Source organism: Rattus norvegicus, chromosome 1, assembly GCF_036323735.1.
Source record: "Rattus norvegicus strain BN/NHsdMcwi chromosome 1, GRCr8, whole genome shotgun sequence".
Classification (NCBI taxonomy): domain Eukaryota; kingdom Metazoa; phylum Chordata; class Mammalia; order Rodentia; family Muridae; genus Rattus; species Rattus norvegicus.
The window spans coordinates 171,216,053-171,288,141 of NC_086019.1; the positions used below are offsets into that span (position 1 = coordinate 171,216,053).

The 72,089-nt window shown below is 38.9% G+C and overlaps 2 protein-coding genes and 2 pseudogenes across 2 annotated transcripts; 3 read left to right on the forward strand and 1 right to left on the reverse strand.

The window, feature by feature from the left end:
- The first annotated feature begins 9,268 nt into the window (after nt 1-9,268).
- On the forward strand, nt 9,269-10,201 carry Or5p53 (olfactory receptor family 5 subfamily P member 53). The gene has a single exon (NM_001000734.1). The coding sequence runs from the start codon at nt 9,269-9,271 to the stop codon at nt 10,199-10,201; it is 933 nt and encodes a 310-aa protein (NP_001000734.1).
- A 5,186-nt stretch (nt 10,202-15,387) lies between these two features.
- Nucleotides 15,388-16,496, reverse strand: LOC103691202 (glyceraldehyde-3-phosphate dehydrogenase pseudogene; annotated as a pseudogene).
- Nucleotides 16,497-37,851: 21,355 nt separating this feature from the next.
- Nucleotides 37,852-38,784, forward strand: Or5p56 (olfactory receptor family 5 subfamily P member 56). The gene has a single exon (NM_001000213.1). It carries the CDS (start codon nt 37,852-37,854, stop codon nt 38,782-38,784), a length of 933 nt encoding a protein of 310 aa, NP_001000213.1.
- On the forward strand, nt 67,501-68,433 carry Or5p56b-ps1 (olfactory receptor family 5 subfamily P member 56B, pseudogene 1; annotated as a pseudogene).

The following is a 72,089-nucleotide window of genomic DNA, read 5'->3' on the forward strand; positions in this document are numbered from 1 at the left end:
TAATGCTTGGCTGTGGGTCTCTGCAACTGTTTTGCTCAGCTCATAATTACAGCGTCTCAAAGGACAGATAAGCTAGGTTCATGTCTGCAAGCATAACTGAATATCATCAATGGGGTCAGATATTGATTCTTGCCCATAGGATGGGTCTCAATTTGATCATTGGTTGTTCCTGTCCCTAGTCCCTGTTTTATCCCTGTTCCTGTACTTCTCGTTGGCAGAACTAAATTTGGGTTGAATGTTTTGAGTGGTGCTTGGTGTCTTTATTCCTCCACTGGAGTCCTGACTGGCCACAGGAGGTGGCCACTTCAGGCTCCATATTCCCTCCTGCTAGGAGTCTCAACTAGAGTCACCCTTGTAGTCTCCCTGGAGTCTCTCCCATTCCAGATCTCTAGCATGTCCTAGATATGTCGTGTCATGTTCTGCCACTTCAAGACATTAATTTTGATTTACTCTCCCAGCTCTCTCATATCAGCTCTTATTGTTGAGGAGAGAGAGAGAGAGAGAGAGAGAGAGAGAGAGAGAGAGAGAGAGAGAGAGAGAGAACAATAGGTATACTAGCTTGCTTTTTGGGTTCATTTGCTTCGAAAATCTTTTTCCAAACCTTACTCCTAGGTAATGTCTATCTTTGATATGTAAGTGTGTTTCTTGAATACAGCAGAAGAATGGATTCTGTTTTTGCATCCATTTTGATAGTCAGTGTCTTTTTATTGGGAAATTGAGTTCATTGATATTGGGAGATATTAATGGCCAATCATTATTAATTTCTTTTATTTTGCTGTTGGTGTTTGTAGTGGGTCTGTATGTGTGTGTGTTTGTGTGTGTGTGTGTGTGTGTGTGTGTGTGTGTTTGTGTGTGTGTGTGTGTGTGTGTGTGTGTGTGCGTGCGTGCCTCTCTTCCTCTGTGGGGAGCGGGTGTGGTGGTAGTCCCAAGATGGCGCCCGGGACTGCAGCTAAGTCTCATGACTAGCACCTGACTTCCTCAGACACCTGAAACTAGCCACGTCCATTGTGAGAGCTGCTCTGGCACACCATGATGCAAGATCAGGCCATGTGACGTGGACCTATGAACTGAGATTATGCAGACTGGACTGACGAGGCGGAGTTGAGGGAGGATATAAGGGAGTGTGCTCAGGGAGAGAGTGTGAGGGGAGAGGGAAGAAAAGAAAAGAAAGATTCCTGCTTGCATGCTGTAAGGTTCCTGAATAAACTGCTTTGAGAAGAGCGCTGTGTTGTTGCTCTTTTCTGTAGGTTGGAGACAGAAGCGACATTCCTTTGGTTTTGCTGTTCTGATAGTACTTGTTTTCTGTATTGTGGTTTTGGGTATAGTTAACCTTGTGTCTGAAATTTTCTTCTAGTACTTATGTACGGCTGGATTTGTTGATAGATGTTTAAATTTGACTTTGTCATAGAATATCTTGTTTTCTCCATCTATGGTGATTGAACAATTTGCTGGGTATAGAGGTCTGGACTGGTATCTGTGATTCTTTTGTCTCAGAAGAAATATGTCTGACTTTTATTGTGTTTGAAGAGAAGTTGGGTATAAGTCTAATGAGTTTATCTTTATGTATTACTTGGCTCTTTTTCACTTGCTTGTAGTTTTTTATAGTCTTCCTTTGTTGGGTATATTTTGTGTTTTGATTAATATGTGATAAAAGAACTTTCTTTTCTGTTCCAATCTGCTCAGTGTTCTGTAAGCTTTGTATATTTTTATAGGAATGTTCTTCTTTAGTTTAGGGGATTTTTTCTATGATTTTGTTTAAAATGTTTTCTGGACTTTTGAGCTAGGAATCTTATCCTTTTTCTACTCCTATCATTCTTAGTTTTGGTCTTCTTTAGTGTGTAGGTTTCATGAACTTCTAAAATTTAATATTTTCTCTGACAAAAGTATCTGTCCTTCTATCAAGTCTTTAATGCCTGAGATTTTCTCTTCCATCTCTCCTATTCTTTTGGTGATGTTTGCATCTGTAATTCCTGTTTGGTTAGCTAGATATTCTACATCCAGAATCTCCTCAGCTTGTGTTTTCTTTATGCTTTTCTTTCCATTACAAGTCTAGAATACATATCATTAATTTCTTTCAATGATGTGACTGTTTTTTCCTGTTTTCTATGGCATTATTTAAGGGATTTCTTGATTTTCACTGATTTTTAAAAAAAAATCATTTCCTTTATTTTTAAAAGGGAGTTTTTCATTGATATTCTTTTTAAGAAGCTCTATCATCTTCATGAAATTGGTTTCAATGTTGATTCTTTGTGCTTCAGCTTTGTTAGAATATTTAGGGTTGCTGTAATAGGACAGTTGATCTCTGGTGGTACTATATCACAAAGCTTTGTTTGTTTGTGTTCTTACACTGGCATCTAGGTATGTTTTTGGGATGAATATTGGTCTAATTGCCAATTACCTGTTTTGTTTTTGTTGGATGCATATTTGTGTCTTGTTGTATGTTTTCTCTTAGTTCTTCTGGTCATCATGATCTGTGTTTCTGGTGGCACATGTAACCTCTTCTCCAGCAGAGAGTTTCCGTCAGAGTTGGAGACTGGAGTTCAAGAAACTAAGATGGTTTTTGGTTCATTTTGGGGTCTCTGTTATTCTGACTGCCATGGCTTGCACTTGAACTTGGCATGGAGTTATGGTAGTGGGGTGGCCAGTGGACAGGCAGGCACATATCAATCATGTGGGATTTGGGGTTCTGTACCTAGGGCATGGAGAGTCTTGAGGGAAGGTAGGGATTTTGTGTGTTCTTATTATCCCTGGGTCCTATAATCTAATCCATGAGTCTATATATCTATTTGTGTTCCTATCTCATTCAGGCTTTTATTTATTAATTTTATGTCTGTGCATGTGTGCATAACTTCATGCACAGGTGTGATTTATATTGTGTATATATTTCAATGTATTGTGTGGCTGACTGTGTTTGTACATGTGTATGTAGACACCAGAGGAGGATGTTGAATGTCTTTCACTGTTACTATAATTTTCATTTTCGTGAGAAAGATCCTTTCTTTGGATCAGAACTGTGCATTTTTGATTTGGCTCTCAGCCCAGTGAGATCATAAGATATGCTGGTATTTGCTTTGGTTCTGAGGTTACTACATACAGGCTTGCATAGCCACAAGACCTGAAGCTTGATGTTTTAGCTAAGTTCTCTGGCTATTGAGATTCTCCAATCTTCTGTCTCTGCTTATCTCACTTCTCTTCAATGCTGTAGTTATAAATGTGCACAGTAGAACCTGATCTTACAGAGGTTCTGGGATTTCAAATTCATGTCCCCATACTCCAACCACAAGGATTTTACTCAATGAGGTGCCTCCCAGCCCATTCTCATGTACTTTTTGGGAATATTTCTTGAATAATCTGTCAGACTACACCTATCAACTAGTAAGGGTTTGCAGAAAATATTATTTAAAAAGACAGCATACTTTTGAACTTATGGATCTTCTAGGAATTGTTCTCATGACTGTAAGAACAACTATATGTTAACCCTTTATGTTAGGGGAAAAAGGAAAAGACACACCAAAGGCTTAAAAATGTTCACACTTAAAAATGAGGAAATATTTAAAAGGAAAGACAATTAACTGCATTAAAGCATTATAAACTTTACACACCTATTGCAATATAATGAATAAATATCCTGATAAATGTAGTAGGTACAACACCAACACGAAATCTCCAATAGCCTTTCTATGTACTAAATGGAGAAAGAAATCAGGAAAAATAGCCCAAACTAAAGTATTGAAAGTCTTGTATGATGAAAATGTTAAAACACTGAAGAAATTAAAAAAGACACTTGAAGAGTAGCAGAATTAGTATTGTAAAATTAGCTTATCTTGCTAAAAGTGATCTACAGAGTCAACATAATCCCAAAAGACATTTTTCACATATATAGAAAATCTGATGGTAAATGTTACAAGAAAGCACAAAAGCCAATATAACACTGAGCAGAAAGAGCAAGTTGGAAGATATCACTATAATTGATTTCAATCATATGACAGAGCCATAATTCCTGTATTGTACTGTAACAGAGACAGACATACAGATCAATGCAATAAAATGCAGAACACAGAAACAAAGGCAAATAGTTATTGCCGTACAATTTTGACAAAAGGTTAAAGAAAATAAATAAAAATAGTTGCCAAAAGCAAGGTTCTTTAACAAATAATGCTAGAGAAACTGGATTTCCACATGACAAAGAATGAAACCATACTTTCACTCTGAACAACAACAACAACAACAACAACAACAACAACAACAACAACAGAATCTATTCAAAGTGGATCAAAGACAACTTAATACTTGAAACCTGCAACTTCTGGAGGATAACATGTTTGATGCCCTCAAGATACAGATACATAAAGACCTTATGAAAAAGACAGTGGTAGCACAGTGGATAATCCCTGGAAGTGAAAAAGGGACTATATGAACTAAAACTCCTATGCAGCAGAGGAAACAATTATAAGAGTGAAGAGACATCATGTAGAATGGCAAACATTATTGCCTACCTACAATCATATAGAGGTTTAATATCTAGACTCTATAAGAAATTGTAAAAATTAAACACTGAAAAACAAATCATCCAATCATCAGAAAGTCTAATAAACTCAATTTATAAACTCAACAAAAGAAGAAATGTAAATGGTCAACAAATATTTGAGAAAGTGTTCAACATACTTTGCTGTCCAAGAAATGCAATCTATAACAGTACTATGAAATTCATCTCATCCTGCTTTGAATGGCCATCATAAGGAAACTGAATGGAAATGAATAATGATGGATATGTGGGGGACTGGAAAACTCTTATCCCTGGAGGCAAGTAAACTGGCTTAATCACTATAGAAATCAATGTTGAGGTTTCTAAAATATTTGAGAGTGGAGTTCTAACATGACTATATGATTTTTGGTAAAAATCAGAGCAATCTAAATCAACATGCTAAGAAGATACCTACACATCCATCTTTACCATGTTATAATTCACAATAGTTATGCTATGGCACAAACCTAAGTGTTGACAAATGTACAAAGACACAGAAATGTGTTACACACACACACACACACGTGCACGTGTGCACATGCACATGCACTTGTATCCACATGCACACAGGTGCACACATGCACACACATGCAGATGCAATGGAATTTATCTTTTGGTCATGAAGAATGAATACAATTTAAAGTATGGATGGAGCAGGAGGTAACTATATAAGAAAGTTTCGTCAGTATCCTGGAACACAAATATCAGGTTTTATTTCATCTGCTGAATCTAGAATTCATTTTTATATAGGTATATGTCTGTGTGCAGGTATACATATATTCATGCAGAATGTGAAAGCAAAATGGACTACAATGAGAGAGGGAAACAATTTTAAGGGAAGGGAAATATAGAGGATGTATGAGATGGAAAAAGGATGCATATGATATTATGGCATTAAGGGGATTGTTTTAAAGGATGATTATGGACCAGTAGGAGTGACACTGGGAATAGAATAGGTAGTTGGATGATTAAAGCCCAAAATTTCATAGTGTATGTGTACAAAAATGCTGTATTGAAACTGGTTACTTTGTATTCTAGCTTAAATTTAATAAAAAAGAAGCTCAAGGGATAGTTCAGTGGTTTAATGCTTCCAGAGAACACGAGTTCAATACACAGTACCCATATTAGGTGGTTTATAACTGCCAGTAAGTCTACCTCTAAGGGATTTAATCCCCTCTTTTAGAATTGCAGTTATATGTGCCATCACCCACATATGTAGGCACAATGCAATGTTAACTTAATCAAAATAAATCCTTAAGAATTAGTAAGATGATACAAACTGCTATTGCAAGCAATAAATTTAACCATATAGTCATTGAAATCATAATGATATTGGGGAAATTTTGTAAATGTTTTAAAGTTAATTCTAAAATTTATGTAGATATGAATAACAATTGAAAAGGTGAAATAAATGTAGATAAGAATAAGGTTTGATTATTTTCAACATATGGTTGAACATACAAACTCAGAAGAACCAGACATGTTTCTGTTTTGCAGTTCTTTATAGTTTATGGTTCTTGTGCTGTACTCTACTTTTGTCCCAAAGAAAGTATTTCTTTCATATTTAGCTCTAGAAATTTACTTTCTTTTGTTTGTATCTATATCAATGGCAATTTTTAAGTTAATTTTCTTTTGTGGTAGAACATAGGACTAGTGGGTCATCTCCCTTTCTTTGTGAATTTTTGACTATGTTACTAACAATTTCTGGATCCACAGTGGGATCCATGTCAATGAGCTTGCTACCAGGGTTCTAGTAAATAAGGACCATTGCTCTTCTCTGTATGAATATCTAACTCCAGTACCATGGACTACAGGGTTGGGGTTAAGATGTAGGCTCACATCAACACATCAACACACTCACACACACACACACACACACACACACACACACACACACACACAGAGAGAGAGAGAGAGAGAGAGAGAGAGAGTGAGAGAGAGAGAGAGACTGCAGATGTGCTGAGTTTGTTGTATTTCCTTAGGGTCCATGGGAGTACTGCTAAGTTGGGGCAGTCAGAAGTGTCAATGACTGTGTAGGCTGTACTAAAAAATATATCATAGTTTTAGTGAATGGGTGAATTGAAGCTAAGATCTTTAAATTTGTCTTTATGATCAGAAGTACCTTTTATTCATACAGGTTGTGGTCTTAGACTGTGCTTGACAGAAATTGAAGCTGCCTCACAGAGCCATTTCAAGATCTACCGTGATCCTATATGCACCTGTGGGAAAAGAAAAATTCTCTGGTGGCTTTGTGTTGAAGAATATACATATGGTCAAATGATCCTACAATAGGCATGAAATAAATGTCTGAATAAATGTAGAATAAGAGGGCAGACAATGATATTTATGTACACCACAACAATCACTTTCAGGTGCTCTGCAGTCTCTTATTCTTCAAAGAATCATAGAAATGTTGGATGCTTACATCAAACCCTTAAGACACTGAGAGGAAGGAAGAGTATTTGGGTGAATTGAGTCAAGTATTTAATGTACAGGATGTATTGTCCACAAAGTAATGTGGGTACTCAGGTACTTTAGAAGGCCTAAGTTGCTGTATTGAGTGGTAGGAAGATATAGGTTCAAGATACCTAAAAATGGTGAATATTATATACAGAATTTTGTCATCATCATAATGCTTCTTCAGGAAAATGAACAATAGCTTGAAGTAATATGTCCATTATTTACTATTTTGTCTTTCATTTTGAATATGGCTTTTAAATTTGATTCAAAGTTTAACTGAAATGTCCTCTTATATTACCATACTAGTTAGCATAAATTAACAAAGTTTCTTAGTTTTTATGGATGTCCTATATTCTTCTGGGAAACTAAAGCCATTTCATTGGATTTTGATAAACAAGGAGAAAGATTTTGAAAGTACATCATAGCACATCATAGAAAGTAAATGACCCCTAGGGATGACTAGCCAGGCCTAATGAGTCACTTGGTTCCAGAAATCATACTAAAAAAACAAATTAAAAATAAAAGCTCAGAAATCTATGGGCCTGCATCTCAAAGGGACAGATTGAAATAGCCCCAAGGGTTTGCCATGAATGCTAAGAGCCTCTTTTCTCTCCTTTCATGCTCAAAGACATCCATCACCATCTTCACGGCATGTATATCCTTGTCCAGTGAGAGTACTCAGTAGTTCACTTTGTATTCAGCCTCTAATTTTTTATTAAGTTAAATGGAATACACCTTCATAAAGTCCCTTTTGGAATTCAGTGTCACAACTCTGTTTCTACATGGTAAGTGGAAGAGCGATGGATTATAATGAAAAGGATATTAATTGGTGGAAGAAGGTGAGCAAGAGAAGCCCTGTGGTGTTCCTGATACAGCTAAACTAGTTGAACCTTGGAACCCAGGAAAGTATTAGTTGATTACAGCCAAATTTTTGGCTAATTAGCCATTGCTAAGCTTGAGAACTGAGAATATGAGAAACAAAATCTGCAGGAAGAGCCTGATACTTAAGTTGCAGTAGGTGTCTAGTCCTATGTCCCCTGTTTACTATCAGAAGTGACTGGTGCTATAAGGAGAGAGGATATTAGAGGGGTCAGTGTCTAACCCATGGTTACTAGCAAAACACCAGTCTAGAGATCAGCAACACAGCGTATAGTTGGGAGTAAGAGAAGGTCAAGTATGGGTCAGTAAGTACACATGAGAGTGACTTAGTCCAGACTCGGACAGGCAGTGGAGACTCCACTTACTTGGAGAAGCTCGATAGAAAATTCTGGCATGTGGAAAGGACAGTTATGCTCTCCAAAACATGGAAGAGTTGCAAGCACCGTCTTTCCTTTTTATTTCATTTAATAAATCCCTCCCGTCAGGGTTCAGGGAACCCTGTGGAAGAGCAGGCAGAAAGATGCAAGAGTCTGATGGGGTAGAAGACAGCAAGAAAACAAGGCCTTCTAAATCCTCATGTTCCATGTTCCTATGAGCTCACAGAGACAGGGACAGCATGGACAGGGCCTGCATGGGTCTGCAAGGTTCTGTATGCGTAATATTTTGTGGACACCAGTTTAGTGTTTTATGGGATTCTTGAGTGAATGAGTGGGTCTCTGTTTCTTCTCTTCAGCTCTTTCATTGTTTTATTTTTGTTGTTGTAGTTCTATTTCAATGGGTTATTTTTTGTTCTATCTACTATTCTACACTATACTATTATATTAATATATTCCAGTTGACACCTGTTATATTTCTAAGGAGATGTAGAAATTTAGTAGATCCAGATGGAAGGAAAGGAGGGGTGGACCTGGGAAGAGGAGAGGAAGGGGTACCAATGATCAGGATGGGTTATATTAGAAAAAATAAATTTTTAATAAAAGGAAAAAGTTATTTATCATAGCTACATGACAAAATACCTCTGTTGGCTTGTAGATTTCATTTCTTTTGATATCCACACAAAGCTGGAGTATATGGACCAATAACATCACTGAACGAACAGAAAACTACTATGTGCAGGTTAATCCATTCGGCAAAGTGCCTTGTCTGACTCCATTCCCTAGGACGCTGAAGCCAGCACAGAATGACTCCTAATGCTGTCACAATGAAAGCAGGATCAGCGTCATTGCACATCAAACCTGGAAGCACAATAATCTGTGCATAACCTTCTTCTTCAGACAAAAGTATTTTCAGAGATAACCTTGAATAAGTATGAGAACAATCAAAGAAATCCAACAATGTGCAAACTGAGAACATTATAAATATAAATATTTTCATTTCCCTCAACAGGAAAAATTCACACAAGAGATGGAGGCTGAAAACCACACCACTGTGGCAGAGCTAGTCATCTTGGGACTAACAGAGGACCCTAAGCTGTGTATAGTCTTTTTTGTGATATTTCTAGGAGTATACATTGTCACTTTAGTAGGCAATATCAGCATCATCACATTGATAAGAATTTCCTCCCAGCTGCAAACACCCATGTATCTATTCCTCAGCCATCTGGCTTTTGTAGACATTTTATATTCAACTTCAGTCTCAGTCATAATGCTTATGGAGCTCCTTGGACATGGGCTGGTCCTACCTGTGACAGCCTGTGCAGCTCAGCTCTGTATTACAGTGTCGTTTGGGTCAGCTGAGTGCTTCCTACTGGCTGCCATGGCCTATGATCGCTATGTCGCAATCTGCTCACCTCTCCTCTATTCAACACTCATGTCCTCTAGAGTCTGTTTTCTATTGTTGGGAATGTCCTATGTTGGTGGCTGTACAAATGGTTGGACATTTACTGGTTGTTTGTTAAATCTGTCCTTCTGTGGACCAAATCAGATAGATCACTTTTTCTGTGACTTCTCTCCTTTGCTGAAACTTTCCTGCTCAGATGTCTCCATTATTGGAATCATCCCCTCTATCTCTTCTGGCTCCATTATTGTGGTGACCATTCTTGTCATAGCTGTTTCCTACATCTACATTCTTATCACCATCCTGAAGATGCGGTCCACTGAGGGCCGCCACAAGGCCTTCTCCACCTGCACCTCCCACCTCACTGCAGTCACTCTCTACTATGGGACCATTACCTTCATTTATGTGATGCCCAAGTCTAATTACTCTACTGAACAGAACAAGGTGCTCTCTGTATTCTACACAGTGGTCATTCCTATGCTGAATCCCCTCATCTATAGCCTGAGAAACAGAGATGTAAAGGAGGCCCTGAGGAAAGCAACTGTCAGAGTTTATACATAGATTCTCTTGAATTCAAGAAATTTGTGGTGATTTCCATTATCCACGACATACTGAGTATTTATTAAATGATAACTAACTGATTGCTTGATATTAAATCCGGTTTAAATCAGACTAAATTTTAATTTATTTCATGTGAACTCACTTCTTTCTCACAACAACCTAAATACATAGTCTTGTTGTTGCTGTTGTGGTGGTGTTGGTGGTGTTGGTGGTGTTGGTGGTGGTGGTGGTGGTGGTGGTGGTGGTGGTGTGTGTGTGTGTGTGTGTGTGTGTGTGTGTGTGTGTAAATTGTCTGAGCAAAGACAGGAGGTAGATTGTCTATGCACTTGTGAATATAAGAATTGATGTCTTTGTTATCTAAGTAATTGGTCTCTAAAAGTCTGTAGTCTCTACATTCAATTCCACAATGAATCAATGAGATTGGGTATTATAAATTACTGCTTATAGACAAGAAAAGTGACTCGGAGAAATAGGATAGATTTTTACAGAGTAGTGTGGATTCAGCAGTGAGCCTTCACATCATGTACTTTCACCACACTCCAGCACAACCTGTATAATGGTGTCAGCACTGCTATTATATAGAAGATGTGTTGAGAGTTATCAATCTTAAGTTATTGTTGAGTCAACCTTTCTAATAAATGTAATGCTAATATTATCTAAGTTATATATCTAGAGAGTAAGAATAAATCTTCAAAAAACCAGGTGAATTACCATATTTTAGGAAATCAGGTCTTGTTAACATAGTTACAATATTTGGCTTGAGTTTTAGCCATATTTATATACATACTTAGAAACAGAGTTTTCGAAATGATGTAAACATTAGTACTTGAAGAGTATTAGAAGGGGCATTTAATGATCTCCATATTACTGTTAATGCTTGTGCAACAGTCTTAGTTCTGTCAGTAAAAATCTGTGAACAAATAAGAACTTATAAAATATACTAGATCTATTATCTTGTAATGAACTTCATATTCTTCCTGTGGGAAAGATCTACTTTAACTAACCTGATCATCATTGTGAGACTGGAAAGATTCAGAGTTTTGTTAGGTCTTGGGATTTCTATAACCAATATTGAGGAAATTATGATATTAGAAAGTAAGATTTAGAACTCAAATCTTTTTTTCGTAGTATAATGGGATTAGAGGCACAAAGAGATAGAGATATTTATAAAAATATTTATATATTTATAAAGCAAGACAGAAAATAGTTAATTGTCTATACCATGAAAGTTCATAGTATTTCCCCTTTTTATTGAATATTTTTATTTACATTTCAAATGTTATCCCCTTTCCCAGTTTCCCATTCAAAAGCTCCCTATCCCATTCTTCGTCTCCCTGCTTCTAAGAGGGTGTTCCCCCACCCACCTTTCCACCCCTTCCCACCTCCCTGTCCTGACATTCCCCTACATTGGGGCATTGAGCCTTGGCAGGACCAAGGGCTTCTCCTCCCATTGATGCCCAACAAGGCCATCTTCTGCTACACATGCAGCAAGAGCCATGGTTCTGTTCATGTGTACTCTTTGTCTGATGGTTTAGTCCCTGGGAGCTCTAGTAACGTTGTTCTTATTGGGTTGCAAACCCCTTAAGCTCCTTCAATCCTTTCTATAACTCCTCCAATGGGAACCCAATTCTCAGTTCAATGGTGGGCTGCAAGCATTTGCCTATATTTCTATATTTTTCATGTTCTGGCAAGCCTTCTCAGGAGATAACTATATCAGGCTCCTGTCAGCATGGACTTCTTGGCATCGGCAATATTGTTTGGTTTGGTGGCTGTATGTGGGTTGGAGCCCCAGGTGGGGCAGTCTCTGGTTGGCCTTTCCTTCAGTCTCAGCTGCAAAATTTGTCTCCATATTTCCTCCTGTGAATATTTTTCTTCCCTCTTCTCAGAAGGACTGAAGCATCACAATGGAGATTTATAGTGAAGACTGAAAGCTAACAGCATAAGTTAAATGGACATGAGATTATGTTGTTCTGCATTTTAGGTTCTTTCCTGTATAATAATTTATTTACTATGAAGAAACACTATTAAGAAAATTGAATAAATTTGAACAACTTGACCTAAAATATATATAATAAAGAGTAGACATTATTAGATCGTTGGCCAACAAGAAGGTAGAAGGAAGTGTTAGGAAATCCTACATGGTATGCCTTTAATGAGTGGGCACTGCTGCTGACCCCAGTCTCTTATGAATGGACCTTTTCATAGTTGATATAAAACCACTTAACAGCTGAGAAAATTGTTCGTAATTTGACTATACACCCCCACTCCGCTTCTCCCCATGGGAGTAAAGTGTGAGGTTCCAATTAAAGGACATAGTAATCTTACATACGAAAGGAGGATGACTCTCCAATATTTCTTTATTCCACCCTACTTTGCCTTGCTTGAATGCCCCCTCTGAGTTTTTTTAGTATATACTCTATGAAGGAAGAACTTGCTTTTTCCTTCCTTCCTTCCTTCCATCCTTCCTTCCTTCCTTCCATCCTTCCTTCCTTCCTTTCTTCCCTTATTCACTTTACTTACTGCCTCTCTCCTTCCTCCATCTCCCCTCCACTTTTTCTCAGCAGATGGATGTCCCCCTGGATATCCCCCACCCTGGCACTGCAAGTCTCTGTAAGGCTAGGTTCTTCTTCTCTCACTGAGGTCACACAAGCAAGCCTAGTTAGAAGGACATATCCCATTTATAGGCAATAACATTTGCGCTAGTCCCCACTCCAGTTGTTTGGAACCCACATGAAGACCAAGCTGTATTTCTGGTATGTATATTCAGTGAGGCCTAAATTTAGCCTGCATTTGTTCTTTGGTTGGTGGTTCATCCTCTGAGAACCCCAAAAGTCCAGGTAAGCTGATTCTATTGTTCTTTCTGTGGAATTCTTATCTCCTTAGGGGCTGCAATTCTTTCTCCTATTCTTCCATATGAATCCCCAAGCTCCATCCACAGTTTAGCTGTGGGTGTCTGCATCTGTCTGAATTATTTGGTGGGTGAAGCCTCTTGGAGGACAGCCATGCTAGACTCTCCTCTGCAAAAAGAACTGAATATCATTAAGGAGGACAAGGATTGGTGCTTGCTGATGGGATAGGTCTCAAGTTGGGCCAGTTATTGGTTGGCAATTCCCTCAGTCTCTGCTCCATCACCTAGCCCTACATTTCTTTTAGGCAGTGTCTTAGTTAAGGTTTTATTGCTGTGAACAGACACCATGATCAATGCCAAGTTTTATAAAGGACAGCATTTAATTGGGGCTGACTTACAGGTTCAGAAGTTCAGTCCATTATCATCAAGGCTGGAACATGACAGCATTGCAGCATCCAGGCAGGCATGGTGCAGGAGGAGCTGAATTCTACATCTTTATCCGAAGGAAGTCAGGAGCAGACTGATCATCCTCAGACAACTAGGAGGAGGGTCTCCAAGCCCACCCCCACAGTGACATACTTCTTCCAACAAAGCTACACCTTCTAATAGTGCCACTCCCTGGGTCAAGCATATGCAAACCATCACAGGCAGGATAAAATTGGGGTCAAAAATTTTGTGAGTGGGTTAATGTCTCTATCCTTCCACTGGGATTCCTGACTGGCTATAGAAGATGCCTCTTCAGGCTCCTTATTTTCAGTGCTACGAGTCACAGGTAATGTCACCCTCATTGATTCTTGGGTTCTTCCCTTATCTCAGGTCTCCGTCTCTTTCTGGAGATGCCTGCCACCTCATCTCCAACAGTTGCAAATTTCCACTTGTTTTCATGTCCATCTAGCTATCTCCTGTCCTTTCCCACACCTGATCCTGAATCCTCTCATTCCTCTCCCCATCTCCCCTCCCTCCATGTTCCCTTCCTGCACCAGCTTCTTATGACTATTTTTTCCATTCTAAGTGAGATGAAAGTATCCTATTGTGCCCTCTTTCCTGTACAGCTTCCTCAGGTCTGTGTAGTATAGCATAGACATCCTGTATTTTATGGCTTATATTCACTTAAAGGTGAATCCATACCATGTGTGTCCTTTTGGGATTGGGTTATCTCACTCAGGATGATATTCTTAAGATCCATCTATTTGCCTGCAAAATTCATGATGCCTTTACTTTTCATAGTTGAATAGTGTTCCATTGTGTAGGTGTACCACATTTTCTTTTCTTTTTTATTATTTTATTTCTTTACATTTCAGGTGTTGTCCCCCTTCCCAGTCTCTTCTCTGAAAATCCCCAACCATTTCCTTCTCCTTTGCCTCTAAGAGGGTGATCTCTCACCCACCCACCCACTCCAGCCTCACCCCTCTAACATCCCCCTTCATTGGGCCAACAGGCCTCCATAGGACCAAGCACCTCCTCTCACATTGATGCCAAATAAGGCAGTCTTCTGATACATAAGTAACGGGAGCCATGGTATGATTCATGTATACTCTTTGGTTGGTGGTTTCATCCCTGGAAGCTCTGATGGGTCTGGTTGGTTGATTTTGTTCTTCCTATGGGGTTGCAATTCCCTTCAGCTCCTGCAGTCCTTTCCCTAACTCTTCCATTGGGGTCTCTGGGTTCAGTTCAATGGTTGACTGTGAGTATCTGAATCTGTCTTAGTCAGGTACTGGCAGAGCCTCTCAGAGGACAGCTATACAAGGCTCCAGTCTGCAAGCAGTTCTTGACATCAGCAATAATGTCTGTGCGTGGTATAGATCCCAAGTTGGGGCAATCTCTGGATGGCCTTTCCTCCAGTCTTTGCTTGATGTTTTTCATATTTCTGTTCATTCTCCTGGCTCTTGAACTTATCTGCTGTTTTTTCCCATACCTGATCCTCCCCTTCTCCTTTCTTCCCCCTCAACTCCCTCAACAAGGTTGCTCCCTCCCTCTACATCCTGTGATTATTTTGTTCCCTCTTCTAAGTGGGCTTGAAGCATCCATGCTTTGATCTTCCTTCTTGTTAAGCTTCATATGGTCTTTGAGTTGTATTGTGGATATTCTCAGATTTTAAACTAATATACACTTATCAGCAAGTACATACTGTGTATGTCCTTTGTGGTCCGGGTTACCTCACTGAGAATAATATTTCTAGATCTGCTTGTAAAATTCATGAAGTCCATTTTTTTGATTAAATATTCTTTTTATTTTATTTTTTGGGTGTAGTGAACTTTATTGATGATATTCAGGAGAGAAGGAAGGGCTCCCTAGGCCCCTCCTGTTATTATGGGGTCTGGAATGGAATTGTGGGGGAGATGCTCAGTGTTGGGGACTGAGTTGGGATGGGGACTCCTCAGCAACAGAGGGCCTCTCTCTTGCTCTCAGTGTCCTTGCTGGGGTGGGTGGTCCAGGGTTTCTTACTCCTTGGAGGCCATGTAGGCCATGAGGTCCACCACCCTGTTTCTGTAGCCGTATTCATTGTCATACCAGGAAATGAGCTTTACAAAGTTGTCATTGAGAGCAATGCTAGCCCCAGCATCAAAGGTGGAAGAGTGAGAGTTGCTGTTGAAGTTGCAGGAGACAACCTGGTCCTCAGTGTAGCCCAGGATGCCCTTTAGTGGGCTGTCAGATGCCTGCTTCACCACCTTCTTGATGTCATCATACTTGGCAGATTTCTCTAGGTGGCATGTCAGATCCACAATGGATACAATGGGGGCAGGAACACAGACGGCCATGACAGTGAGCTTCCCATTCAGCTCTGGGATGACTTTGCCCACTGCCTTGGCAGCACCAGTGGATGCAGGGATGATGTTCTGGGCTACCCCATGGCCATCACACCACAGCTTTCCAGAGGGGCCATCCACAGTCTTCTGAGTGGCAGTGGTCATGGACTGTGGTCATGAGCCCTTCCACAATGCCAAAGTGGTCATGAATGACCTTGGCCAGGGGGGCTAAGCAGTTGGTGGTGCAGGATGCGTTGCTGACAATCTTGAGGGAGTTGTTATATTTCTTGTGGTTCATACTCATCACAAACATCGGGGCATCAGCTGAAGGGACAGAGATGATGACCCTATTGGCCACACTCTTCAAGTGAGCTCCAGCCTTCTCCATGGAGGAGAAGATGCCAGTAGACTCCATGATATACTCAGCACCAGTGTCACCCCATTTGATGTTAGCGGGATCTCACTCCTGTAAGATGGTGATGGGCTTCCCGTTGATGACAAGCTTCCCATTCTCAGCCTTGACTGTGCCATTGAACTTGCCATGAGTAAAGTCATACTGGAACATGTAGACCATGTAGTTGAGGTCAATGAAGGGGCCATTGATGGCAACAATGTCCACTTTGCCAGATGCAGAGCAGAAGGCAGCCCTGGTAACCAGGCGCTCAATACGGACAAATCCGTTCACACCGACTTTCACCATCTTGTCTATGAGACGAGGCTGGCACTGCATGAGAAGATGTGGCTGTCCCTGGAAAAGGGAGGAGCAGAGAGCCTATTTTATTTTTTATTGGATATTTTTATTTACATTTCAAATGTTATTCCTTTTCCAGGTTTCCTGTCAATAAATCCCCTATCCCATCACTTAGCCCCTTCTTCTAAGAGGGTGTTTCTCCACCCAACCACCCACACTTATCTGCCTCCCTGCCCTGATATTCCCTACACTGGTGGGTCCAGCCTTGGCAAGACCAAGGGCTTCTCCTCCCATTGATGCTCAAAAAGGCCATCTTCTGCTACATATGCAGCTGGAGCCATGGGTCTGTCCATATGTAATTGGATGGTGGTTTAGTCCCTGGGAGCTTTGGTTGGTTGGTACTGTTATTTTTTTTCTCCATCTTTATTAAATTTGGTATTCCTTATTTACATTTCAATTGTTATTCCCTTTCCCGGTTTCCAGGCCAACATCCCCTTAACTCCTCCCGTCCCCTTCTATATGGGTGTTCCCCTCCCCATCCTCCCCCCGTGACTGCCCTGCCCCCAACAATCATGTTCACTGGGGGTTCAGACTTGGCAGGACCAAGGGCTTCCCCTTCCACTGGTGCCCTTACTAGGATATTCATTGCTACCTATGCAGTTGGAGCCCAGGGTCAGTCCATGTATAGTCTTTGGGTAGTGGCTTAGTCCCTGGAAGCTCTGGTTGGTTGGCATTGTTGTTCATATGGGGTCTCAAGCCCCTTCAAGCTCTTTCACTCCTTTCTCTGAATCCTTCAACAGGGGTCCCGTTCTCAGTTCAGTGGTTTGCTGCTGGCATTCGCCTATGTATTTGCCATATTCTGGCTATGTCTCTCAGGAGAGATCTACATCCGGTTCCTGTCAGTCTGCACTTCTTTGCTTCATCCATCTTATCTAGTTTGGTGGCTGTATGTGTATGGGACACATGTGGAGCAGGCTCTGAATGGGTATTCCTTCAGCCTCTCTTCTAAACTTTGCCTCCCTCTTCCCTCCCAAGGGTATACAAAGAAAGATTATTAAAAGCAGTAAGTTCAAATGACAGTGTCCTTTGCTTTACAGAAGCTTTGCCATTTTATGAGGTCCCATTTGTTGATTCTTGATCTTAGAGCATATGCCATTGGTGTTCTTCAGGAAATTTTTCACTGTGCGTGAAAAATTTGAGGCTCTTCCCCACTTTCTCTTCTATTAGCTTCAGTGTATCGGGTTTTATGTGGAGGTTTTTGGTCTACTTGGACTTGAGCTTTCTACAGTGTCATAAGAATGGATTGATTTGCATTTTTCTATAGGCTGACCTCCAGTTGAACCAGCACCATTTGCTAAAAATGCCATCATTTCCCTCCCAACTAGATGGTATTGGATTCAATGTCAAATATCAGGTGACCATAGGTGTGTGGATTCATAACTGGGTTTTAAATTCTATTTCATTGATCTACCTGCCTGACCATAGTATTTTATTTTATTTTTATTTTATTTTATTATTATCTTGAGTATTTCTTATATACATTTCAAGTGTTATTCCCTTTCCCGGTTTCCGGACAGACATCACCCTCCCCCCTCCCCTTCCTTGTGGGTGTTCCCCTCCCAAACCTCCCCCCATTGCCACCCTCCCCGCATAGTCTAGTTCACTGGGGGTTCAGTCTTAGCAGGACCCAGGGCTTCCCCTTCCACTGGTGCTCTTACTAGGATATTCATTGCTACCTATGGGGACAGAGTCCAGGGTCAGTCCATGTATAGTCTTTAGGTAGTGGCTTAGTCCTTGGAAGCTCTGGTTGCTTGACATTGTTGTACTTTTGGGGTCTCGAGCACCTTCAAGCTCTTCCAGTTCTTTCTCTGATTCCTTCAACGGGGGACCTATTCTCAGTTCAGTGGTTTGCTGCTGGCATTCGCCTCTGTATTTGCTGTATTCTGGCTGTGTCTCTCAGGAGCGATCTACATCCGGCTCCTGTCGGTCTGCACTTCTTTGCTTCATCCATCTTGTCTAATTGGGTGGCTGTATATGTATGGGCCACCTGTGGGGCAGGCTCTGAATGGGTGTTCCTTCAGTCTCTGTTTTAATCTTTGCCTCTCCCTTCCCTGCCAAGGGTATTCTTTTTCCTCATTTAAAGAAGGAGTGAAGCATTCACATTTTGATCATCCGTCTTGAGTTTCCTTTGTTCTAGGGATCTAGGGTAATTCAAGCATTTGGGCTAATAGCCACTTATCAATGAGTGCATACCATGTATGTCTTTCTGTGAGTGGGTTAGCTCACTCAGGATGATATTTTCCAGTTCCAACCATTTGCCTACGAATTTCATAAACTCGTTGTTTTTGATAGCTGAGTAATATTCCATTGTGTAGATGTACCACATTTTCTGTATCCATTCCTCTGTTGAAGGGCATCTGGGTTCTTTCCAGTTTCTGGCTATTATAAATAAGGCTGCGATGAACATAGTGGAGCACGTGTCTCTTTTATATGTTGAGGCATCTTTTGGGTATATGCCCAAGAGAGGTATGGCTGGATCCTCAGGCAGTTCAATGTCCAATTTTCTGAGGAACCTCCAGACTGATTTCCAGAATGGTTTTACCAGTCTGCAATCCCACCAGCAATGGAGGAGTGTTCCTCTTTCTCCACATCCTCGCCAGCATCTGCTGTCACCTGAGTTTTTGATCTTAGCCATTCTCACTGGTGTGAGGTGAAATCTCAGGGTTGTTTTGATTTGCATTTCCCTTATGACTAAAGATGTTGAACACTTCTTTAGGTGTTTCTCAGCCATTCGGCATTCCTCAGCTGTGAATTCTTTGTTCAGCTCTGAACCCCATTTTTTAATAGGGTTATTTGTTTCCCTGCGGTCTAACTTCTTGAGTTCTTTGTATATTTTGGATATAAGGCCTCTATCTGTTATAGGATTGGTAAAGATCTTTTCCCAATCTGTTGGTTGTCGTTTTGTCCTAACCACAGTGTCCTTTGCCTTACAGAAGCTTTGTAGTTTTATGAGATCCCATTTGTCGATTCTTGATCTTAGAGCATAAGCCATTGGTGTTTTGTTCCGGAAATTTTTTCCAGTGCCCATGTGTTCCAGATGCTTCCCTAGTTTTTCTTCTATTAGTTTGAGTGTGTCTGGTTTGATGTGGAGGTCCTTGATCCACTTGGACTTAAGCTTTGTACAGGGTGATAAGCATGGATCGATCTGCATTCTTCTACATGTTGCCCTCCAGTTGAACCAGCACCATTTGCTGAAAATGCTATCTTTTTTCCATTGGATGGTTTTGGCTCCTTTGTCAAAAATCAAGTGACCATAGGTGTGTGGGTTCATTTCTGGGTCTTCAATTCTATTCCATTGGTCTATCTGTCTGTCTCTGTACCAATACCATGCAGTTTTTATCACTATTGCTCTGTAATACTGCTTGAGTTCAGGGATAGCGATTCCCCCTGAAGTCCTCTTATTGTGGAGGATAGCTTTAGCTATCCTGGGTTTTTTGTTATTCCAGATGAATTTGCAAATTGTTCTGTCTAACTCTTTGAAGAATTGGATTGGTATTTTGATGGGGATTGCATTGAATCTGTAGATTGCTTTTGGTAAAATGGCCATTTTTACTATATTAATCCTGCCAATCCATGAGCATGAGAGATCTTTCCATCTTCTGAGGTCTTCTTCAATTTCTTTCCTCAGTGTCTTGAAGTTCTTATTGTACAGATCTTTTACTTGCTTGGTTAAAGTCACACCGAGGTACTTTATATTATTTGGGTCTATTATGAAGGGTGTCGTTTCCCTAATTTCTTTCTCGGCTTGTTTCTCTTTTGTATAGAGGAAGGCAACTGATTTATTTGAGTTAATTTTATACCCAGCCACTTTGCTGAAGTTGTTTATCAGCTTTAGTAGTTCTCTGGTGGAACTTTTGGGATCACTTAAATATACTATCATGTCATCTGCAAATAGTGATATTTTGACCTCTTCTTTTCCGATCTGTATCCCCTTGATCTCCTTTTGTTGTCTGATTGCTCTGGCTAGAACTTCAAGAACTATATTGAATAAGTAGGGAGAGAGTGGGCAGCCTTGTCTAGTCCCTGATTTTAGTGGGATTGCTTCAAGTTTCTCTCCATTTAGTTTAATGTTAGCAACTGGTTTGCTCTATATGGCTTTTACTATGTTTAGGTATGGGCCTTGAATTCCTATTCTTTCCAGGACTTTTATCATGAAGGGGTGTTGAATTTTGTCAAATGCTTTCTCAGCATCTAATGAAATGATCATGTGGTTCTGTTCTTTCAGTTTGTTTATATAATGGATCACGTTGATGGTTTTCCGTATATTAAACCATCCCTGCATGCCTGGGATGAAGCCTACTTGATCATGGTGGATGATTGTTTTGATGTGCTCTTGAATTCGGTTTGCCAGAATTTTATTGAGTATTTTTGCGTCGATATTCATAAGGGAAATTGGTCTGAAGTTCTCTTTCTTTGTTGTGTCTTTGTGTGGTTTAGGTATAAGAGTAATTGTGGCTTCGTAGAAGGAATTCGGTAGTGCTCCATCTGTTTCAATTTTGTGGAATAGTTTGGATAATATTGGTATGAGGTCTTCTATGAAGGTTTGATAGAATTCTGCACTAAACCCGTCTGGACCTGGGCTCTTTTTGGTTGGGAGACCTTTAATGACTGCTTCTATTTCCTTAGGAGTTATGGGGTTGTTTAACTGGTTTATCTGTTCCTGATTTAACTTCGATACCTGGTATCTGTCTAGGAAATTGTCCATTTCCTGAATATTTTCAAATTTTGTTGAATATAGGTTTTTATAGTAAGATCTGATGATTTTTTGAATTTCCTCTGAATCTGTAGTTATGTCTCCCTTTTCATTTCTGATTTTGTTAATTTGGACGCACTCTCTGTGTCCTCTCGTTATTCTGGCTAAGGGTTTATCTATCTTGTTGATTTTCTCAAAGAACCAACTTTTGGTTCTGTTGATTCTTTCTATGGTCCTTTTTGTTTCTACTTGTTTAATTTCAGCTCTGAGTTTGATTATTTCCTGCCTTTTACTCCTCCTGGGTGTATTTGCTTCTTTTTGTTCTAGAGCTTTTAGGTGTGCTGTCAAGCTGCTGACATATGCTCTTTCCTGTTTCTTTCTGCAGGCACTCAGCGCTATGTGTTTTCCTCTTAGCACAGCTTTCATTGTGTCCCATATGTTTGGGTATGTTGTATCTTCATTTTCATTAAATTCTAAAAAGTTTTTAATTTCTTTCTTTATTTCTTCCTTGACCAGGTTATCATTGAGTAGAGCATTGTTCAATTTCCACGTATATGTGGGCATTCTTCCCTTATTGTTATTGAAGACCAGTTTTAGGCCGTGGTGGTCCGATAGCACGCATGGGATTATTTCTATCTTTCTGTACCTGTTGAGGCCCGTTTTTTGACCAATTATATGGTCAATTTTGGAGAAAGTACCATGAGGAGCTGAGAAGAAGGTATATCCTTTTGCTTTAGGATAGAATGTTCTATAAATATCCATTAAGTCCATTTGGCTCATGACTTCTCTTAGTCTGTCGACATCACTGTTTAATTTCTGTTTCCATGATCTGTCCATTGATGAGAGTGGGGTGTTCAAATCTCCCACTATTATTGTGTGAGGTGCAATGTGTGTTTTGAGCTTTAGTAAGGTTTCTTTTACGTATGTAGGTGCCCTTGTATTTGGGGCATAGATATTTAGGATTGAGAGTTCATCTTGGTGGATTTTTCCTTTGATGAATATGAAGTGTCCTTCCTTATCTTTTTTGATGACCTTTAGTTGGAAATTGATTTTATTTGATATTAGAATGGCTACTCCAGCTTGCTTCTTCTGACCATTTGCTTGGAAAGTTGTTTTCCAGCCTTTCACTCTGAGGTAGTGTCTGTCTTTGTCTCTGAGGTGTGTTTCCTGTAGGCAGCAGAATGCAGGGTCCTCCTTGCGTATCCAGTTTGTTAATCTATGTCTTTTTATTGGGGAGTTGAGGCCATTGATATTGAGAGATATTAAGGAATAGTGATTATTGCTTCCCTTTATATTCATATTTGGATGTGAGGTTATGTTTGTGTGCTTTCATTCTCTTTGTTTTGTTGCCAAGACGATTAGTTTCTTGCTTCTTCTAGGGTATAGCTTGCCTCCTTATGTTGGGCTTTACCATTTATTATCCTTTGTAGTGCTGGATTTGTAGAAAGATATTGTGTAAATTTGGTTTTGTCATGGAATATCTTGGTTTCTCCATCAATGTTAATTGAGAGTCTTGCTGGATACAGTAACCTGGGCTGGCATTTGTGTTCTCTTAGGGTCTGTATGACATCAGTCCAGGATCTTCTGGCCTTCATAGTTTCTGGCGAGAAGTCTGGTGTGATTCTGATAGGTCTCCCTTTATATGTTACTTGACCTTTTTCCCTTACTGCTTTTAATATTCTTTCTTTATTTTGTGCGTTTGGTGTTTTGACAATTATGTGACAGGAGGTGTTTCTTTTCTGGTCCAATCTATTTGGAGTTCTGTAGGCTTCTTGTATGTCTATGGGTATCTCTTTTTTTAGGTTAGGGAAGTTTTCTTCTATGATTTTGTTGAAGATATTTACTGGTCCTTTGAGCTGGGAGTCTTCACTCTCTTCTATACCTATTATCCTTAGGTTTGATCTTCTCATTGAGTCCTGGATTTCCTGTATGTTTTGGACCAGTAGCTTTTTCTGCTTTACATTATCTTTGACAGTTGAGTCAATGATTTCTATGGAATCTTCTGCTCCTGAGATTCTCTCTTCCATCTCTTGTATTCTGTTGGTGAAGCTTGTATCTACAGCTCCTTGTCTCTTCTTTTGGTTTTCTATATCCAGGGTTGTTTCCATGTGTTCTTTCTTGATTGCTTCTACTTCCATTTTTAATTCCTTCAACTGTTTGATTGTGTTTTCCTGGAATTCTTTCAGGGATTTTTGTGTCTCCTCTCTATGGGCTTCTCCTTGTTTATTTATGTTTTCCTGGAATTCTTTCAGGGAGTTTTGTGTCTCCTCTCTATGGGCTTCTACTTGTTTATTTATGTTTTTCTGGAATTCTTTCAGGGATTTTTTCGATTCTTTCAGGCATTTTTGCGATTCCTCTCTGTAGGCTTCTACTTGTTCTCTAAGGGAGTTCTTCACGTCTTTCTTGAAGTCCTCCAGCATCATGATCAAAAATGATTTTGAAACTAGATCTTGCTTTTCTGGTGTGTTTGGATATTCCATGTTTGTTTTGATGGGAGAATTGGGCTCCGATGGTGCCATGTATTCTTGGTTTCTGTTGCTTGGGTTCCTGCGCTTGCCTCTCGCCATCAGATTATCTCTACTGTTACTTTGTTCTGCTATTTCTGACAGTGGCTAGACTGTCCTATAAGCCTGTGTGTCAGGAGTGCTGTAGACCTGTTTTCCTCTCTTTCAGTCAGTTATGGGGACAGAGTGTTCTGCTTTCGGGCGTGTAGTTTTTCCTCTCTACAGGTCTTCAGCTGTTCCTGTGGGCCTGTGTCTTGAGTTTACCAGGCAGCTTTCTTGCAGCAGAAAATTTGGTCTTACCTGTGGTCCCGAGGCTCAAGTTCGCTCGTGGGGTGCTGCCCACAGGCTCTCTGCAGCTGCAGCAACCAGGAAGACCTGTGCCGCCCCTTCCGGGAGCTTCAGTGCACCAGGGTTCCAGATGGTCTTTGGCTTTTTCCTCTGGCGTCTGAGATGTGTGTGCAGGGAGCAGTCTCTTCTGGTTTCCCAGGCTTGTCTGCCTCTCTGAAGGTTTAGCTCTCCCTCCCACGGGATTTGGGTGCAGAGAACTGTTTATCCGGTCTGTTTCTTTCAGGTTCCAGCGGTGGTGTCTCAGGCAGGGGTCCTGCCGCTCCTGGGCCCTCCCCCACGGGAGCCCAGAGCCCTTATACAGTTTCCTCTTGGGCCAGGGATGTGGGCAGGGGTGAGCAGAGTTGGTGGTCTCTTCCGCTCTGCAGCCTCAGGAGTGCCCACCTGACCAGGCGGTTGGGTCTCTCTCTCACCGGGTCTGGGAGCAGAGAGCTGCTGCGGGCCGGGATCCGCGGGTGTGGGACTTCCGGTAAACACAGAACGTGCCCGGTCCTAGAGAAATTCTGCTTCCGTGTGTCCCAAGCTCACCAGGCAGCTTTCTTGCAGCAGAAAATTTGGTCTTATCTGTGGTCCCGAGGCTCCCGTTTGCTCGTGGGGTGCTGCCCACGGGCTCTCTGCAGCGGCAGCAACCAGGAAGACCGAGATATATTTCTTATACGTAGCCAAAGGATGGATCCTATTTTCACATTCATTCTGTTAGCTTGTTTCTTTTTATTGTGAATCGAGTCTATTGATATTGAGAGACATTTAATACCAATTATTAATTCCTGTTTTTTGTTGTTGTTAGTGGTGGTGCAGATCATGTGCATGTGCATGCTCATGTGCATGCATGCACATGCACGCATGTGTGTGTGTGTGTGTGTGTGTGTGTTTCTCTTTTTTATTTGTTGGTGTGATATTACTTATTTTCTGTATAGGTAGTTGCTTATTTTCTGTATGTGTAGTTCACCTTCTTGTGCTGGAGTTTTCCTTCTAGTATGTTCAGTAAGGCTGTATTTATGGATAGATTTTGTTTCAATTTGACTATGTCATAGAATCTCTTGTTTTTCTTGATCTATAGTGACCGGAATTCTTGCTGGGTATAGAAATGTGGGCTGGTATATTTGGTTCTTTTGACAATGAAGACTTTTGTTAAGGCAATTCTGGCTTTTAGTGTGTCTAATGAGAAGTCAGGTTTAGTCTTTTTGTAGTATCTTGAACTTCCTGAACTTTTGCGATTTTTTATTTTCTTTGACCAATATATTTATTTCCTCTATCATGTCTCAATGACTGAGATTCTCTTTTCCATCTCTTGTATTCTATTGGCCAAACTGTTCACTACTTTGACTGTACACATTACTTCATGGGAGTAAAGCATGAGGGTTCAAGAATTAAGTAAAGGACAAGAAAACCTCACCTTCATGTAGATGAACCCTTTCCAAATTCTTAATCCCATTTTACTTACCCTTACCTTCTATGGTTGCCTACTGTGCTTTATTACTATTACAGTCCACAAGGTAGACATTTCTTAATTTTCTTTTCTGATGAACATATTCTCATACTTCACCATTAATTAATTAATTAATTAATTAATTTATTGGCTTCCAAATGAATATGTTTCATGTAAAATATAAATTAAAAAGGTTTGAGATTGGCTCCCAGACCCTGTGAGAGAGAGACCCAACCGCCTGGTCAGGTGGGCACTCCTGAGGCTGCAGAGCGGAAGAGACCACCAACACTGCTCAACCCTGCCCACATCCCTGGCCCAAGAGGAAACTGTATAAGGCCTCTGGGCTCCCGTGGGGGAGGGCCCAGGAGCGGCAGGACCCCTGCCACAGACACCGCCGGACCCTGAAGGAAACAGACCGGATAAACAGTTCTCTGCACCCAAATCCCGTGGGAGGGAGAGCTAAACCTTCAGAGAGGCAGACAAGCCTGGGAAACCAGAAGAGACTGCTCTCTGCACACACATCTCGGACGCCAGAGGAAAAAGCCAAAGACCATCTGGAACCCTGGTGCACTGAAGCTCCCGGAAGGGGTGGCACAGGTCTTCCTGGTTGCTGCCGCTGCAGAGAGCTTATGGGCAGCACCCCACGAGTGAACTTGAGCCTCGGGACCACAGGTAAGACCAACTTTTCTGCTGCAAGAAAGCTGCCTGGTGAGCTTGGGACACACGGAAGCAGAATTCCTCTAGGACCGGGCACGTTCTGTGTTTACCGGAAGTCCCACACCCTCGGATCCTGGCCCGCAGCAGCTCTCTGCTCCCAGACCCTGTGAGAGAGAGACCCAACTGCCTGGTCAGGTGGGCACTCCTGAGGCTGCAGAGCGGAAGAGACCACCAACACTGCTCACCCCTGCCCACATCCCTGGCCCAAGAGGAAACTGTATAAGGGCTCTGGGCTCCCGTGGGGGAGGGCCCAGGAGCGGCAGGACCCCTGCCAGAGACACCGCCGGACCCTGAAGGAAACAGACCGGATAAACAGTTCTCTGCACCCAAATCCCGTGGGAGGGAGAGCTAAATCTTCAGAGAGGCAGACAAGCCTGGGAAACCAGAAGAGACTGATCTCTGTACATACATCTCGGACGCCAGAGGAAAACACCAAAGGCCATCTGGAACCCTGGTGCACTGAAGCTCCCGGAAGAGGCGGCACAGGTATTCCTGGTTGCTGCCGCCGCAGAGAGCCCGTGGGCAGCACCCCACGAGCGAACTTGAGCCTCGGGACCACAGGTAAGACCAAATTTTCTGCTGCAAGAAAGCTGCCTGGTGAACTCAAGACACAGGCCCACAGGAACAGCTGAAGACCTGTAGAGAGGAAAAACTACACGCCCGAAAGCAGAACACTTTGTTCCCATAACTGGCTGAAAGAAAACAGGAAAACAGGTCTACAGCACTCCTGACACACAGGCTTATAGGACAGTCTAGCCACTGTCAGAAATAGCAGAACAAAGTAACACTAGAGATAATCTGATGGCGAGAGGCAAGCGCAGGAACCCAAGCAACAGAAACCAAGACTACTTGGCATCATCGGAGCCCAATTCTCCCACCAAAACAAACATGGAATATCCAAACACACCAGAAAAGCACGACCTAGTTTCAAAATCATATTTGATCATGATGCTGGAGGACTTCAAGAAAGATGTGAAGTACTCCCTTAGGGAAACACAGGAAAACATTAATAAACAAGTAGAAGCCTACAGAGAGGAATCACAAAAATCCCTGAAAGAATTCCAGGAAAACACAATCAAACAGTTGAAGGAATTAAAAATGGAAATAGAAGCAATCAAGAAAGAACACATGGAAACAACCCTGGATATAGAAAACCAAAAGAAGAGACAAGGAGCTGTAGATACAAGCTTCACCAACAGAATACAAGAGATGGAAGAGAGAATATCAGGAGCAGAAGATGCCATAGAAATCATTGACTCATCTGTCAAAGATAATGTAAAGCGGAAAAAGCTGCTGGTCCAAAACATACAGGAAATCCAGGACTCAATGAGAAGATCAAACCTAAGGATAATAGGTATAGAAGAGAGTGAAGACTCCCAGCTCAAAGGACCAGTAAATATCTTCAACAAAATCATAGAAGAAAACTTCCCTAACCTAAAAAAAGAGATACCCATAGGCATACAAGAAGCCTACAGAACTCCAAATAGATTGGACCAGAAAAGAAACACCTCCCGTCACATAATAGTCAAAACACCAAACGCACAAAATAAAGAAAGAATATTAAAAGCAGTAAGGGAAAAAGGTCAAGTAACATATAAAGGCAGACCTATCAGAATCACACCAGACTTCTCGCCAGAAACTATGAAGGCCAGAAGATCCTGGACTGATGTCATACAGACCCTAAGAGAACACAAATGCCAGCCCAGGTTACTGTATCCTGCAAAACTCTCAATTAACATAGATGGAGAAACCAAGATATTCCATGACAAAACCAAATTTACACAATATCTTTCTACAAATCCAGCACTACAAAGGATAAAAATGGTAAAGCCCAACATAAGGAGGCAAGCTATACCCTAGAAGAAGCAAGAAACTAATCGTCTTGGCAACAAAACAAAGAGAATGAAAGCACACAAACATAACCTCACATCCAAATATGAATATAACAGGAAGCAATAATCACTATTCCTTAATATCTCTCAACATCAATGGCCTCAACTCCCCAATAAAAAGACATAGATTAACAAACTGGATAAGCAACGAGGACCCTGCATTCTGCTGCCTACAGGAAACACACCTCAGAGACAAAGACAGACACTACCTCAGAGTGAAAGGCTGGAAAACAACTTTCCAAGCAAATGGTCAGAAGAAGCAAGCTGGAGTAGCCATTCTAATATCAAATAAAATCAATTTCCAACTAAAAGTCATCAAAAAAGATAAGGAAGGACACTTCATATTCATCAAAGGAAAAATCCACCAGGATGAACTCTCAATCCTAAATATCTATGCCCCAAATACAAGGGCACCTACATACGTAAAAGAAAACTTACTAAAGCTCAAAACACACATTGCACCTCACACAATAATAGTGGGAGATTTCAACACCCCACTCTCATCAATGGACAGATCATGGAAACAGAAATTGAACAGAGATGTAGACAGACTAAGAGAAGTCATGAGCCAAATGGACTTAACGGATATTTATAGAACATTCTATCCTAAAGCAAAAGGATATACCTTCTTCTCAGCTCCTCATGGTACTTTCTCCAAAATTGACCATATAATTGGTCAAAAAACGGGCCTCAACAGGTACAGAAAGATAGAAATAATCCCATGCGTGCTATCGGACCACCACGGCCTAAAACTGGTCTTCAATAACAATCAAGGAAGAATGCCCACATATACGTGGAAATTGAACAATGCTCTACTCGATGATAACCTGGTCAAGGAAGAAATAAAGAAAGAAATTAAAAACTTTTTAGAATTTAATGAAAATGAAGGTACAACATACCCAAACTTATGGGACACAATGAAAGCTGTGCTAAGAGGAAAACTCATAGCGCTGAGTGCCTGCAGAAAGAAACAGGAAAGGGCATATGTCAGCAGCTTGACAGCACACCTAAAAGCTCTAGAACAAAAAGAAGCACATACACCCAGGAGGAGTAGAAGGCAGGAAATAATCAAACTCAGAGCTGAAATCAACCAAGTAGAAACAAAAAGGACCATAGAAAGAATCAACAGAACCAAAAGTTGGTTCTTTGAGAAAATCAACAAGATAGATAAACCCTTAGCCAGACTAACGAGAGGACACAGAGAGTGCGTCCAAATTAACAAAATCAGAAATGAAAAGGGAGACATAACTACAGATTCAGAGGAAATTCAAAAAATCATCAGATCTTACTATAAAAACCTATATTCAACTAATTTTGAAAATATTCAGGAAATGGATAATTTCCTAGACAGATACCAGGTACCGAAGTTAAATCAGGAACAGATAAACCAGTTAAACAACCCCATAACTCCTAAGGAAATAGAAGCAGTCATTAAAGGTCTCCCAACCAAAAAGAGCCCAGGTCCAGACGGGTTTTGTGCAGAATTCTACCAAACCTTCATAGAAGACCTCATACCAATATTATCCAAACTATTCCACAAAATTGAAACAGATGGATCACTACCGAATACCTTCTACAAAGCCACAATTACTCTTATACCTAAACCCCACAAAGACACAACAAAGAAAGAGAACTTCAGACCAATTTCCCTTATGAATATCGATGCAAAAATACTCAACAAAATTCTGGCAAACCGAATCCAAGAGCACATCAAAACAATCATCCACCATGACCAAGTAGGCTTCATCCCAGGCATGCAGGGGTGGTTTAATATACGGAAAACCATCAACGTGATCCATTATATAAACAAACTGAAAGAACAAAACCACATGATCATTTCATTAGACGCTGAGAAAGCATTTGACAAAATTCAACACCCCTTCATGATAAAAGTCCTGGAGAGAATAGGAATTCAAGGCCCATACCTGAACATATAAAAGCCATATACAGCAAACCAGTTGCTAACATTAAACTAAATGGAGAGAAACTCGAAGCAATCCTACTAAAATCAGGGACTAGACAAGGCTGCCCACTCTCTCCCTACTTATTCAATATAGTTCTTGAAGTTCTAGCCAGAGCAATCAGACAACAAAAGGAGGTCAAGGGGATACAGATCGGAAAAGAAGAAGTCAAAATATCACTGTTTGCAGATGGTATGATAGTGTATTTAAGTGATCCCAAAAGTTCCACCAGAGAACTACTAAAGCTGATAAACAACTTCAGCAAAGTGGCTGGGTATAAAATTAACTCAAATAAATCAGTAGCCTTCCTCTACACAAAAGAGAAACAAGCCGAGAAAGAAATTAGGGAAACGACACCCTTCATAATAGACCCAAATAATATAAAGTACCTCGGTGTGACTTTCACCAAGCAAGTAAAAGATCTGTACAATAAGAACTACAAGACACTGAAGAAGGAAATTGAAGAAGACCTCAGAAGATGGAAAGATCTCCCATGCTCATGGATTGGCAGGATTAATATAGTAAAAATGGCCATTTTACCAAAAGCAATCTACAGATTCAATGCAATCCCCATCAAAATACCAATCCAATTCTTCAAAGAGTTAGACAGAACAATTTGCAAATTCATCTGGAATAACAAAAAACCCAGGATAGCTAAAGCTATCCTCAACAATAAAAGGATTTCAGGGGGAATCATTATCCCTGAACTCAAGCAGTATTACAGAGCAATAGTGATAAAAACTGCATGGTATTGGTACAGAGACAGACAGATAGACCAATGGAATAGAATTGAAGACCCAGAAGTGAACCCACACACATATGGTCACTTGATTTTTGACAAAGGAGCCAAAACCATCCAATGGAAAAAAAGATAGCATTTTCAGCAAATGGTGCTGGTTCAACTGGAGGTCAACATGTAGAAGAATGCAGATTGATCCATGCTTATCACCCTGTACAAAGCTTAAGTCCAAGTGGATCAAGGACCTCCACATCAAACCAGACACACTCAAACTAATAGAAGAAAAACTAGGGAAGCATCTGGAACACATGGGCACTGGAAAAAATTTCCTAAACAAAACACCAATGGCTTATGCTCTAAGATCAAGAATCGACAAATGGGATCTCATAAAACTACAAAGCTTCTGTAAGGCAAAGGACACGGTGGTTAGGACAAAACGGCAACCAACAGACTGGGAAAAGATCTTTACCAATCCTACAACAGATAGAGGCCTTATATCCAAAATATACAAAGAACTCAAGAAGTTAGACCGCAGGGAAACAAATAACCCTATTAAAAATGGGTTCAGAGCTAAACAAAGAATTCACAGCTGAGGAATGCCGAATGGCTGAGAAACACCTAAAGAAATGTTCAACATCTTTAGTCATAAGGGAAATGCAAATCAAAACAACCCTGAGATTTCACCTCACACCAGTGAGAATGGCTAAGATCAAAAACTCAGGGGACAACAGATGCTGGCGAGGATGTGGGGGAAGAGGAACACTCCTCCATTGTTGGTGGGATTGCAGAATGGTAAAACCATTCTGGAAATCAGTCTGGAGAATCCTCAGAAAATTGGACATTGAACTGCCTGAGGATCCAGCTATACCTCTCTTGGGCATATACCCAAAAGATGCCCCAACATATAAAAAAGACACATGCTCCACTATGTTCATTGCAGCCTTATTTATAATAGCCAGAAGCTGGAAAGAACCCAGGTGCCCTTCAACAGAGGAATGGATACAGAAAATGTGGTACATCTACACAATGGAATATTACTCAGCTATCAAAAACAACGACTTTATGAAGTTCGTAGGCAAATGGTTGGAACTGGAAAACATCATCCTGAGTGAGCTAACCCAATCACAGAAAGACATATATGGTATGCACTCATTGATAAGTGGCTATTAGCCCAAATGCTTGAATTACCCTAAATGCCTAGAGCAAATGAAACTCAAGACGGATGATCAAAATGTGAATGCTTCACTCCTTCTTTAAAAGGGGAACAAGAATACCCTTGGCAGGGAAGAGAGAGGCAAAGATTAAAATAGAGACTGAAGGAACACCCATTCAGAGTCTGCCCCAAATGTGTCCCATACATATATAGCCACCCAATTAGACAAGATGGATGAAGCAAAGAAGTGCAGACCGACAGGAGCCGGATGTAGATCGCTCCTAAGAGACACAGCCAGAATACAGCAAATACAGAGGCGAATGCCAGCAGCAAACCACTGAACTGAGAATAGGACCCCCGTTGAAGGAATCAGAGAAAGAACTGGAGGAGCTTGAAGGGGCTCGAGACTCCATATGTACAACAATGCCAAGCAACCAGAGCTTCCAGGGACTAAGCCCCTACCCAAAGACTATACATGGACTGACCCTGGACTCTGACCTCATAGGTAGCAATGCATATCCTAGTAAGAGCACCAGTGGAAGGTGAAGCCCTGGGTCCTGCTAAGACTGAACCCCCAGTGAACTAGACTGGTGGGGGGAGGGCGGCAATGGGGGGAGGGTTGGGAGGGGAATACCCATAAGGTAGGGGAGGGGGGAGGGGGATGTTTGCCCGGATACCGGGAAAGGGAATAACACTTGAAATGTATATAAGAAATACTCAAGTTAATAAAAAAATATAGAAATAAAAAAAATAATGCCAACATTCATTCTTCTACATCCATTTCACCTATCTGATAAAAGTTTTCCCATTACCAGGAGAAGTACACAGACATAAAAAAAATAAAGTTATACTTTTATTAAAAAAAAGGTTTGAGATTACAATGTAATTAAAATATTTCTCCCTCCCCTTTTCTCCTTTCAAGCCCTCCCATATATTTTTACTTGCTCTCTTTTATATAGATAGCCTTTCTTTTCATTAATTGCTATTACACGAATAAAAACAAACACTTTTAAATATAGTCTGTTCAGTATGTACAATATGACTCATATGTATTTTTTCAGGGCTCTCAATTTGATATAGGTTGACCAGTTATTAGGCTTTTACCTAGAAACCTTTTTTTCTCAGAAACTTACTGTTTTGTTTTTAGGAAGAATTTCTTTCTGTATCTGATGTTGGTGTCAAACTTACTATGAGCTCAGTATGGGCTTGCACTCACAGAAATGCTGTTTTTGTTTTAGCCCTTTAATGTGCTACATATTGGCCAGCAAGCATGGCTCTGTGACTCATATAATTTTCGAACATTTATTTTTTATCTTGTCTATGTATATTCATCTGTATGTATGTATGTACATGTGTGCAGGTGCCGATGGAAGACAGAGCAGGACACTAGATCCCCTGGAGATGGAGCTACTGTGAGTTGCCAGAAATGAGTGCTGGGAACCAGACTTGGTCCTCTGGAGGAGCAGTAAATATTTAAATTTCTGAGCCAACTCTCCTCTCCCATGCCCCTTAACTTATGAGAAATATATAACATAGTTAGTTCGTGGGAACATTTAAGGTGCATTTTGACTTTGAGACCATGGAGCTTTGTTTGTGTGAAGTCTACCTTCTTGGACACAAAGAGTATCAGAAAATCTGTGAGGTATATAAACGATCTTTAGTGAAAATTTTAGGACATTAAAGAAATTGAGATAAAAATGGATCTGGAGACAGACATTGCTAAACATGAGCTGGAAAAATAGAAAAATGTTAAAATATCTATGTTCTGCAAAGCAGCCTTCAGGTTCAGCTCAACCTCTAACAATTTTTAATGTTTTCTCTACAGAAATGGTAAAAAGAATTCTAAAATTCTTACTGTACTAGAAAAGATTCTAAGTAGTTGAAGAAATCATAAGGGAGGAACAAAACTACAGGCACCATCATTTTTGGCTTTTTGACTCATGGCTTAATGAAGTGTGGATGCTCAGATGTCTCAGAGGAGATTCTTAAGTTGTGCTACTGTGCCTCATGGGCGCAGAAGTCCAAAAATCCTTTTTAGAAGTCAGTCCTATTTATACAAAGTTTAGAGTCATTTTTCTCTTTCTTCTGCAAAGTAGGTAACTAGGCTAAGTATCAGTTTCATTCACTGCTGTACGTGCTTACTATTTCAAGCCTCCTCTTAAATTTGATTCAACAGTTATTAGAATTGAAAAATAATGTCACGTTACCTCAAAATAATTATTACTTTCAGTGTAAATATTATTTGTTGTCTGCTTCACTTTCACTAAATCAGAATAAAATAGTCACAATGTATGCTATGTCATGTGGGAGTATCACCTAGGGAGGGCAAGCCAGGAGATAATGAACCACCTGTTTCTATAGGTTACTTCTGTATAAGAAACCCATGAATGTTTCTCTTAAGAGGCAGTAACAATAATCCCTGAAGGTTTGCCTGCTTTGATTAAGCCATTCTCCTCCTCATTTAACATGCTCACAAAGACACCCAACCTAATATTTTCTCCACGTGTTGGTTAGGCTACTTGACTGGTGTGTGCACTAATGAATGGTTTTCATTGCAGTGTGTGTACATTGCATATTTCTCTATGTAAATAAAATATATACACTTTATGAAGTCCTCTTTGGATATCAGTGTTATTATTGACTCTACATGGTAAATGAAATACTGATAAATTTATTAGGATGAATTTTTAAATAACTCAAGAAGTATTTGAAAATTAGAAAAGTACTTTGAATATTTTGAGCTTTTGACCCTTGTGCATACCATGCCCTTAGCAAATATTTCTGTACAGTAGTTTCCTGGCACATGTAGACCAGGATACAGAAGGCATGTGTGTGCTGTGTGGATAATATATGGAACAAGTATTGTTTCTGGTCTTAATGAGCTGGATGAGACAAGGAGAGGAAATAAGAAGAAACATCTTGATTTCAAGTAGGTAAGTTTCACTGTCCTCTCTCTGCTATTTTCCACCACAGTGATGATCCTTTCAGGAAAAGGGTATTAGAGTGGTCAGCATCTTTGATTCCAGCTGATAAACATGAATGCCAGAACAGAGTTCTCGATAACTGATTATCTGATGGAAAAGCAAACAATACAAAAATTACTCTATGCATTTTGCAATTGAAAAGCAGAATTCAGAACTGAGATTGCATAGGTACTGATCACTTGTCTTGTTTTAGGATTTATTGTAAAAGTATTAAACACATTGAAAGCAAAACACAGCATGTTGTGTGAATGCATTTATGCCTCCTCTCACAATTCCTCCATCAGCCCTGAATGACTAGTGTGAGTGAGATTGAGAACAGTATTGCTGCTTTAAAGTCTGCTTGAGTCATAAGGTAGAACTTGAAGGCTGCTTGGTGGTTTGTCTGTTCTTCAGCTCTGAGAATGTGTCAACAAATCTGGAAACCATGCTGCAGGTGGAATGGACAAAGAGGCTGTGCCTGGGTGCTTTTTTTTTTTTTGAAAAGTGAAAGCAAATGTTGTGTGAGAGCTTCCAACTTCCCAAAGATTTTATATAGGAAGTCAATGTTTTGTACAAATAAACTTATGGAATATAATTGATAAATTTAAAAGTCAAACTCCTAATGACAGAGACATTGAAAGCAATAATCTATCTGGTACTATAGTAACTTAAAGAGGAATATCTCCTAAATAAAAGATGGAACATTCTTGGCTATTGATTCACTGGACTTCCCAATACACCAAGTCAGTTGATCAGTTGCATTAATAAATGGATTGTATGTTTATTTACTCTGAGGAAAAATTAAAAATTAGAAGAATGAATGCATTTAGAAGACATTTAGTAGTGATAGAATTATATCTGGTAAATAATTTACTCCTTAAGAACTGATTATATTATAAGTACACTGTTATAATTCTATGAATATTTTACCATACATAGGGAGATCAAAAATATTAATGTTTTAGTCAAAATGCAGTCAATGACATAACCAATCAGTGAGCAATAGGGAACAGTTTGCTTTAATCTTTTCACTATTGTAAATCTTAGTTGTAAATATACCATAAAGTTCAGAACACACTACTTTCAGTTTTGGCTTTAGAAAAGTAATTAAGCATGGAATCATTTAAATATGTCTAAACCAGACAGGTTGAAACATGCCTGTTTTCTCATATTGATATGGGAACATCACATGTTTGAGATGACCTGGGGCTAGTCTTTGTATAGCAAGACATTTTCTGAAAAATAGCTCTCTCTCCCTTTCTCTGTATCTGTCTCTCTCTGTCTCTCTCTGTCTCTGTCTCTCTCTCTCTCTCTATATATATATATATGATTTTCTAAAATGCATATTAAAATATTTAAAAGGTACATAAAAAGATATGTAGAAAACATCTATTGGTTGAAGTGTGTGATAGGAACCATGTGTCAAATGAATTTTCAAGTGTTTTCTCTACCTTTGGTTTTTAATTTCAATTTAAATATTGGCAAAATGAGATGTGATTTATGTTGCTTTGTAACATATTACATGAAATATTTAATTAACTTTATTCTTTCTGAAGCCTGGTTTCTTGGACGGGAAGGTAAATTATATGCATGATTAGTTTTCCAGAACCTAGTTACTATATTATGCCCATACCCAAACAAAAAATTTAGCAAATTTCTTCCCAAATCAGGGTGTTTTAAAGACAAAGATAAATGTTATTTATGGGAACATGTAAAATTTGTTGGGAATGAAAGGCAAAGTGGTCAAAAACCATAACCTTTCTGCAAGAAAAAGAAAGTGAACCATGTCCATCATGATAAGTTAGAAAAGTGTGTGTAAAGAAAGTAATAATGAAGGCTCAGGCACCAGTGACAATTGTGGACATCTGGGTTAGGTGAGAACTGCATGGAAAGATGTCAAGAAACAGTTAAATGCAGGGAGAAGTCAGAAAGGATAGTAAGTGCTATACCAATGAGGTTATAGTTTATCATGAAAACCTAAAAAGATGAAAAGAGTTAGATTTTGGCATTATTCTCTTTTTAATGGAATTAGGAAATTATGTCATAGTCATGATAAACTGTAAGAAGAAATCAATGTGAGTAAGAAAGTAAATATGCAGACAGAATACAGAATAAAAATGATCAGGGACTTAAGTCAAATGTCTACACAGAGAATGGAAAAAGGAGATAAAAAAGAAATGGATATATGTTAGACAAAAGCAATAGGATTTAACTCAATAGAGAACAATATGAGGAAGATGGCCAGAAAGGCCAAGTTGTGTTGTGGATGAATAAGATGACTAAAGAGGGGCCTTGGAGCGATGACTTAGCAGTTAATAGCACTGTCTGTTCTTGCAGCAGAAACAGATTAAACTTCTAGCACTGACATGATCGCTCACAGCTGTCCATCTCTCCACTTCCAGGAAATCCAAAGACATTTTCTGATATCCCCAGGCACAAGGCATGCATATGGTATATAAACATATCAGCAGGCAAAACAACCACACATAAAACAGAAATACAAAGAAAGAGTATGAAATAATCGTGGATGTTTTGAAGAAGACTATGGAATGAAAAAATTTAAAGTTGTTAGAGGATTCCTAATTGATTTATGCATCAGAAGAATCTCTAGAGATCATTGAAACTGTGGAACCCCACCTTGAAGGAAAGATCTTTGAAGTTAAGATTTCAGTAAATTTGTTTAAGGACTGAATAACAAGAGAAATGTAATGGAAATAGAGGGGTGAGAACATTATTCATATTTTGAGGAAGAAAACACATTATTTAATTCTTAAAACTTTAGATATTTATGATTTTAGTCAAAGAATGGGATTAATATGTGGGCTAAAAAAGAAAAGTATAGATAGTATTAAAAAAAGTAGTAAAAAAAATTTCGCATTTCCCTCAACAGGGACATTTCACAACTGAGATGGAGGCTCAAAACCACACCACTGTGACAGAGTTCATCCTTTTGGGGTTAACAGAGAATTCCACACTGCGTGTCATCCTATTTATGACATTTCTAGGGATATATGCTGTTACTGTAGTGGGCAATTTCAGCATCATCAGTTTAATAAGAAACTGCCCTCAACTCCACACACCCATGTATCTGTTCCTTAGCCATCTGGCTTTTGTGGACATTGGCTTTTCCACATCAATCACACCTATAATGCTTACCGGATTTCTTGAACGTACAATAACACTCTCTGTGGCTGCTTGTGAAGCCCAATTCTGCATTGCAGTGACATTTGGGACGGTTGAGTGCTTCCTCCTAGCTGCCATGGCCTATGACCGCTATGTGGCCATCTGCTCACCCCTGCTTTATTCAACACATATGTCCCCCAGGATCTGCTTCCTTTTAGTTGGAGCTTCCTATGTGGGTGGCTGTGTGAATTCATGGACATTTACTAGTTGTCTGTTGAGTCTGTCCTTCTGTGGACCAAATCAGATAGATCATTTTTTCTGTGATTTCCCTGCCGTGTTGAAACTTTCTTGCTCAGATGTCTCCATTATTGGAATGATTCCTTCTATCTCTGCTGGAACCATCATTGTGGTCACAGTGTTTGTCATAGCTGTCTCCTACACCTACATCCTCATCACCATTCTGAAGATGCGCTCCACTGAGGGCCGAAAAAAGGCCTTCTCCACCTGCACCTCTCATCTCACCGCAGTCACTTTATACTATGGAACTATTACCTTCATTTATGTGATGCCCAAGTCAAACTATTCTACTGAACAGAACAAGATACTGTCTGTATTCTACACAGTAGTCATTCCCATGCTTAACCCACTCATCTACAGTCTGAGGAACAGAGATGTAAAAGAGGCTCTTAGGAAGGCCATCATCAGAATATTTCCATAGACTGTAAGGATTTTATATATGCATGCCACTATTAGTATCTAGTAAGTTCTTCTCAACTGATTGTGTGAATTAATGTCCTATATCTTTGCATCAGCTTTCCCTTCATATACTTGTATATAGTAAGAAGACATCTTGGGATCTGTCAAGTTATAATAACAGAGCAATAATCATTCCTGTTATGAAATTATTGAATATGTTAAGATGTTTTATTTATTTTATTCATGAATGAAAGAATTCAATCTTGCCATTTTAAGCACATGATATAAACCAATTGCACAGGGAACCCATTCATTCTGAAAAAAAGTGAAATAAAGTGGAATTGTCATTTCTTTTTTTTTGCAAACTGACTGTCTAGACAGTTAAAAATAAATGTTGATCCACCATATAATCATGAAGCAACAGAGATATGAGATTAATAGTAAAATTCAGAAAGTTAGAAATTAATGGTTTTTTGTTTTACATTTATTTTGTATAATACATTAATTAGGTTGGCACTTTAAATTGCACTCATTTTATAGAGGTGGATAGCAAGCACTGGAGAAATCAGGCAGTTTCTCTGGAGAGATGTAGAGCCCTTCCCTTTGATTTTATATTTTATGTAACATGAGTGTTGATACAATTCCTATATTGTGTTGTGATAAATCTAAGGTTGTGAGCACTGTTGTGATATCCAAGATTTGTCCATAGTAACCAAGCCTTAATAATCTTTGAGGACAGTTCGTTTTGTAAAGACTATATAGTTTATGCATGCCATAAGTAGGTTATACCTGGAAAAATTGGCTTAATTCCTACATTGGGGGAAATAAAATTTTAGTATCATACTTGTACAAATTTGTTAGTATTCCACATATCTTAAAATACACATTAATATCAGACTTCTGACATAATGGTACATATAACAAATTGGAAGACTGTTTTATAAATCAAAGTATTTTGATTAATGCTTCCACATCAATCATAAATCTGGGTCTATGAAGAAATTAGAATTTAACAACTCTTCCCATATAATAACCCAGAGATGAGGCTACAGGTTACAGTACAGTTTTATTGTACATAGTATCTTTTTGCCTGACACATTTATGACCTCATCATCAGTCTGGAAAAGCTAAAGTGAAAATGGCTTTCATGTAGGAATTGCAGAGAATGGACTTAAGTTAGTTTTTATTTCCTTTTAAAACAAGATTTAGAATCTGATTCCCAATGGCAATAGAGCTAGCGATATCAGGACTTAGCGATACTATTTTAATAACTAATAGAAAGAAAAATATTGGATGCGGAGGGGAACACCCATAGAGAAGGGGAGGGGGATAAGTTAGGGGGATGTTGGCCTGGAAACCGGGAAAGGGAATAACAATTGAAATGTAAATAAAAAATACCCAATTTAATAAAGATGAAAAAAATTCTAAAAAAAAAGAAAGAAAAAAAAAGAAAGAAAAAAAAAAAGAAAGAAAACTAGACCGAGAATTCAGAGCATGAACGAGATAACGTGTCTTAGCTTTTCCCTCTCATTCACTCACTATGGGCCTTGGTCATCTACTAGAAAAATGGGCAGATGAAGTAGAAATTGTTCCTCATTTCTACAATAATCTTGTTAGGAGGCATCATAACTTTTTTGTAAAGATGAGAAATATGTTGTCCAATGTTTTTAAGTAGGTCACCCGAAGATGAAGCACTGGGGTTCAATGTTCTTGCTGGATAGCTTGTACGTGTATCATGCTGCCACTGATTTACTATTTTCCATTCTGTAAAACTCTATTTCATTATGTGAAAAACAGACCAAGATGTTGACCTTGAAAAAAAGAAAGAACAATATTTATAATTTACTAAGTGAATTTCAGAGTACAATACTAGTCAGAAGAGAATACAGAGCAAATAAAAATTATACATATAAATGCAAAATTATGATAATGTTATTCCAGCCTTAAAACTACTTATATCTTAATATTTATTGCATTTAAATGAATACAAAAGTCAAGACAAGTAAATTATGTGAAGAACTTGTTACACAGCAAAAATGAGAACCTCGTAGCTGTTCTCTGAGAAATATGAGAACATTTCTTCTCTCATTCATGGAGAATAATCCTCCTGTCATAAAGAAAATCTCCACAAACAAGTCAAGTTTCCTTTCCCTTTAGTCAGCACCTTGCAAACAGGAGGGTTATAGTACTCTAAGGGCTATTCTGTCAGGGATTTTTGGAGACACATCTGTTCATATGATCTTAATATTTATTAATTGTCAGGTATCATGATGTCAAGGAGAAAATTAAGCCATTGTCTCACCTAAAATAATCCATATACCATATTGAAGTCCTACGTTTCTTTACCCAGAAATGTTTGGGCTTTACACCTATGATTTAAATAAGAGAAAATAAAAATTAGTACTCAAGTTGCTCAAGAATTAAGCCCAAAATCCCTTTGGTCAAAATATGTGTATCTCCCAATATTGTTTTTGAATACAGTTGAGGCAAGCAGGATTTTATATAAAGAGTCATGTTAATATCCACAGTAAGGCCTTTCAGTGGGCCAGCCTGTAAGTGAAGAAAAATACCCTGATGACTTTATGTTAAAGAACATAATCAATTGTGTGGCCAGAAAATTATTGTGTACAACAGAAGGAAGCATATTCAGATGCTTGGCCTTCTAGAACCACACCAAGAGCAGTAGGAATCGTGATTGATAATGTGAACCCCTCAGTACATTTAAGGAAGGTTGCATCTAGTACAAATGATTTAAACATTTCATATACTTGGCTTCTCCCTTTCTTGCTAGTGGAATGGCAGTGCTTAGATGCTACAGCATAGATTCTTAAGTTGTTAGATTATGGGTTAGGAAGAAAGAGGTCAAAGACACCTAATGAAAGGCTCAACATTCTTATAAATTCTCGAATCATCTTATTCATCTTTAGTAAAATGAAGAACAAGTGAAACTAATCATTTCATTACTTCCTTTTCTGTCTTATTTCAGTGATGCTTTTCAATTTGACTGAAAGGTTATCAGAAAGTACTATGCTAGCATACAAACTCTACTGAAGCGTGTAAGGTTTTGTACATTGGATATTCATTTGGGAAACAAATGTCTTAATTTTTAGTATACAAACAATAAGTGTTCAAAAGCACACTATAGACTATGTATTTTCCATGGGGGAAGGCTAGCCAGACCACAATCAGTCCATAAGGCATACAGGTACAACAAACTCATGAACTTATTTTAAAAAGTGACACTCAGTGAGGGAAAGAGAACTCAAAGAGTCTAGTTCTAGGAGATAAACAGGCCCCCAAGTAGAAGGACAGGGTTACCAAACCACAGTCAACATTTCTTACCTAGAATTGTTTCTTTCTAAAAGAAACTCTGGGACAAAAAAGGAGAATACACTGAAGGAAAGGTTGTCACGTGACCAGCCCAAGTTAGGATTCATCTCATGGGGTAGTAGTGGAGCATGTCACCAAGGTCTGTACTATTACTGATGCTATGGTGTGCTTACAGACAGGAGCCTAGCATGGCTGTCCTTTAAGAGGCCCTACCAACAGCTGACTGGGATAGATGCAAATACTTAAACCTAACCAATGGACACTTATGGAGGAATTAGGGGAAGGATTGAAGGAGCTGAAGGGAAGGGTGAATCTATAGGAAGACCAGCAGTTTCAACCATCTCAGACCTCTGGGAGCTCCCACAGACTGAGTTATCAACCAGGCAACATACACAGGCTGGTCAGAGGCCTCCCAGCACATATGTAGAAGAGGACTGTCTGATCTGGCCTCAGTGGGTGAAGATGTGCCTAATCCTTGAAAGAATTGAGGCCCCAGGGAAGGAGGATGTCCCTGAGGGGGAGTTAAGGGGGAGCACCCTCTAAGAACAATGAAGAGGGGAAATGTGATGGGGAACTGTGGGAGGGGGGACAGGAAACCAGCAATTGATGGAATGTAAATAAATAAAATACTTAATTAAATAAAAGGGACAAACAACAGTGGTCTCCAAGGTTTTGTCATGTTTGAGGAGAATCCCTTTTCTCTCATGATGTATAGATACCTAACCCCATCCTTACTATGTATAGTTATTAAGTTTCTTGGTCATAAGATTCTTTCAATTATTCATTCTACAAAATGTTCAGCCTCTAGCAATTTAGACAAATTAATTGAATAACTCTACTTATGAAACCTTATCATAATTCTATGTAAACACTTTGTTCTTAAATGCAAGTAGAAGGATTTGGGAGGAAGGCGAATTATTTGTTCAGGAAGAAAGTAAATGAAAAACTAATTTTGCCCATTTCAGCATTTATCTTGTAGAAAGCATGCCATCCATTAGAGAGGCACTGCAGTGGCTACTTGCCCACCTAGGCCAGTCTGTTTAAGTTCACTTAGGAGAGTATGGATGATTTTTGGCAGCCAAAACCATTGCTGAGTTTAAAGAGCTAAGTCTATGAAAAGGCCATCAGAATAAAAGGCAGGCCTTTGGTTGGATTAGGCTTGCACTTCTATCGTTTGATAAGATCATAGATGACAGGTGCATTGAGAGAAGGGGTATTTGAGTGTTTGGAGTCTCTGATTCAGGCTCAGAAGCATTAAAATAGTAGAAAATTCTGGACCTTAAGTATCCAGTGGCAATGATAGAAAAATTAAGAATCAGTCAGTATTATTATACACATGGATGGCTTAGTTAAGTACTGGGGAGGTATCAGACTATACTTGTGTAATGTGTAATCTCAGAATCATTTTGATTTGCATTTCCCTGATGATAAAGGATGTTGAATATTTCCTTTTTTCATTTTTATTAGTTATTTTATTTATTTACATTTCAAATGTTATCCCACTTCCCAGTTTCCCTTCCACACACTCCCTCTCTTCCCCCTGCCCCTGCTTTTATGAGCATACACCCTCATCTACCCACCTACCTCCTCATTCCTGCCTCAGCACTCTAGCATTCCTCTACAATGGGAGCCTCCATAGGACCAAAGGATTCCCTCCTAGTCGTGCCTGATAAGGCAGTCCTCTGCTACATATCCAGCTGAAGCCATGTGTACCCTGATATGTACTCTTTGGTCGGTGGTTTAGTTCCTGAGAGCTTTGGGGGCTCTGGTTGGTTGATATTCTTGTTCTTCCTATGGGTTTGCAAACCCCTTCAGCTCCTTCAGTATTTGCCCTAACTTCTCCATTGGGGTCCCTGTGCTCATTCTGATGTTTGGCTAGGTGTTTATGCATTTGAATTGGTCAGACTCTGGCAGAGCCTCTCAGGGGACAGCTTTACAAGGCTCCTTTCAGCTAACACTTCTTGGCATCTGCAATGTTGCCTGGGTTTGGTTTCTGTAGATGAGAAGGATCCCTTGGTGTGGCAGTCTCTGCATGACCTTTCCTTTAGTCTTTGCTTCAAACTTTGTCCCTGAATTTTCTTTTGACAGGAGAAATTCTGGATTAATATTTTTGAGGTGAGTGAGTGGCCCCATCCCTCAACAGGTGGTTGTGCCTATTCATTGGATATGGTCTCTACAGGTTCTCTCTCCCCTTTGTTGGGTATTCTGGCTATTTGGTATTTTCCTTTCTGTTAGGTCCTGGGAACATCTTGGGTCTCTGACATCTGGGACTTTCTAGTGGCTAACCCTAGTTACCTGTCCTCCACTGCTACACATTTCATTTCAAATTCCTGACCCTCTGTATATCCTCCCATATCTAAACTGGCCACACTTTTTCTGTCCACCTTCACTCTCCCTTACAGATTCCTCTCTCCCTCTACTTCCCAAGATTATTTTCTTCTCCCTTCTGAGTAAAATTGTAGAATCCATACTTTGATGTGGTCTTCATTCTTCCTGGGTTTCATATGATCTGTGAATTATATTGTGTGTATATCTTCAACAAACCTGGAAAATCTAGATGAAATGGATGATTTCTAGACAGATACCAGGTACCAGAGTTAAATTCAGATCAGATAAACCATCTAAACAGTCCCTTAAGGAAATAGAAGCAGTCATTAAAAGTTGCCCAATGAAAAAATCCCCAGGACCAGGTGGTTTAAGTGCAGAATTCTATCAGGCCTTCAAAGAAACCTAATACTAATACTTCACAGAGTATTTCTTAAAATAAATAGCGAAGGAACATTATCTAATACATTTTATGATGCCGTAGTTACACTGAAACCTTAACCATATAAAGACCCAACAAAGAAAAAGAACTTCAGACTAATTTCCCACGTGAATATTGATGCAGAAATTCTTGCAACTCAAAGCCAAGGACACATCAAAATGATCATCCACAGAAGAGACTTCACTCTGCGCTCATCCAGACGCCAGAGGAGAACACCGGATGCCATCTGGAACCCTGGTGCACGGAGGCTCCCGGAAAGAGCGGTGCACATCTTCCCGGTTGCTGCCACCGCGGAGAGGACTTGGGCAGTACCCCACGAGCGGGCTTGGGCCTTGGAACCACAGGTAGGACCAACTTTTCCCCTGCAGGAGACCTGCCTGGTGAGCTCGGGACACACAGAGGCAAAATTCCTCTAGGACTGGACACTTCTTGTGTTTACCTGAAGTCCCACACCCGCGGATCCCGGCCCGCAGCAGCTCTCAGCTCCCAAACCCTGTGGGAGAGAGACCTCACCGCCTGGTCAGGTGGGCACTCCTAAGGCTGCAGAGCAGAGGAGACCACCAAAACTGCCCACCCCTGCCCACATCCCTGGCCCAAGAGGAAACTGTATAAGGCCTCTGGGTTCCCGTAGGGGAGGGCCCAGGAGCGGCAGGACCCCTGTGCCTGAGACACCGCCGGAACCTGAAGGAAACAGACCGGATAAACAGTTCTCTGCACCCAAATCCCGTGGGAAGGAGAGCTAAACCTTCAGAGAGGCAGACACGCCTGGGAAACCAGAAGAGACTGCACTCTGCGCACATCCAGACGCCAGAGGAAAACACCAAACGCCATCTGGAACCCTGGTGCACGGAGGCTCCCGGAAAGAGCGGCGCACATCTTCCCGGTTGCTGCCGCCGCGGAGAGGACTTAGGCAGTACCCCACGAGCAAACTTGAGCCTCCGGACCACAGTTAGGACCAACTTTTCTGCTGCAAGTGACCTGCCTGGTGAACTCCAGACACAGGCCCACAGGAACAGCTGAAGACCTGTAGATAGGAAAAACTACATGCCCGAAAGCAGAACACTCTGTCCCCATAACTGGCTGAAAGAAAACAGGAAAACAGGTCTACAGCACTTCTGACACACAGGCTTATAGGACAGTCTAGCCACTGTCTGAAATAGCAAAACAAAGTAACACTAGAGATAATCTGATGGTGAGAGGCAAGCCCAGGAACCCAAGCAACAGAAACCAAGACTACATGGCATCATCGGAGCCCAATTCTCCCACCAAAATAAACATGGAATATCCAAACACACCAGAAAAGCAAGATCTAGTTTCAAAATCATATTTGATCATGATGCTGGAGGACTTCAAGAAAGACGTGAAGACCTCCCTTAGAGAACAAGTAGAAGCCTACAGAGGGGAATCGCAAAAATGTCTGAAAGAATTCCAGGAAAACATAAATAAACAAGTAGAAACACATAGAGAGGAGACACAAAAATCCCTGAAAGAATTCCAGGAAAACACAATCAAACAGTTGAAGGAATTAAAAATGGAAATAGAAGCAATCAAGAAAGAACACATGGAAACAACCCTGGATATAGAAAATCAAAAGAAGAGACAAGGAGCTGTAGATACAAGCTTCACCAACAGAATACAAGAGATGGAAGAGAGAATCTCGGGAGCAGAAGATTCCATAGAAATCATTGACTCAACTGTCAAAGATAATGTAAAGCTGAAAAAGATACTGGTCCAAAACATACAAGAAATCCAGGACTCAATGAGAAGATCAAACCTAAGGATAATAGGTATAGAAGAGAGTGAAGACTCCCAGCTCAAAGGACCAGTAAATATCTTCAACAAAATCATAGAAGAAAACTTCCCTAACCTAAAAAAAGAGATACCCATAGGCATACAAGAAGCCTACAGAACTCCAAATAGATTGGACCAGAAAAGAAACACCTCCCGTCACATAATAGTCAAAACACCAAACGCACAAAATAAAGAAAGAATATTAAAAGCAGTAAGGGAAAAAGGTCAAGTAACATATAAAGGCAGACCTATCAGAAAAAACACCAGACTTCTCGCCAGAAACTATGAAGGCCAGAAGATCCTGGACTGATGTCATACAGACCCTAAGAGAACACAAATGCCAGCCCAGGTTACTGTATCCTGCAAAACTCTCAATTAACATAGATGGAGAAACCAAGATATTCCATGACAAAACCAAATTTACACAATATCTTTCTACAAATCCAGCACTACAAAGGATAAAAATGGTAAAGCCCAACATAAGGAGGCAAGCTATAACCTAGAAGAAGCAAGAAACTAATCGTCTTGGCAACAAAACAAAGAGAATGAAAGCACACAAACATAACCTCACATCCAAATATGAATATAACAGGAATCAATAATCAATATTCCTTAATATCTCTCAAAATCAATGGTCTCAACTCCCTAATAAAAAGACATAGATTAACAAACTGGATACGCAACGAGGACCCTGCATTCTGCTGCCTACAGGAAACACACCTCAGAGACAAAGACAGACATTACCTCAGAGTGAAAGGCTGGAAAACAATTTTCCAAGCAAATTGTCAGAAGAAGCAAGCTGGAGTAGCCATTCTAATATCAAATAAAATCAATTTTCAATTAAAAGTCATCAAAAAAGATAAGGAAGGACACTTCATATTCATCAAAGGAAAAATCCGCCAAGATGAACTCTCAATCCTAAATATCTATGCCCCAAATACAAGGGCACCTACATACATAAAAGAAACCTTACTAAAGCTCAAAACACACATTGCACCTCACACAATAATAGTGGGAGATTTCAACACCCCACTCTCATCAATGGACAGATCATGGAAACAGAAATTGAACAGAGATGTAGACAGACTAAGAGAAGTCATGAGCCAAATGGACTTAACGGATATTTATAGAACATTCTATCCTAAAGCAAAAGGATATACCTTCTTCTCAGCTCCTCATGGTACTTTCTCCAAAATTGACCATATAATTGGTCAAAAAACGGGCCTCAACAGGTACAGAAAGATAGAAATAATCCCATGCGTGCTATCAGACCACCCCGGCCTAAAACTGGTCTTCAATAACAATAAGGGAAGAATGCCCACATATACGTGGAAATTGAACAATGCTCTACTCAATGATAACCTAGTCAAGGAAAAAATAAAGAAAGAAATTAAAAACTTTTTAGAATTTAATGAAAATGAAGGTACAACATACCCAAACTTATGGGACACAATGAAAGCTGTGCTAAGAGGAAAACTCATAGCGCTGTGTGCCTGCAGAAAGAAACAGGAAAGAGCATATGTCAGCAGCTTGACAGCACACCTAAAAGCTCTAGAGCAAAAAGAAGCAATTACACCCAGGAGGAGTAGAAGGCAGGAAATAATCAAACTCAGAGCTGAAATCAACCAAGTAGAAACAAAAAGGACCATAGAAAGAATCAACAGAACCAAAAGTTGGTTCTTTGAGAAAATCAACAAGATAGATAAACCCTTAGCCAGACTAACGAGAGGACCCAGAGAGTATGTCCAAATTAACAAAATCAGAAATGAAAAGGGAGACATAACTACAGATTCAGAGGAAATTCAAAAATCATCAGATCTTACTATAAAAGCCTATATTCAACAAAACTTGAAAATCTACAGGAAATGGACAATTTCCTAGACCAATACCAGGTACCGAAGTTAAATCTGGAACAGATAAACCAGTTAAACAATCCCATAACTCCTAAGGAAATAGAAGCAGTCATTAAAGGTCTCCCAACCAAAAAGAGCCCAGGTCCAGACGGGTTTAGTGCAGAATTCTATCAAACCTTCATAGAAGACCTCATACCAATATTATCCAAACTATTCCACAAAATTGAAACAGATGGAGCACTACCGAATTCCTTCTATGAAGCCACAATTACTCTTATACCTAAACCACACAAAGACCCAACAAAGAAAGAGAACTTCAGACCAATTTCCCTTATGAATATCGACGCAAAAATACTCAATAAAATTCTGGCAAACTGAATCCAAGAGCACATCAAAACAATCATCCACCATGACCAAGTAGGCTTCATCCCAGGCATGCAGGGATGGTTTAATATATGGAAAACCATCAACGTGATCCATTATATAAACAAACTGAAAGAACAAAACCACATGATCATTTCATTAGATGCTGAGAAAGCATTTGACAAAATTCAATACCCCTTCATGGTAAAAGTCCTGGAAAGAATAGGAATTCAAGGCCCATACCTAAACATAGTAAAAGCCATATACAGCAAACCAGTTGCTAACATTAAACTAAATGGAGAGAAAGTTGAAGCAATCCTACTAAAATCAGGGACTAGACAAGGCTGCCCACTCTCTCCCTACTTATTCAATATAGTTCTTGAAGTTCTAGCCAGAGCAATCAGACAACAAAAGGAGGTCAAGGGGATACAGATCGGAAAAGAAGAAGTCAAAATATCACTATTTGCAGATGATATGATAGTATATTTAAGTGATCCCAAAAGTTCCACCAGAGAACTACTAAAGCTGATAAACAACTTCAGCAAAGTTGCTGGGTATAAAATTAACTCAAATAAATCAGCAGCCTTCCTCTACACAAAAGAGAAACAAGCCGAGAAAGAAATTAGGGAAACGACACCCTTCATAATAGACCCAAATAATATAAAGTACCTCGGTGTGACTTTAACCGAGCAAGTAAAAGATCTGTACAATAAGAACTTCAAGACACTGAAGAAAGAAATTGAAGAAGACCTCAGAAGATGGAAAGATCTCCCATGCCCATGGATTGGCAGGATTAATATAGTAAAAATGGCCATTTTACCAAAAGCAATCTACAGATTCAATGCAATCCCCATCAAAATACCAATCCAATTCTTCAAAGAGTTAGACAGAACAATTTGCAAATTCATCTGGAATAACAAAAAACCCAGGATAGCTAAAACTATCCTCAACAATAAAAGGACTTCAGGGGGAATCACTATCCCTGAACTCAAGCAGTATTACAGAGCAATAGTGATAAAAACTGCATGGTATTGGTCCAGAGACAGACAGATAGACCAATGGAATAGAATTGAAGACTCATTAATGAACCCACATACCTATGGTCACTTGATTTTTGACAAAGGAGCCAATACCATCAAATGGGAAAAAGATAGCATTTTCAATAAATGGTGCTGGTTCAACTGGAGGTCAACATGTAGAAGAATGCAGATTGATCCATGCTTATCACCCTGTACAAAGCTTAAGTCCAAGTGGATCAAGGACCTCCACATCAAACCTGATACACTCAAACGAATAGAAGAAAAACTAGGGAAGCATCTGGAACATAGGGGCACTGGAAAAAATTTCCTGGACAAAACACCGCTGGCTTATGCTTTAAGATCAAGAATCGACAAATGTGATCTCATAAAACTGCAAAGCTTCTGTAAGGCAAAGGACACTGTGGTTAGGAGAAATCGGCAACCAACAGACTGGGAAAAGATCTTTACCAATCCTACAACAGATAGAGGCCTTATATCCAAAATATACAAAGAACTCAAGAAGTTAGACCACAGGGAGACAAATAACCCTATGAAAAAATGGGGTTCAGAGCTAAACAAAGAATTCACAGCTGAGGAATGCCGAATGGCTGAGAAACACCTAAAGAAATGTTCAACATCTTTAGTCATAAGGGAAATGCAAATCAAAACAACTCTGAGATTTCACCTCACACCAGTGAGAATGGCTAAGATCAAAAACTCAGGTGACAGCAGATGCTGGCGAGGATGCGGAGAAAGAGGAACACTCCTCCATTGTTGGTGGGATTGCAGACTGGTACAACCATTCTGGAAATCAGTCTGGAGGTTCCTCAGAAAATTGGACATTGAACTGCTTGAGGATCCAGCTATACCTCTCTTGGGCATATACCCAAAAGATTCCTCAACATACAAAAGAGACATGTGCTCCACTATGTTCATCGCAGCCTTATTTATATTAGCCAGAAGATGGAAAGAACCCAGATGCCCTTCAACAGAGGAATGTATACAGAAAATGTGGTACATCTACACAATGGAATATTACTCAGCTATCAAAAGTAACGGCTTTATGAAATTCGTAGGCAAATGGTTGGAACTGGAAAATATCATCCTGAGTGAGCTAACCCAATCACAGAAAGACATACATGGTATGCACTCACTGATAAGTGGCTATTAGCCCAAATGCTTGAATTACCCTAGATGCCTTGAACAAATGAAACTCAAGACGGATGATCAAAATGTGAATGCTTCACTCCTTCTCTAAAATGGGAACAAGAATACCCTTGGCAGGGAAGAGAGTGGCAAAGATTAAAACAGAGACTGAAGGAACACCCATTCAGAGCCTGCCCCACATGTGGCCCATACATATACAGCCACCCAATTAGACAAGATGGATGAAGCAAAGAAGTGCAGACCGACAGGAGCCGGATGTAGATCTCTCCTGAGAGACACAGCCAGAATACAGCAAATACAGAGGCGAATGCCAGCAGCAAACCACTGAACTGAGAATAGGACCCCCGTTGAAGGAATCAGAGAAAGAACTGGAAGAGCTTGAAGGGGCTCGAGACCCCATATGTACAACAATGCCAAACAACCAGAGCTTCCAGGGACTAAGCCACTACCTAAAGACTATACATTGACTGACCCTGGACTCTGACCTCATAGGTAGCAATGAATATCCTAGAAGAGCACCAGTGGAAGGGGAAGCCCTGGGTCCTGCTAAGACTGAACCCCCAGTGAACTAGAGTGTTGGGAGGAGGGCGGCAATGGGGGGAGGCTTGGGAGGGGAACACCCATAAGGAAGGGGAGGGGAAAGGGGGATGTTTGCCCGGAAAAAAACTGTAAAAAAAAATAAAGGAAGTAATATTATCAAAACGTCAAAAAAAATGATCATCCACCACTATCAATAGGCTTCATCCCAGGGATGCAGGGATAGTTCAATATATGGAATACCATCAATGTAATCTACTTTATAAAAATGTAATAAAAGCAATATACAGCAAGCCAATAGCCAAGATCAAACTAAATGGGTAAACACTTGAAGCAATCCCACTAAAATAAGGTACAAGACAAGACTGCCCACTCTCCCCCTTTCTATTCAATATAGTACTTAAAGTTCAAACCAGAGCAATTAGGCAACAAAAGGAAATCAAAGTGATACAAATTGGAAAGGAGGAAGTTAAAATATCACTATTTGTTGATGACATGATAGTATATATGTGACCCCCCCCCAAAAAAAATCTATGAAAGAACTCCTACAGCTGGTAAACAACTTCAGCAAAGTGTCTGGCTACAAATTAACTCAAACAAATTCGTAACTTAGCTCGATTCAAGGGATAAATGGGCTGGGAAATAAATCAGGGAAATGATTCTCCTTAAAATAGTCACAAATAATATGAAATATCTTGGTGTGACACTAAGAAAGTGATCTGTATGATAAGAACTTTAAGTCTCTGAAGAATATTTAAGTGCTTCTTGGCCATTTGAGATTCCTCTGTTGAGAATTCTCTGTTTATCTCTGTACCCCATTTTTAAAAGGGTTATTTTGTTTGTTGAAGTCTAATTTTTGGAATTCTTTACATATTTTGTATATTAGTTCTCTATCAGATGTAGGGTTAGTGAAGATAATTTCTCCAGTGTATAATTTACTGTTTTGTCCTACTTGTCAGTAGCTTTTCACTCTTATGAAATCCCGTTAATCAACCATTGATCTGAGAACCTGAGCCATTGGTATCCTGTTCAGGAAATTATCTCTAGTACCAATGCTCTCAAGGCTATTTCCTATTTTCTCTTCTATTAGATTTAATGTACCCAGGTTTATATTGAGGTCCTTGGTCTGCTTGGACATGAGGTTTGTGGTGGGTGATAAATATGGATCAATTTTCGTTCTTTTTTTTTATGTTTTTTCCCAACTTTATTAACTTGAGTATTTCTTATTTACATTTCGATTGTTATTCCCCTTCCCGGTTTCCAGGCCAACATTGCCCTAACCCCTCCAGCTCCCCTTTTATATGGGTGTTCCCCTCCACATCCTACCCCTATTACCCCCTTTCCCCAATAATCATGTTCACTGGGGGTTCAGTCTTGGTAGGATCAAGGGCTTCCCCTTCCACTGGTGCTCTTAGGCTATTCATTGCTACCTATGAGGTTGGAGTCCAGGGTCAGTCCATGTATAGTCTTTGGGTAGTGGCTTAGTCTCTGGAAGCTCTGGTTGGTTGGCATTGTTGTTCATATGTGGTCTGTCTCAAGCCCCTTCAAGCTCTTCCAGTCCTTTCTCTGATTCCTTCAACGGTTGTCCCATTCTCAGTTCAGTGGTTTGCTGTTGGCATTCGCCTATGTATTTCCTGTATTCTGGCTGTGTCTCTCAGGAGAGATCTACATCCGGTTCCTGTCAGCCTGCACTTCTTTGCTTCATCCATCTTATCTACTTTGGTGGCTGTATATGTATGGGCCACATGTGGGGCAGGCTCTGAATGGGAGTTCCTTCTGCCTCTGTTCTAAACTTTGCCTCCCTATTCCCTCCCAAGGGTATTCTTGTTCCCCTTTTAAAGAAGGAGTGAAGCATTCACATTTTGGTCATCTGTCTTGAGTTTCATGTGTTCTGTGCATCTAGGGTAATTCAAGCATTTGGGCTAATAGCCACTTATCAATGAGTGCATACTATGTATGTTTTTCTGTGATTGGTTACCTCACTCAGTATGATATTTTCCAGTTCCATCCATTTGCCTATGAATTTCATAAAGTCATTGTTTTTGATAGCTGAGTAATATTCCATTGTGTAGATGTACCACATTTTCTGTATTCATTTTTCTGTTGAAGGGCATCTGGGCTCTTTCCAGCTTCTGGCTAGTATAAATAAGGCTGCTATGAACATAGTGGAGAACGTGTCTTTATTATATGTTGGGGCATCTTTTGGGTATATGCCGAAGAGAGGTATAACTGGGTCCTCAGGTAGTTCAATGTCCAATTTTCTGAGGAACCTCCAGACTGATTTCCAGAGAGATTGTACCAGTTTGCAAGCCCTCCAACAATGGAGGACTGTTCCTCTTTCTCCATATCCTCGACAGCATCTGCTGTTGCCTGAGTTTTTCTTTTCTTTTTTGTTCCGGAGCTGGGGACCAAACACAGGGCCTTGTGCTCCCTAGGCAAGCGCTCTACCACTGAGCTAAATCCCCAACCCCCTCTGAGTTTTTGATCTTAGCCATTCTCACTGGTGTGAGGTAAAATCTCAGGGTTGTTTTGATTTGCATTTCTCTTATGACTAAGGATGTTGAATATTCTTTAGGTGCTTCTCCGCCCTTTGATGTTCCTTAGTTGTGAATTCTCTGTTTAGCTCTGTAGCTCATTCTTTAATAGGGTTTTTTGTCTCCCTGTGGTCTAACTTATTGAGTTCTTTATATATATTGAATAAAAGCCCTCTATCAGTTGTAGGATTGGTAAAGATCTTTTCCCAATCTGTTGGTTGCCACTTTGTCCTAATGACAGTGTTCTTTGCCTTTCAGAACCTTTACCATTTTATGAGGTTCCATTTGTCAATTCTTGATCTTAGAGCATAAGCCATTGGTGTTCTGTTCAGGAAATTTTCCCCAGTGCCCATGTGTTCGAGATTATTCCCCACTTTTTCTTCTATTAGTTTGAGTGTATCTGGTTTGATGTGGAGGTTCTTGATCCACTTGGACTTAAGCTTTGTACAGTGTGATAAGAATGGATCAGTCTGCATTCTTCTACATGCTGACCTCCAGTTGAACGAGCACCATTTGTTGAAAATGCTATCTTTTTTCCATTGGATGGTTTTGGCTCCTTTGTCAAAGATCTGGTGACCATAGGTGTGTGGGTTCATTTCTGGTTCTTCAATTCTATTCCACTAGTTTATCTGCCTGTCTCTGTACCAATAACATTCTGTTTTTATCACTATTGCTCTGTAATACTGCTCAAGGTCAGGGATGGTGATTCCCCCAGAAGTTCTTTTATTGTTGAGGATAATTTTAGCTATCCTGAGTTTTTTGTTATTCCAGATGAATTTGCAAATGTTTCATTCTAACTCTATGAAGAATTGAATTGGAATTTTCATAGGGATTGCATTGAATCTGTAGATTGCTTTTGGCAAAATGGCCATTTTTACTATATTAATCCTCCACTCATGAGCATGGGAAGTCTTTCCATCTTCTGAGATCTTCCTTAGTTTCTTTCTTCAGAGACTTGGAGTACTTATCATACAGGTCTTTCACTTGCTTGGTTAAAGTCACACCGAAGTATTTTTTTTTAATTATTTGGGACTATTATCAAGGGTGTCTTTTCCCTAATTCCTTTCTCAGCCTGTTTATCCTCTAAGTAGAGAAAGGCTACTCATTTGTTTGAGTTAATTTTATACCAGCCACTTTGCTGAAGTTCTTTATCAGGTTTAGTAGTTCTCTGGTGGACATTTTGCAGTCACTTAAGTATACTGTCATATCATCTGCAAATAGTGATATTTTGATTTCTTCCTTTCCAATTTGTATCCCTTTGACCGCCTTTTGTTGTCTGATTGCTCTGTCTAGGACTTCAAGAACTATATTGAATAAGTAGGGAGAGAGTGGACAGCCTTGCTTAGTCTGTGATTTTAGCGGGATTGCTTCAAATTTCTTTCTATTTAGTTTAATATGAGCTACCGATTTGCTGTATATGGCTTTTACTATGTTTAGGTATGGACCTTGAATTCCTGTTCTTTCCATTACTTTTATTATGAAGGGGTGTCGAATTTTGTCAGATGTTTTCTGAGTATCTAATGAAATGATCATGTGATTTTTATCTTTGAGTTTGCTTATACAGTGGATTACATTGATGGTTTTCTGTATATTGTACCATCCCTGCATACCTTGGATGAAGCCTACGTGATCATGATGGATGATTGTTTTGATGTGTTCTTGGATTCGGTTAATGAGAATTTTATTGAGTATTTTGGTGTTGATATTTATAAGGGTTTTTGTTCTGAAGATCTCTTTGTTTGTTTGGTCTTTGTGTGGTTTAGGTATAAGAATAATTGTGGCTTCATAGAAGGAATTTGGTAGTGCTCTGTCTGTTTGTATTTTGTGGAATAGCTTGGATAGTATTGGTATGAAGTCTTCTATGAAGGTCTGATAGAATTCTGTACTAAATACAACTGGTCCTGGGCTCTTTTTGGTTGGGAGACTTTTAATAACTGCTTTTTTTTCTTTAGGATTTATGGGGTTGTTTAGATGGTTTATCTGTTCCTGATTTAACTTTGGTACCTGGTATCTGTCTAGAAAATTGTCCATTTCCTCCAGATTTTCATATTTTGTTGAATATAGGCTTTTGTGGTTGGATCTGATGATTATTTTTAATTTCCTCAGATTCTGTTATTATTTCTCCTTTTTCATTCCTGATTTTGTTAATTTGGATATACTTTCTTTGCCCTCTGGTTAGTCTGGCTAAGGGTTTATCTCTCTTCTTGATTTTCTCAAAAAACCAGCTCCTAGTTTTGTTGATTCTTTGTATAGTCCTTTTTGTTTCTACTTGGTTGATTTCAGCTCTGAGTTTGATTATTTCCTGCCTTCTACTCCTCCTGGGTGTATTTGCTTCCTTTTGTCCTAGAGCTTTTAGGTGTGCTGTCAAGGTGCTGATATATGCTCTTTCCTGTTTCTTTCTGCAGGCACTCATAGCCATGAGATTTCCTCTTAGCACAGCTTTCATTGTGTCCCCTACGTTAGGGTATCTTATACCTTCATTTCATTATATTCTAAGAAGTCTTTAGTTTCTTTTTTATTTCTTCCTTGACCAAATTATCATTGAGTACAGCATTGTTCAACTTCCATGTATATGTCGACATTCTTTCCTTATTGTTTTTTTGAAGACCAGCCTTAGTCCGTGGTGATCTGATAGGATGCATTCGATTATTTCTAGTATTCTTTATCTGTTGAGGACTGTTTTCTGGCAAATTATATGGTCAATTTTGGAGAAGGTACCATGAGGTAGTGAGAAGAAAGTATATCCTTTTGTTTTAGGATGGAATGTTCTATAAATATCCGTTAAGTCCATTTGGTTCATAACTTCTGTTAGTCTCTCTATGTCTCTGTTTAATTTCTATTTCCATGATCTCTCCATTGATGAGAGTGAGATGATTGAGGAGATGTTGAAATCTCCTACTATTATTGTGTGAGGTGCAGTGTGTGCTTTGAGTTTTAGTAAGGTTTCTTTTATAAATGTAGGTACCCTTTTATTTGGAGCAAAGAAATTTGGGAATGAGAGTTCATCTTGGTGGATTTTTCCTTTGATGAATATGAATTTTCCTTCCGTATCTTTTTTGATGACTTTTGTTTGAAAGTTGATTTTATTCAATATTAGAATGGCTACTTCAGCTTGCTTCTTCAGACCACTTGATTGGGATTTTTTTCCCATCCTTTTACTCTTAGGCAATGTCTATCTTTGTCTGTGATGTGTGTTTCCTGTAGGCAGAAATATACTGGGTTCTCTTTATGTATCCAATATATTAATCTGTGTTTTCATTTGGGAATTGAGTCCATTGATGTTGAGAGATATTAAGGAATAGTGATTGTTGCTTCATCTTATTTTTGAATTTATAGGTGGGATTATATTTGTGTGCTTTTCTTCTTTTGGTTTTGTTGCAAGGAGATTAATTTCTTGCTTTTTCTAGGGTGTAGTTTCCTTCCTTGGGTTGGCTTTTTCTATTTATTATCCTTTGTAGGGCTGGATTTTGGAAAGATTTTGTGTAAATTTGGTTTTGTCATGAAGTAACTTGATTTCTCTCTCAATGTTAATTGATAGTTTTGCTGGATATAGTAGCCTGGTCTGGCATTTGCATTGTCTTAGGTTCTGTATGGTATCTCTTCAGAATCTTCCGACTTTCATAGTCTCTGGTGAGAAGTCTGGTCTAATTCTGATAGGTCTGCCTTTATCTGTTACTTGACCTTTTCCCCTTACTGCTTTTAATATTCTTTTTTTGTTTTGTGTGTTCGATGTTTTGATTATTAGGTGATGGGAGGATTTTCTTTTCTGGTCCAATCTAGTTGGAGTTCTGTAGGCTTCTTTTACGGTTATGGGCATCGTTTTCTTTAGGTTAGTGAAGTTTCCTCCTACAATTTTGTTGAAGATATTCACTGGCCTTTTAAGTTGGGAGTCTTCACTCTCTTCTATACCTGTGATCTTTTGATTTGATCTCATTGTGTCCTGGATTTCCTGTATGTTTTAAATTAGGAGCTTTTTCCCTTTTACATTATCTTTGACTGTTGTGTCGATGTTTTTCTATGGTATCTTCTGCTCCTGAAATTCTCTCTCTATCTCTTTTATTCTGTTGGTAATGCTCACATCTGTGACTCCTGATCTCTTCCCCAAATTTTCTACCTCCACGGTTGTCTTCCATTGTGCTTTCTTTATTGTTTCTATTTCCATTTTTTAACTCCTGGATGGTTTTGTTCATTTCCTTCTTCTGTTTGGTTGTTTTTCCTGTAGTTCTTTCAGGGATTTTTGTGTTTCCTCTTTAAGGGCTTCTACTTGTTTACTTGTGCTGTCCTGTACTTCTTTAAGGGAGTTATTTATGACCTTCTTAAAGTCCTCCATCATCATGATAAAATGTGATTTTAATTCTAAAGCTTTCCTTTCCAGTGTGTTTGGATATTCACTGTTTGCTTTGGTGAGAGAACTGGGCTCTGATGATGCCAAGTAGTCTTGGTTTCTGTTGCTTGGGTTCCTGCGCTTGCCTCTTCTCATCAACTTGTCTCTGGTGTTAGCTTGTCTTGCTGTTTCTGATGGTGGCTTGAACCTCCTGTGGCCTTGTGTGTCAGCACTCCTGCAGACCTGTTTTCTTTCAGCCACTTACGGGAACAGCGTGTTCTGCTCTCAGGCATGTAGTTGCTCCTGTTGGCTGGCTTTCAGCTCTAGGCAAAAGCAGCAACTGAAAGGGTCCTGCCACTATTGCTTGTAGGTCCCTGTGTGCAGGGAGCACAGATAGCACTAGGTGCTTTCCTCCTGAGTCGAGAATGTGGGCAGAGAATATTCTCTTCTGGTTCTCTTCAGGAGTGTCCACAGTTCTGAGGGTCACCAGATTTGGGTGCAGGGAGGTATTTGACTGGTTCAGTTCAGATCTGGGCACAGAACTAGACTGTGGGGCTCCTGCAGCTGACTACTTCTATATTCCTGTGTCCAGAGGCACTATTCAGTTTCTTCTTGGGCCAGTGATGTGGGATAATTGGGCCGAAATGGCAGGATTGCCTGCATTTCTGGGTGTTCAGCTCTCTCTCCCACAGGATTTGGTAGCAGGGCTTTGTGGGTCAGGATTAGAGAAGTTCCAGCCTCAGCCAGAAACTGGAAGCACTCAGTCCCAGTGGACTTCTGCCTTTGTGTGTCCTGAGTCCATCAGGCAGGTCACTTGGAGCTGAAGAGTTGGCTTTACCTCTGCTCTCAAGAGTGTAGTCGCTCCTTGTGGCTGGATTTCCTAGATTTCTTTTTGTAAGACGACCATATCCATATTAATCTTAACAATTCATAAATGTGGGAAATATTTTTTGTCTTCCAATTTCTTTCTCCATGGACTTGAAGTTCTTGTCATATAGATATCTCACTTGCTTGATTCAACATACACCAAGACATTTCACATTATTTGTTGTCAGTCTGTGTACTGGAAGCTATTCATAGAGACCTCTACTGTGGCCCAGTGGGAAGATTCAAGCTTGGGAAAGGCATAAAGAGGGATCTGGAAGCGCCATGTTTCCCTGATCTCTAAGACTTTTATCAAGAAGGATATTGTGTGTTTCCAAAGGGTTTTTCAGGTCTAAGAGATGTTCATGTTTTTTTTTTTCTTGATTGACAGTTTGTTTATATGATGGATTACATATGCATGGGATGAAGTCTATTTAATCATGGTGGATGATTTTTTTGATGTGTCATTGGATTCAGTTTTGAATATTTTACTAAATATTTTTGCATCACTTTTCACAAGGGAAATTTGTCTGTAATTCTCTTTCTTTGTTGGGTGTTTTTGTGGTTTGAGTATCAGGGTTACTGTAGCCCAAAAAATGAATTTTGCAATGGTTCTTCTATTTTTACTTTGTGGAATAATTTGAGGAGTATTGGCATCATTTCTTCTTTGAAAGTCCAGTAGAATTCCAACTAAAACCACCAGGCCCTGAGCTTTTATGGTTGAGAGATTTTCAATGATTGCTTCTATTTCCTTAAGAATTATAGGTCTATTTAAATTGTTTATCTAAATGTAATTTCACTATTTTAAGTGGTGTGTATCAAAATGTCCATTTCTTTTATATTTTTCTAATTCTTCAGCATCCATTGTTATGTCCCCCTTTTTGTTAATTTGGATATTTCCTTTAGGTCTTTTAGTTAGAACCAACTATTTCACTGATGTTCTCTTTGTTTCTATTTCAATGATCTCAGCCTTCAATTTGATTATTTACTGCCATCTATTACTCTTTAATATGTTGCTTCTTTTCATTCTAGAGCTTTCAGAAGTGCTGTTAAAATGCTGATGTGAGATCTCTCCAATTCTTATGAAGGCACTTAGTACCTCTTAAGAGAATTTTCCTCTTAATTTAACACTCATGGTGACCTACAAGTATGGGTATGTTGTACATTCATTTCCATTGAATTCTAGGTAGTCTCTAATTTCTTTATTTTTTCTTGACCCAGTGATCCTCATTTAGTAGAGAGTTGTTCAGTTCCCATAAATTTGTAGGCTTTCTGTTGTTTCTGTTGTCGAGGACCAGTTTTATAATGTGGTGGTTTGGTAGGATGTAGGGGGTCATTTTAATTTTCTTGTATCTGCTGAGGCTTGCTTAATGACTGAGTATGGGTCTATTTTGGAGAAAGTTCTGTGAGGCGATAAGAAGAATGTAGTCTATTGTGTTTGGGCACAATGTTCTGTAAATATCTGTTAGATCTATTCGGTTCATAATATTTACTAAGGTTCATTATTTTCCTATTTAGTTTTTGTCTGAATGACCTGTTTTGTTTATTGGTGAGACTAGGGTATTGAAGTCTCCCACTATTAATGTGTGAGGTTTAATGTATAATTTAAGGTATATTAATGTTGTTTTTATGAAAGTGGTTCCCCTGTTATTTAGGGCACTCACTCACACACACACACATACACACACACACACACACACACACAAAGATGTATCTGTATCTGTAGTTATATCTATATCTATCTATATCTATATCTATATCTTCTATCTATATCTATCTATACCTATATTATCTATAAAAGAATGGAGAGTCCATCATGATAGACTTTTCCTTTTAGGAGTATGAGATGAACTTCTCCATTGGTTTTGGTTAATTTTGTTTGGAAGTCTATTTTGATAGGTATTAGAATTGCTATACTAGCTTGCTTCTTTGTTTCATTTGCTTAGAAAATCTTTTTCTAATCCTTTGCTCATAGGAAATATCTATCTTTTTTTTTCCCTTTTCTTTTCTTTTTTTTTTTTTTTTTTCGGAGCTGGGGACCGAACCCAGGGCCTTGCGCTTGCTAGGCAAGCGCTCTACCACTGAGCTAAATCCCCAACCCCGGAAATATCTATCTTTGATATTGAGATATATTTCTTGTATGCAGCTGAAGGATAGGTCCTGTTTTCACATTCATTCTTTAAGCTTGTATCTTTTTATTGTGAATCGTGTCCATTGATATTTAGAGATATAAAAAAGCAATTATTAATTCCTGTTTTTTTTGTTGTTGTTAGTGGTGGTGCTGATAATGTGCACATGCATGTGCGTGCATGCATGTGTGTGTGTGTGTGTGTGTGTGTGTGTGTGTTGGTGTGTCTTTCCCTTTTTTCATTTTGTTGGTACGATATTACTTATTTTCTGTATGGCTGTAGTTAACCTTCTTGTTTTGGAGTTTCCTTCTAGTACCTTCAATAAGGCTTTATTTATAGATAGATTTTGTTTCAATTTGACTATGTCATGGAATCTCTCTCTCTCTCTCTCTCTCTCTCTCTCTCTCTCTCTTTTGATCTATAGTGACAGGAAAGTTTGCTGGGCATAGAAGTGTGGGATGGTATTTTTGGTGCTGTTAACTCTTAAGACATCTGTCAAGACCATTCTGGCTTTTAGTATATTTGATGCGAAGTCATGCTTAGTCTTTTTGTAGTGTCTTGGACTTCATGAACTTGTGAGATTTACAATTTTTTGACCAATATATTTATTTCTTTTATCATGTCTTAATGACTGAGATTTTCTTTTCCTTCTCTTGTATTCTATTGGCCAAATTGTTCACTACTTTGACTATACACTTTTCTTCATGGGAGTAAAGTGTGAGATGCAAGGTTTAAGTAAAGGACATAAAAACCTCACCTTCATATAGATGAACCCTCTTCAAAATTTTCTTAATCCCAAATTACTTACCCTTGCCTTCTATGTTTGCCTACTGTGCTTTATCACTATTACAGTCCACAAGGTAGACATTTTTTAATTTTCTTTTCTGATGAACATATTCTTACACTTTATTTATTTATTTATTTATTTATTTATTTATTTATTTATTGGCTTCCAAATGAATATGTTTCATATAAAATATAAATTAAAAAAATTTGAGATTACAATGTAATTACAATATTTCTCCTTTCCCTTTTCTCCATTCAAACCCTCCCATATATCTTTCCTTGCTGTCTTTTAAATTTATGGCCTTTCTTTTCATTAATTGCTATTACATGCATAAAAGCAAACATTTTTAAATATAGTCTGTTCAGCATGCACAATATGACTTATATATGTATTTTTTCAAGTCTCCCAATTTGATATAGGAAGTTATTAGACTTTTCCCTAGAAAACATTTTTCCCCAGAAACTTTCTGTTTTGTGGTTAGCAAGAATTTCTTTCTGTATCTGATGTTGGTGTCAAACTTACTATGTAGCTCAGTATGGCCTTGCACTCACAGAAATGCTGTTTTTGTTTTAGCCCTTTAATGTGTTACATATGGGCCAGCAAGCATGACTCTGTGACTTGTAAAATTTTCAAACATTTATTTTTTTATTTTATCTATGAATATCCCTCTCTATTAATGTATTATGTACATGTGTGCAGGTGCCGATGGAAGACAGAGCAGGGCACTAGATCCCCTGGAGATGGAGCTACTGTGAGTTGCCAGAAATGAGTGCCGGGAACCAGACTTGGTCCTCTGGAGGAGCAGTAAATATTTTAAATTTCTGAGCCAACTCTCCTCTCACATGCCCCTTAACTTATGAGAAATATATAACATAGTTAGTTCGTGGGAACATTTAAGGTACATTTTGACTGTGAGACCACGGAGCTTTGTTTGTGTGAAGTCTACCTTCTTGGACACAAAGAGTATCAGAAAATCTGTGAGGGATATAAATGATCTTTAGTGAAAATTTTAGGACATTAAAGAAATTGAGATAAAAATGGATCTGGAGACAGACATTGCTAAACATGAGCTGGAAAAATAGAAAAATGTTAAAATATCTATGTTCTGCAAAGCAGCCTTCAGGTTCAGCTCAACCTCTAACAATTTTTAATGTTTTCTCTACAGAAATGGTAAAAAGAATTCTAAAATTCTTACTCAATTAAAAAGATTCTAAGTAGTTGAAGAAATCATAAGGGAGGAACAAAACTGCAGGCACCATCATTTTTGGCTTTTTGACTCATGGCTTAATGAAGTGTGGATGCTCAGATGTCTCAGAGGAGATTCTTAAGTTGTGCTACTGTGCCTCATGGGCGCAGAAGTCCAAAAATCCTTTTTAGAAGTCAGTTCTATTTATACAAACTTTAGAGTCATTTTTCTCTTTCTTCTGCAAAGTAGGTAACTAGGCTAAGTATCAATTTCATTCACTGCTGTACTTGCTTACTATTTCAAGCCTCCTCTTAAATTTGATTCAACAGTTATTAGAATTGAATAAAATACCATCACATTACATCAAAATAATTATTACTTTCAATGTCAAATATTATTTGTTGTCTGTTTCACTTTCACTAAATCAGAATAAAATAATCACAATGTATGCTATGTCATGTGGGAGTATCACCTAGGGAGGGCAAGCCAGGAGATAATGAACCACCTGTTTCTATAGGTTACTTCTGTATAAGAAACCCATGAATGTTTCTCTTAAGAGGCAGTAACAATAATCCCTGAAGGTTTGCCTGCTTTGATTAAGCCATTCTCCTCCTCATTTAACATGCTCACAAAGCCACCCAACCTAATATTTTCTCCACGTGTTGGTTAGGCTACTTGACTGGTGTGTGCACTAATGGTTTTCATTACAGAGTGTGCACATTGCAAATTTCTCTATATATACTTTATTAGGTCCTCTTTGGATTTCAGTGTTATTATTGACTCTAAATGGTAAATGACATACTGATAAATTTATTAAGATGGTTTTTTAAATAACTCAAGAAGAATTTGAAAATTAGGAAAGTACTTTGAACAGTTTGAGCTTTTGACCCTTGTGGAAACTATGTCATTACCAAGAATTTCTGTACAGTGGTTTCCTGGCACATGTAGACCAGGATACATAAGGCATGTGGGTGCTGTGTGGATGATCTATGGAACCATTATTGTTGCTGGTCTTAATGAACTGGGTGAGACGAGGATAGAAAATAAGAAGAAACAACCTGATTTCAAGTAGGTAAGTTTCACTGTCCTATCTCCTCTATTTCCTACCACAGTGACTGAGTCTTTGAGGGAAAGGATATTAGAGTGGTCAGCATCCCTGACCTCATCTGATAAACATGAAAGCCAGAACAGATTTCTAGATATTAATTGTCCAGTAGAAAAGCAAAGCAAAGCAAAGCAAAAATTAGTCTACATATTTGCACTTGAAAAGTAGAATGCAAAAAAAAAAGAAAAAAAGAAAAGTAGAATGCAGAACTAAGATTGCATAGTTACTGGATCACTTGTCTTGTTTTGGGATTTATGGTAAAACTATTAGACATGTTGAAAGCAAAACGGCCTGTTATGTGAATGCATTTTATGCCTCCCCTCACAATTCCTCCGTCAGCACTGAATAAATGGTGTGAACCAGAATGAGAACAGTGTTGCTGCTTTAAAGTCTGCTTGAGTCACAAGGTAGAGCTTGAAGGCTGTTTGGTGGTTTGTCTGTTCTTCAGCTCTGAGAATGTTCAGTGTGAAGAAGACCAGCAAATCTGGAAACCATGCTGCAGGTGGAGTGGACAAAGGGGCTGTGCATGGGTGTTTTGTTTTGTTTTGCTTTGCTTTGTTTTTTAGAAAAGTGAAAGAAAATGATGTGTGACAGCTTCCAACTTCCCAAAGATTTTGTATAGAAAGTCAATGTTTTGTACAAATAACGTTACGGAATATAATTGAAAAATTGATAAGTTTAAAAGTCAAATTTCTAATGACAGAGACATTGAAAGCAATAATCTATCTGGTACTATAGTAACTTAAAGAGGAATATCTCCTAAATAAAAGATGGAACATTCTTGGCTATTGATTCACTGGACTTCCCAATACACCAAGTCAGTCGATCAGTTGCATTAACAAATGGATTGTATGTTTATTTACTCTAGGGAAAATGTAAAATTTAGAAGAATGAATGCATTTAGAAGACATTTAATATGATAGCATTATATCTGGTAAATATTTTACTCCTTAAGAACTGATTATATTATAAGTACACTGTTACACTTCTATGAATATTATACCATACATAGGGAGATCAAAAATGTTAATGTTTTAGTCAAAATGCAGCCAGTGACATACCCATAGCCAATGACCCTTCAGTGAATAGGGAACAGTTTGCTTTAGTATTTTCACTATTGTAAATTTTAGTTGTAAATATACCATAAAGTACAGAACACACTTCTTTCAGTTTTGGATTTAGAAAAGTACCTATGCATGGAATTATTTAAATATATCTGAACACGGCAGGCTCAAACACACCTGTTTTCTCATATTGATACAGGAACATCACATGTTTGAGATGACCTGGGGCTAGTCTATGTATAGCAAGACATTATTTGAAAAATAGTTCTCTCTCTCTCAATATCATTTGTTAAAATGTATATTAAAATATTTAAAAGGTACGTAAAAAGATATGTAGAAAATATCTATTGATTGAAATGTGTGATAGGAACTGTATGTCAAAGGAATTTTCAATTGTTTTTTCCACCTTTGTTATTTAATTTCAGTTTAAACATTGGGAAAATGAAATGTGATTTATATTGCTTTGTAACTTATTACATGAGATATATAATTAACTGTATTATTTTTGAAGCCTGGTTTTCTGTACAGGAAGGTAAATTAATGCATGCTTAGTTTTCCAGAACGTTGTTACTACATTAATTATGCACCTACTCCATCCAAAAATTTAGCAAATTTCTGCCTATACACAGGAAGTTTTAAAGACAAAGATAATTTTTATTGATGGGAACATGAAAATTTGATGGGAATAAAAGTCAAAGAGGTCAAAAACCATAACCCAGTGTCCACATCAGCCAACTGTAGAAGCAGATATCAGCAAGAAAAAGAAAGCAAAACAGATCTACCCTGATGAGTCAGAAAAGTGTGTGTAAAGAAAATAATAATGAAAGCTAAGGTACCAGGGACAATTGTGGAAATTTGGGTTAGTTAGAGAACTGCATGGAATGGTGGTGAGAAACACAGTTAAATGCAGGGAGAATTCAGAAAGGATAGAAAGTGCTAAACCAATGAGATTATAGTTCATCAGGAAAACCTAAAATAATTAAAAGAATTAGACTTTGGCATTATTCTCTTTTTATTGGAAATAGGACATTATGTCTTACGTATGATAAACTGTAGAAAGAAATCAATGTTGGTTAGAAAGTAAATATGCAGACTGAATACAGAATAAAAATGATCAGGGATATAAGTCATGTGGCTACACAGGAAAATGGAAAAAGGTGATAAAAAAAGAACGAGAAATATATTAGATGAAAGCAATATGATTTAACTGTATGGTGTAACAATGGGAGGAAGATGGCCAGAAAGGTCAGGTTATACACATGGTGTTGTGAATGAATGAGACGACTGGCTAGGGGGCTTGGAGAGATGGCTCAGCAGTAAATAGTACTGGGTATTCTTGTACTATTAAACAAATTAAACTTGTAGCACTGACATGATGGCTCACAGCTGCCCATAACTCCAGTTCCAGGAAATCCAAAGACATCTGGTATCCTGAGGTAAAAGGCATGCATGTGGTGTATATACATACATGCAGTCAAAATGGCCACACATAAAAACATAAATACAAAGAAAGAATATAAAATATTAGCAGATGTTTAGAAGACGATTACGGAATGACAAAATTTAAAGTGGTTAGAGGATTCCTAATTAACTTGTGCATGAGGAAAATCTCTAGAGGTCATTGAAACTATGGAACCCCACCTTGAAGGAAAGGTCTTTGAAGTCAAGATTTGAGGAAATTTGTATAAGTACTGCATAATGAGAGAAAGGTAATGGAAATAGAAGGGTCAGAACATTATTCATATTTTATTTGAGGAAGAAAACACAATATTTAATTCTTAAAACTTTAGATATTTATAATTTTAGTCAAAGGATGGGATTAATATGTGGTCTAAAAAAGAAAAATATGGAAAGCATTGAGAAAAATAGTAAACAAAATATTTCACATTTCCCTCAACAGGGACATTTCACAACTGAAATGGAGGCTCAAAACCACACCACTGTGACAGAGTTCATCCTTTTGGGGTTAACAGAGAATTCCACACTGCGTGTCATCCTATTTATGACATTTCTAGGGATATATGCTGTTACTGTAGTGGGCAATTTCAGCATCATCAGTTTAATAAGAAACTGCCCTCAACTCCACACACCTATGTATCTGTTCCTTAGCCATCTGGCTTTTGTGGACATTGGCTTTTCCACATCAATCACACCTATGATGCTTACCGGATTCCTTGAACGGACAATAACACTCTCTGTGGCTGCTTGTGAAGCCCAATTTTGCATTGCAGTGACATTTGGGACAGCTGAGTGCTTCCTCCTAGCTGCCATGGCCTATGATCGCTATGTGGCCATCTGCTCACCCCTGCTTTATTCAACACATATGTCCCCCAGGATCTGCTTCCTTTTAGTTGGAGCTTCCTATGTGGGTGGCTGTGTGAATTCATGGACATTTACTAGTTGTCTGTTGAGTCTGTCCTTCTGTGGACCAAATCAGATAGATCATTTTTTCTGTGAATTTCCTGCTGTGTTGAAACTTTCTTGCTCAGATGTCTCCATTATTAGAATTATTCCTTCTATATCTTCTGGAACCATCATTGTGATCACAGTGTTTGTCATAGCTGTCTCCTATATCTACATCCTCATCACCATTCTGAAGATGCGCTCCACTGAGGGCCGATAGAAGGCCTTCTCCACCTGCACTTCTCACCTCACTGCAGTCACTCTATACTATGGAACTATTACCTTCATTTATGTGATGCCCAAGTCAAACTACTCTACTGAAAAGAACAAGATACTGTCTGTATTCTATACAGTAGTGATCCCCATGCTTAACCCACTCATCTACAGTCTGAGAAACAGAGATGTAAAAGAGGCTCTCACAAAGGCCACTGTCAGAATCTTTCCATAGACTGTAAGGATATGCATGTCACTAATAGTGCCTAGTAAGTTTTGCTTAACTGATTTTGTAAGTTAAAGTCGTATTCCTTTGTTATCAGCTTTCCCCTTTATACTCTTGTATATATTAGGAAGACACCTTAGTATCTGTCAAGTTATAACACAGAGAAATTATAATTATAAAATTTCTCAATACATTAAAATGTTTTATTTCTTTCATTTATGAAGCAAACAAAATTTTGTTCTTGTCATTTAAGCACACGTTATAAATAAATTGCACATGGAACCTACTTATTTTGAAAGATGAAACAAATAAATTTACATTGTTATTTCTTATTTTGCCTTAATACTGGACAGTGAAAAATAAATGTTGATCTACCATATAATCTTGAAGAAACAGAGATATGAGATTAAAAGTAAAATTCAGCGATTAAGAAATCAATAGTCTTTGACTTTACATTTACCTTGTATACTAAGTTTATTATCCTGATACATTTAATTGCACTTAAACTACAGATATCAGCCTTGGAGAAGTCAGGCAGTTTTTCTACAGAGATATAAAGCCATTACCTCTGATTCTATTCTCCATGAAACACAAGTGTTGATTCAATTCCACTGGTTCCATTTTTCATAATATTTGACCTATATTATGTGATTATAAATCCATTGTGAGCACTGTTGTGGTAGACAAGATTTGTACAAGGTAGTCAACCCTTAGTTAATATATCACTTTAATCTTAGGGAAATTGGTTTTATAAAAAATGTCTAATATATGCACACTGTAACAAGGTTAGTCCTGGGAAAATTGGATTGATTTCCACTTTGAGAAAAATAAAGTCATGATATCACACTTGTACAAATTTGTTAGCATTCTAGCCATGTTTAAATACACATTAAATACAGACTTCTGAAAATCCCATTGGGGAGAAAGCTGGACGCTCAGAAGTGCAGACAATCCTGAGAATTCAGATGAGACAACTAATTTCTCCCCTCATTCCTGACCTAAGAGGAAATTGCCTAGTGACATCTGTGTCCTCTGGGCAAGGGGACCTAGGACTAGTCAAGAGCAGGACCCTTTGGGTCTTTGCCTGTGCCAAGAGCTGAAAGCCCGTCACAGGAGTGCCTACACACCTGATAGCAGAGGTAAGACTAACTCTTCTGTGCTAAGCAACCCTCCTGGAGGCTTCAGGTCACACAAACCCAGGGAAAGCTCTCTGTTTCCAGATCTGGCTGAAGGAAAGCAGTTCTACAGGAGTGTTGAAACACAGGCTTACAGTATAGTCAAGCTACTATCAGAGACAGCAAGACAAGCTAACACCAGAGACAACCTGATGGCGAGAGGCAAACACAGGAAACTTAGCAACAGAAACCAAGACTACTTGGCTTCATCAGAGCCCGGTTCTCCTACCAAAGCAAACACTGGATATCTAAACACACTTGAGAAGCAAGATTTGGATTTAAAAATCACATTTCATGATGATGATGATGATGGAGAATTTTAAGAAGTACATATATAATTCCCTTAAAGAAATACAAGACAACACAAGTGAACAAGTAGAAGCCCTTAAAGAGGAAACAAAAAAAATCCCTTAAAGAATTTCAGGAAAATACAACCAAACAGGTGAAGAAATTGAACAAAACAATTCAAGATTTAAAAATGGAAATAGAAACAATAAAAAAGGAACAAATGGAGACAACCCTGGAGATAAAAAACCTAGGGAAGAGATACGGAGTCATAGATGTAAACATCTACAACAGAATATAAGAGATAGAAGAGAAAATCTCAGAGGCAGAAGATACCATAGAAAACATTGACACAGCCATCAAAGATAATGTAAAAAAAAGCTCTTAGCCCAAAACATCCAGAAAATCCAGGACACAATGAGAAGATCAAACCTAAGGATAATAGGTATAGAAGAGAGTGAAGACTTCCCACTTAAAGGGCCAGTAAATATCTTCAACAAAATTAAAGAAGAAAACTTCTACAACATAAGGAAAGGGATGCTTACAAACACACAAGAAGCCTGCAGAACTGCAAATAGATTGGACTAGAAAAGAAATTCTTCCCATCACATAATAGTCAAAACACCAAATGCACAAAACAAAGAATATTAAAAGCAGTAAGGGAAAAATGTCAAGTAACATATAAAGGCTAATCTATCATAATTACACCAGACTTCTCACCAGAGACTATAAAGCCAGAAGATCCTGGGCAGATATCATACAGACCCTAAGAGAACAAAAATGCCACCCAGGCTACTATATCAAACAAAACTCTCAATTAACACAGAGGGAGAAACCAAGATGTTCCATGAGAAAGCCAAATTTATACAATATCTTTCCAAAAATCCAGCCCTACTAAGGATAATAGATGGAAAACTCCAACACAAGAAGGGGAATCACACCCTAGAAAAAGGAAGAAATAATCTTGCAACAAATCCAAAAGAAGAGAGCCAGACAAACATAATTTAACCTCTAACAAGAAAAATAACAGGAGGCAATAGTCACTAGTTCTTAATATCTTTTAACATCAATGCCCTCAATTTCCTAAATAAAACAATATACACCCAGCATTTTGTTGCATACAGAAAACACACCTCAGAGACAAAGACAGATACTACCTCAGTGACAAACAACTTTCCAAACAAATAGTCTGAAGAAACAAGCTGGAGTAACCATTTAATATAGAATAAAATCAAATTTCAACCAAAAGTTATCAAAAACGATAATGAAGAACACTTCATATTCATCAAAGGAAAAAATCCACCAAGATGAACTCTCAATCTTAAATATCTATGCACCAAATGCAAGGGTATCTACATTCATAAAAGAAACTTTGCTAAAGCTCAAAGCACACATTGCACCTCACCCAATAATAGTAGGAGATTTGAAGACCCTCTCTCATTAATGGACATATCGTGGAAATAGTAATTAAACAGAGACATAGAGAAACTAACAGAAGCTATGAAGCAAATGGACTTACCAGATATTCATAGAACATTTCATCCTAAAACAAAATAATATACCTTCTTCCCAGTACCTCATGTTACCTTCTCCAAAACTGACCATATTATTGGTCACAAAAAAGGCCTCAACAGACACAAGAAGATAGAAATAATCCCCTGTATCCTATCAGATCACCATGGACTAAGTCTGTTCTTCAATAAAAACAAAAATGACAGAAAGCCCACATATACATGGAAGCTGAACAATGCTCTACTCAATGATAACTTGGTCAAGGAAGAAATAAAGAAATGAAAGATTTTAGAATTTAATGAAAATGTAGGCACAATGTACCCAAACTTATGGACCAAATGAAAACAGTTCTGAGTGCCTCCAAAAAGAAACAGGAGAGAGCATATATTAGCAGCTTCACAGCACAGCTAAAAGCTCTAGAAGAAAAAGAAGCATTTACATGCAAGAGTAGTAGAAGGCAGGAAATAATCAAACTAAGGGCAGAAATCGACCAAGTAGAAACAAAAAGGACTATACAAAGAATCAACAAAACCAGGAGCTGGTTCTTTGAGAAAATCAACAAGATATATAAATCCTTAACCAGACTAACCATGGGGCACAGACAGTGTATTCAAATTAACAAAACCAGAAATGAAATGGGACACATAACATCAGAATCTGAGGAAATTAAAAAAAATCATCAGAGTCTATTTT

Coding starts and splice junctions, on each gene's coding strand:
- Or5p53 (NM_001000734.1), top strand. CDS start 9,269: ATGGAGGCTGAAAACCACACCACTGTGGCAGAGCTAGTCATCTTGGGA.
- Or5p56 (NM_001000213.1), top strand. CDS start 37,852: ATGGAGGCTCAAAACCACACCACTGTGACAGAGTTCATCCTTTTGGGG.